The sequence below is a fragment of the Aotus nancymaae genome, unplaced genomic scaffold (assembly GCF_030222135.1).
Source record: "Aotus nancymaae isolate 86718 unplaced genomic scaffold, 86718_ANA_hifiasm-v0.15.2.pri h1tg000059l, whole genome shotgun sequence".
Lineage (NCBI taxonomy): Eukaryota > Metazoa > Chordata > Mammalia > Primates > Aotidae > Aotus > Aotus nancymaae.
The window spans coordinates 10,091,698-10,163,786 of NW_026988473.1; the positions used below are offsets into that span (position 1 = coordinate 10,091,698).

A 72,089-nucleotide genomic window follows, 5' to 3' on the forward strand; every position below is an offset into this window, starting at 1 on the left:
TCACCTGAGGTCAGGAATTTGAGACCAGCCTGGCCAACATGGTGAAATCCTGCCTCTACTAAAAATACAAAAATTAGCTAGGCTTGATGGCGCACCTGTAATCCCAGCTACTTGGGAGGCTGAGGCAGGAGAATCGCTTGAACCTGGGAGGCGGAGGTTGCAGTGAGACAAGGTTGCGCCACTGCACTCCAACCTGGGCAACAGAAGCGAAACTCCGTCTCAACAAAACAAAATACAGCTTAAATTCAACTCCCTATGATTTCATCCCTTATCAGTTAGCACTCCTGGCTCACTGGCTTCCCCTCACTCACCAAGTTATCCTACAGAGTTTATCCAAGTAAACTCTGCTCCCTGAATGCTCGGGGAGACTGATTTGAGTAACAACAAAACTTTCGTCTCCCACACAGCTGGCCCTGCGTAAATTACTCTTTCTCTATTGCAATTCCCCCGTCTTAAAGAATTAGCTATGTCTAGGCAGTGGGCAAAGTGAACACCTTGGGCAGTTACAAATATATGACCACATTAATTTTTGTCATTAAGTGTGCAATAAGATTTATTATAATCACACCATTAAATATGCAAATTGATTTATTGCCTACTTATTTATATTTTTTAAAATTTGAATTTAGATTTAAAATATATCTATTTCTAAAATTTAAATGTAATAATTTTTAAATTTAAATTACATTTATTTGTGGTTACCTTTTATTGTAATAATACTGCACAAAAAAGTTATAATAATGACATTTCATTTTTAAATGCATTAAGTTAAAAAGTGGGTTAGTTAACGTAAGTAAACAATATCACAATTGTTTTACAGTTATGATTCTTTACAGTATTTGGTGATAGAATATATTTTCTAGGATAGAGCACTTTAAAAAATCCCAGTTCTTTAAGATGTACCACATGGTGTTAAGGAATTTCATAGCTCAATTCCTAGAGCGTAAGTGTCCATACTACAGAGAACACCAGAATAATAGAGCACTTTTTCTTGTATTTGCATTTTCAAATTTGTTTGTGACTTGTACTTGAATAAGAGGGACTCAGAATTAAAAAAACAAAACAGGCTTATGCTTTTCCCACAACTTTTCTCTTTTCTTTCTTTCTTTCCCTCCCTCCCTCCCTCTCTCTTTCTCTTTTTTTTTTTGAGATGGAGTCTTGCTGTCCAATAATGAAGAGTTCTTCAGTCACTTTAGTAGTTAAAATCTAGTTTTATGCAAAAATCAAAATACGACTGTCATTCATGTTAAAATTTCTTCTTTCCCTCTGTTCAGCCTGCTTTAGACAAGGCACCTGACATGTAAAGTGGGGACCAGTGCTAGTTCTTCTCCAACTGTCCCCCCTGAGGATTGCTAAGAGGGATTTCTGATTCTCACAGAGTCAGGGGCAGAAATGAGGAGAGAGGGGCAGAAAAAGTCTTTATTGATTGGTACTTTCCCAACTCGATGTCAGTGCTATGCTGGCAGGTGGTTGTTGAAGGCATCTGTGGTTCCATCACTGGGATTCCTTGGTTGGGGTTCCTCTCAGTATCCTCATGGACTTAGCTGGCAGCTGACGATGCATCCTATGTCCTGTCCCTGGATGTCCATCAGAAAATCTCCAGCCTCATTCTCTTCAAGGTCTCCTTGCTCCTTCCTGGTTTCTTTTCAAAGCAAGCTCCAACCACCCAGGTAGAATCTCTTTCACACAGCCTGCATGTGGAAGTGCAGACCACCCCAATACAACCTACATCTCTTGCTTAACTGTATCACCATAAGAGCCCCTCTAGGGTGGCTAGGTGATTCCTGCCTCCTGGTGTTCACACCCTTTTGTGGTTATTTCCCTGTGAATATAGGTAGGATCTGTGACTTACTTTGAATAACCAGAATCCTGCAAAGGTGACAGGATGTATGTGATTTTGGGTATGTGATTACGTGATCACGTAACAGAAGACTGTAAACTCTGTCTTACTGGTGTCTCCTTCTCACCATTGCTGGCCTTGAGAAAGCAATCTGTCATGTTGCAGTCTTGATGTGGTAAGACAGTGTAGGCAGCCCTTAGGAATCAAGAGCGGTCTCTAGCCAATACCCTCCAGCCAACACCTGGCGAGAAACGAGGCCGTTTATCCTACAACTGCAAGGAACCGAATTCTGGCAACAGTATTGTAAGCCTGGAAGTAGATGCTTCTCTAGTGAAACCTCAGGTGAGACCTCACCCCTGCCAATACCTTAATTGGAACCTGGTGAGATCCTGAAGCAAAGAACCCAGTTAAGTCCTGCCCAGAGTCCCGACCTGTGAGATAACAGGTGTGCTGTTTTAAACCGCTGAGTTTGGGTGATTTGTTATATAACAATAGATTAAAAACACTGGCCATAGAGTAGAAAGTCCTGGTCTTAAGGATTTTTGGTTTCTACTGGTATGTTGGACTCAAATTTCTCATTTTCCCTAAACTGCAGAAAATCTATGTCATGATCCCCATGTGGTCCCATCCCAGCCTCTCTCTCTGAGCCGGAGATGAGGGGGAAGTTCCTCCTTCCTTCTCCTATAGTGACAGGAGGGAGGAAATCACACAAAACATCAACAATTTCCTTCTAATGAAATTCTCCAGGACAGTTTCCAAACGACATTCTGTTTCTAATGAAATCCTCTTCCTTCGGTCTTACTCAATCTCTTACTCTCTTACTCAATCTTTAAAGTTCTATAATCTGGTTGAGAAAACCATGTTTGGCTCTGTTTTCTTAATTTCTACTTGGGTGAATGGGGTTTTCATTGTGTAAATTGGGAGCGATTGCCATCTCCATGACAAAATAAGAACAGGGGTGGTGGGAGTGGTCTCTTCTGGTGCAGGCAATGAGAAGCATGGTCTGTAGAAAAGTTTACCACAATAACAAACTGCCATCTGCTTTTTATCATCCATTTGAAAGCAATTCTAAACAGTATTGGTCACAGAATACTCCTCTGGGGGTTGGGGGCGGGAATCTGAATTCTACCTGAATAATTACCTGCTCCGGGGGCTGACTCCTCCTGCTGCCCTGCGAGTTGCGCCATCTCTTGTCTTTGGGCCTCAGATGAAACTGGACAGAAAGTGTTTCCTCCTATTCCCTGTTATATACCTAGAGGGACAATTTAGCCTCTAGCTCTACAGCTGAATTATAGAAAACGTGGTTCCTCGGGACACTTTACTGCCATCTGCTGGGCAGTTGTGAAAAGTACACAAAAAGTGGTTGGAGCCTCAGATTTGCACAGCTTTCCTCCTGCACACTCATATGTGAGGGTGTTCTGTGCGTGCATGTGTTTGTGTAAATCCATGCACATCCAACTATAAGAAAGCATATGGATCATTTAGCACTATCTAAGATGTGAAGAATTGAGATGCAAAATTCCCTCCACATCTTTTCTTTGGTCTAGCAAGAGTGGTACCCAAACGCTGCTCTGGTGGTCTTGAGGATTCTAGGTGTGCCTGTGTGCAAGTTTTGGAGGGAGGAAGTAAGGAGGGTGGTCTAGCTCTATCATCTACGAAGGTGAGGAAGGGAACAATGGAAGAGGAAGAAAGGAAGCTCATAAATCTTGACAAGATTATACTGTCAGGCATTGTTCTAAGTGCTGGATGTAGGTATTTTCTCACCATGGGGTACTATTATGCTTCAATTATCTCAATTCTGCAAACAGGGAAGAAGAACCAAACCAGTTAAGGAAGTTGCTCAAGATAATTTTTTGTGTGTTTGAAGTGGTAAATAGATTTCTGGGCAGAGTGCTCATGCATCTGGTCTGCTGGGTTGGATATAAGTGACCTTTCTGAGCCTACACTGACCCTGAGTTTCAGGAAGGATAAGTGGCCGTAGGCTCTAAGACCACACTTACCCACGCCAGCAGCCTCTCTACCTTGGCTTTTGAAGCTGCAGCAGGAACAAATGCAGATGGGCAATTGTTTTTTTCAGTGAGCGAACGTGGGGGCTACTTTTGCTTCTGCCCTTAAAAATAAAAATAAATCATCCAAGCCAGCTGCAGCTCTGCCATCAGCACTTGCCCTGAAGACTGTTGTAGAATGTCAGCAGCAGGTCCCTGCAGGAACCTGAAACTTAGGTCTTTGTTTCCAAAGTTTAGGAAACACTCATAGCGTCTGAACACGGGGCGAGAAGAAAAAGGAAAACTAGGTTGTTTATAACTGCTGGGAAACAAAAAGGTGCTGTGTTTTTCTGAGGTTTATCTTCAATTGCTTTCCATTTCTTTGAGAGGAAGCCTACTGCTTGGTTAATGTGAAGTATTGCTTAGGCAGAAAGTTTTCCTTCCCATCACTCTGGAAGGTGTAGTTCCTCTGCACTTTATGACTCACACTTGACATGTTGTCCTGAAGAGTGTACTCACTATTGTTTGAGGGGGCTACAGTGAAACACAAAGAAAAAGTGGGAGACAGAAGGTCAAACGAGGAAAATCAACTAAATGTATTTGCCACTCAGGGACTTTTATAAATTGCAGAATTGTATAAAAGTGATACATTAAATAATAATAAAATAAATTTGAGGTTTGTAGCAGACTTATATTTTCTTCTTTTTCATTTCTGTATTCCTTCTGAAAGGATCAGCTTTATAGAAAAATGAGATGATAAATGATTCAGAATAATTTATGATATTTATATGCTAATTCCGAAACTTTATAAACATAGATAAAAGTACAGAAAATAACAAAATGGATATCTACATATTTCCCCCAGAGATTCAAGTGATATTATCATTTTCTGTGATTATTTAGATCAACCTATTTTCTCCCTACAGAAATAAAACACTGCAGGTAGCCCCCAAAGCTCTCCCTGTCTCCTCCTCCCCCTGTCTCCTTCTCCAGAGGTATCCACAGTTAGGAGGGAACCTCCTCTGTCTCTAGCCTCACATTTCCTTCCAGCAGAACTTACCATAGAGAAACATGCCTGTTTATTTCCTCTCCTTAACCTACTACTCTTCAGGGAAGGAGGAATGCTGCACAAAGTTGCAGGGTTTGGAAGGAGGGCTTGGGTTTGTGTGGCTCAGCCCCTCTGTGCTTCGTTTGTTTGGGAGACAGTCTGCCTACTAGAAAGCTCCATCATCTGCTCTTCCTTTTCCTTGCTAGGGTTTGGAGGTCCTCCTCTTATGGGAGAGGCCTGGGGCAACCCAGCTCTGCCAGTGACTGGTTGGACACATCCATTGAATTTCATTTGGCCTTACACTGAGGGAATGCTTTTCCTTCAGCATATCAGGAATAAAATGGTATTTTGACTTTTCACCTGAGCATTTGCTGTATCTTATTTAGCAAGTCACTTTAAACATGGGACTAGAAGAAAGGGATATTATTAGTAATCCTAGTCTCTTAGTTCCCCTAAAAACATATATTCAGAGACCAAGAACTTTGAAAAATGAATTAAAACAGGCACTTGGGGAGATTGATGCATCTGATAGCACCGGGAGATAGACAACCCTAGGCAGACAGGAGCAGGTGTCTAGTAAACCCCACCTTCAATCCAATGAGAGTTCAAAGCCTGAAAGCCAAGCTACAAGCCTCAGATCAACCTGAGACTGGATTGAGAACCTCTCTTCCCATTTGACATGCTTTCCCCTGATTGGTCCCCACCCTTCACCTATTTTACATGTACCTACCCTTCCCTAATTGGTCTTTTACATTGCCATGCTCGCTTTTGAGTGGTGCCTTTGTTTTAGCCTTTTTTGCATACTCACAAACTAATCAGCATATACTCCTCCATTCTGAGCCCATTAAAACCTGGGACTCAGCCACATGGGAACTGCCCACCTCTGGGTGAGAGAGACCACCTGACTTCAGGTGGGGGACCATCCTTGTATCTGCTCTCTGCTGAGAGCTGTTTTGTCACTTAATAAAATTCTTCTCTGCCCTTCTTGCCCTTCAATTGTCAACATAACCTCATTCTTCTTTGATGTGGGACAAGAACTCAGGACTCACTGAACGTAGGTACAAAGAAGGCTGTAACACTGTGGCCGTCTGCCCTCTGCCCTCTGCCAGTGGAGGGCAGCCACCCCATGCAACAGGAAGTAGCAGCAGGACTGAGCTAGCCCTGGAGCCATGGGCAGGAGTGGGGCAATGGGACTGACAGAGCTGTTAACATGCCTCCGTTCACTGGACTGCAGATGGGGGTACTAAAAGAGCTATTAGGATGTTGCAACACCCCCTCTGGGGTTTCAGGGATATGGGCACCTTTGCCTGAGTGCCACGACGTTCCCCTCATCTGGATGCCAGAGTCCACTGCAGGTGTTGCTTGTGACATGCCCAGTCCAGCTGCAAGCCCTGCATGGAGCCCACTCCTGTGCCAGTGCTTGGAATGGCTGGCACAACTCCACACTTGCTCACTCACACACCCCCTCCCACCAAAGGCTTAGCGCACAGTTGCTGTGGGCAAGGGATCTGCACTGGAGTGCAAGACAAGTACGACCTGCCAGGCTGAGTAGACAGGGTGTCTCCTGCAGTAAGCCTGGGCCCGAGCAGGGCCTGGGCAGGGGTGTCACTGACTGGAGGTCTTCAGCTGGCAAAGAGGCCAGGAAAAATCCTGTGTTACATCTGTGGTAGCCTTGATTGGGTGATTTGAAGTCAACAAACAAGTCCAGTGTTGGTTCTACATTGGTAACCCAGTAGTATGTCACTTAGGGGGGTCATGGGACACTGAAAGATGAGTCAACAAGCCTTGTTTGAACATGGATGCTTTTAAAACACTAAACGTCTTGAAGACTCAATGTTAGTTTTGCTCTTCTGCCCAGGCTGGAGTGCAATGGTGCAATCTTGGCTCACTGCAACCTCTGCCTCCTGGGTTCAAGCAATTCTCCTGCCTCAGCCTCCTGAATAGCTGGAACTATAGGCTCATGCCACTACACTGGCTACTTTTTATATTTTTACCAGGCTGGTCTTGAACTCCTGACCTCAGGTATCTGCCTGCCACGGTCTCCTAAAATCCTGGGATTATAGGCGTGACCCCCCACCTCCGACCCCATGAAGTGTTTTTAACATATGAAACAAAGAAGGGGGTTCAAATAAATGCCAGTGTTTTAAGTTATTATTAATATGTGTCTGTGCTACTGGTAAGGTGCTCTCTGTGGCACATTTCACTAGACAATCACAGCTCCTTTTGTGCCCTCTTCCTTCCTTTGGCATCTTCATTTCTAAGTTTATTCAATCTGCTGTAGATATGCATGAAAGAAATATGTTTTATCTTGAAGCCAGGGAACTTAGGCTCTAATCCTGCATCCTGCACATCCTGGTCCTTTGACTAAGTGGCCTGAGGTTGAGCAGTGTCCTGAATGGCCCTGGGTTACCTTCCTGTGAGTGTGTGACAAATGGGATGAACTCTCTCTCTTCCTGACCCCAAGCTGGGAAGGGCCCTACCCTGTTCTTCTTTCAACCCCCTCAGTAGTAAAAGTTACAGCTATCAATTCCTGGATACATCACACTGCAGTCAAAGCCTAGAAAGCTAGAGAGCAACCCCTGACAGCCCAGAGGAATGTCCTGAATATCAGTGACAAAAAATAGGAGATCTTAAACTGAAAATAATAAAAGATAAGTAAATGAGTAAGGGCTACGCATCTTACTCAGTCACACCTTTACCTCACCAAATACTTTTTGTCATTTCTACCTTTCCTCTTGAGATTCGCCGCCAGATATTAGAACTTTTTAATGCATATTTGCAGGGAGATTTTATTTATTCATGGGATTACATTTGTAACTTCATAAAACCCCAGAGAGAAATTCTGTATCTTGGTGAGTGAAAATTTTAGGTGGAAACGACTTACTACACCACCTTTGTGGGAATTGTTATACATGCTCTACTATCTGCAATACAACTAAACATTGTGGCACCTGCAATGTGGAATTCTGGTTGGAAAATTCTAATTGCTGTAATATTCTGCCTAATTATTATCTTTATAACAAGATTAATAATTGCTGGAAAACTATAGCCAACGTTAACACTAAAGTTACTCTAGCCACCCAATTCAATGCCACTTAGGCAAAGAAAAATGTGAGTAACACTTCTGGTAAAGTTAGTGACATCCGGTGGAGGCAAACCGGTATTATAATCCATTAAAATGACTAAGCAGGTATCAAACTCTACTGTCATGGTTATGGCCTAGAATGGTAACTTAATACTCATGTTCAAACACTGCATTCTGAAGCTTCTTGTAGAATTTCTCTCTTTTGGCCTAGAAGCAGTCAAACTTTAAATGGTGCCTCAGACAGAACCACAGAACCACACATGGACACGCCTTTCTCCTGAGGACCCTTAGATTGATCTCAAGGGGAGCCCTAGTTGCTGTTCCCCACTCGATGCCCCTTTCCAGCAGGAAGTAGCCAGAAAGAATCTTTGTCCAACACCCTCTAACAGCAGTTAGGGTTACTACTCCTGAGGGGAGGAATAATACAGGAGCTAAAAAGAAATTATTTAAGCAGTTAGTGAGGATAAGGGAGTTCTTGGTAATATTTTCCTTTTATTAAAAAGCAGCCCCCAAATAATTTATAGGAAAAGCAGCCTGAAAAATCAAGCTGCAAGAATAGATAAGCAAGCTAGAATCTTGCAAAGGTGAATGCCAGCAGCTGTGCCAATAGAAAAGGGATACCTGGAAGCCAGGTATATTCAACACGGATGTTCTCTCTTCCCTTTTCACCATGTGTGCAGTAAAAAATCAGGCAATATGGTGCCGGCCAGGTGGAGACTCTATCTGCATAATGAAAGATTAGGGTGGGATGGCCAGCACTTCCCATACCATGTAAATAGCACACCTGGTCCAACCAATCCACTATGCCCAAGGTAAATCAGACACAACCTACTCAAACTCATCTATAAAACCAATCTCATCTTGCCCCAAACCCAGAAATCCATTTGGGACCCCTTCCTATGCTTGAGGAAGTGCTCTTCTTTCTTTCATCTGTTAAACTTCTGCTCTTAAACTCACTCCTTGTGAGTCCACGTCTTCAATTTTCTTGGCATGAGACAATGAACGTGTGGTATTACCCCAGACAAATGACAGTGCCTCAAAGGTCCCCTCCTGTGGCAGAAGCTGGCACCATGTGATTGATAGTAGGGGGTGGACTTTCAAAGGAAGGACATTCTGTCTCTATCTTCTCTCTCTCTCTCTCTCACACACACACACACACACACACACACACACCTGTTTATCCTCTACATTCTTTTAAGCAGAAGATAGTATTCTTTATTCTGTGCTCAAATAAGAGTTAATGTCCTGTATATATCCCTAATTTCATTGTCATCTCTGTTTTCCTTATTTGACTATAAATTTCTTGAAGCCAAATCATGTATGTTATTCACTTTGGTGGCCCTGGCATCGAGCATAGTGTCTGTTATCCAGTAAGTATCAATAAATGTTGAATGTCCACAATAGGTAAATAAATAAAAGAAATGGTGTGTGTCAGGGAGGGGTACAAAGGACAGGGAGAAGACATAATGAAACAGAGTTTGAAGCTAAAGCTAAAATCAAAGAAACTGACAGTTCAGTTTGAGATTGGAAAAAAAGAGCAGAGGAAATGTCTTGAGTATCGGGATATCTGATACAGTGAGTATGACCTCTTCTACAGAGGGTCAGAGCAAGGGAAACATGACCAGATCTTCCAAAGAAGTGAAGTTCATGTAAAATTGAAACACTTTTTCACACCTGTGTGTGTTTGCGTGTGTGCGCGCATGTGCATGGGCAAGGTGAGGCTTAACATTTATGCTGAAACAATTGGTCTTTCTTATTTTGAAATAGGGAAATAAGTATGAACTGGTTTTCTCTTCATAACAGGCAAGTATTCCTGGTTAGCGTTTGTTCACTCATTAGTTTTGTTTGAATACTGGTGGGGAGAAAATGGAGTTCAAATTTGGGTTTATGTCTGTCATTGTTGACTTATTCTGTGTTTAATGGAAAAAACAACAAAATAAGTATTAAAATATGCACTCAAAGATTTTATTTTGAAGCCAGCTACTTTCATACACCGTGAGACTTCATTATGGGGTTTGCTTTTATGCACTAATGAGTAAAATACATGGGATAAATCACGAGCACCTGTGATAAGAGTCTGCGCACCATGACAAATCAGTTAACTCCTGTTGACAGCTAAGGGGTAGAAGAAAAAGTTGTATCCTTTGCTTCATTCTGATCCATTGAATCATCATCCTGCCTAGTTTTCTGGGATATGTCTATGACTATTTGGCTAGTCTAGTAAATGGTAATTAACAGCCCTGTGCTTTTGCTGAAGTCAATATCAGGCAAATCAAGAGATCCCCAATGAACACATACCTTAAATGACAGTGAAATAATTTTTTTGAAACAAATATTCATTACTTTAAATGTTTACATGCAGGAAACTAAAGTTTGCTTTTTGATAATGGTTAGGTTTTCCATGTTATCATTAGAATCAACTTTCCCATTACTATTTCTCCCTTTTTTCCTAAGAAGTCAATGGTTCTTCATATCCAGGGTCATGAGTCATCTCTGAGGACACGCCGATGTATCAGTGTAACTGTGAAGCAGGAAAAGCACACTCTAGAAGAAACAAACTATGTTAGGTCTTCAGACTTCACTCAGGTTCAAGATACACGTATATATGCCATTTTTTTCCAACTATATACATAATTCTTCGCTAATCCAAGATAAGTGGAGCAGATCACTAGGTTCTTCAAATAATTGCAATTTATCAGCCTACTATCCATTCTGCTCTCTATAATAAAATTCTGTATAAATTAAGGCTTTTAAATTCAGTTAAATAAAGCCATGAGTCCATAGGGGTGGTATCCTATGGAATTTGATTCAATAATACATGTTTAATATATCTTTTAAGAGGAAGAAGAATTTTAAGATCACCAGGAGGAAAAGCAGAGCATAAGACATTCACTGGATCTAGTCACATGTGTAAATGCCCTTTACTGAGTCAATACTAATCAAGAGACTAGTGGTTGTGGCAGAAATTGTTTCTGCTTAGGAGGGAGGCAAGCCGGGTTCTAGTGTCCTCAGCACAGGCACGAACTCATAGCACAATGCCAGGCAAGCCAGGCAAGTCATTTGACTTCCCAGAGTCTCATTCCCTCCACTGACAAAGTGGGAAGGTTGAACCAGTTGATTTCTCATGTTTAAGTGTTTTCATATCCAGTGAACTCTCAACTTCTGAGCTACTCAACTGCCATCTGCTTTTCCTCTCTGTCTTCCATTACCAGGAAAATGACCTTCCATGTGTATTTCATGGCTGGCTGATATTTCCTTCTACCACTCTTGACAACATACTCAACACGGTACAGAGATAAGACGCACTAGGCAAGATTAAGCGAAGCCAGCAAGCACACTCACACGGGGAAGTCAGACTGAGTCTGTATCCACCGCAGCACAGCAGTGAGCACAGCTAGGCAGAACTCCACTGCAGTACAAATCAGCATCAGAGACAGAGTTCCCTGAAAGTCAAGAAATAAAAAATTGTGGTGCTTGGGTCAGCTGAAGCCTTCACGCCTGGTTGAGAGGTGACCATAGAGATGAAGACCACCTCAACCATTAGAGAATGAAGTATGGACACCACCAGGAAAACAAAACTTCTCCTCCCACACCTCACAATTGTCTAAATTCAACCCCTTCACTCATTCATTTCCTTGAGAGGAGAAGGGAAGATGAGTAGTAACTAAATCAACTAATCCACTTCGCACAATTGTTTCTTACTTCTCTGAGACATCGATAGTTCTGATGACTTTATTCACTCAGTGAGAAAGCCATGTGGTGCAATAACTCCCAGGACTGAGAGTCAGCAGCTCCATTCTAGCTTCACCTTTCCTGCTTAGTAGCTGTGTAAGCCTGGACGAGTCTCTCTCTTTCTCTAGCTCCTGTTTCCTCGTGTATCAAATATGCAGACTAACATTTCTTTCTGAGGGATTTGTGAGGATCAAGGAGATTTTGGCTGAGTAAGCCCTTTGTAAAATTCAGTACTGACATCCCTGTCTACGTATCTGAACCCCTCTGGATGTGTTTTATTTTTGTTGTTTTTGTTGTTGTTTATGTTTTTATTTTTGCTTTCTTTGGTGGTTTTAAGGCTTGGAAAAAAACAGTGAAGGTAGTAAACGGTCAGAATTGCTAATCATCAACACCAATTCAAAAGGATGGGTTCTACCATTTCTGCCTTGAGACTCTTCGTGCAGAACTGGCCATCTGATAATAAAGATAGATAATTTGATCACATGAACTTTTGTTTTGTGGTATTTACATACAGTTAAAGAGAAGATACACCTTGTGCCCATTATCTAGAAATAGTTCCAGCAAGCAAACTCAACAGACTCTCTCTTATTTCTAATGTAAAACTGTCCCATCATGAATTTATACTTTATCACTCCCAAATTTCTCTCCAGAATTTTTTTCAAGGTGGAATTGGCTGTGCCAGGTGTTACTTTGTACTGTTCCTGTCAGCCTCATTTGCTTGTACTTTTTCCTCATTATACCATTACCCTGGGAGGAAGGTCCACTTTATAATGAGTGCTGTGCAGGCATGACTTTGACCAGATCTTTCTATCTGTCCATCTTCCCACTGAGTTCTTGGCTGATCTTATTTTTATGATTACAGAACAATAAATATTCTGCAACTGCCTTACTCTTATGTTGCCTGTTTTCCTCACAGTGTGTTGCTGACCATGCACATGCCCCTTAATCTTTCAACTTCAGACATATATTATTTCTGTTAGCCAAACTTCATTGTTTTTCTTCTTCCAAAGAGAGAGAATTCTCCTGCAATCATTCTCAGTTGCGCTATTTCCCTATATTTCTTTTCTCCTGATTTCATATATCACACTCCAGTTAGAACAAAAAGCAACAATAATGTTGCCTTCTCACCTGATTAGTATTATTCATTATTGTGATCATTAGAAGGAGCAGCACTTACTGTCTAATCCCCTATTTCCTATTCTCTATTTCCTAGCCTTTAGTCTGATGTCTTTTTAGACGAAACTGACCCCCTACCACACACACATACCAGGTTTCTTTGTTGGCACTTTCTGGTCACCTGAGTCTTTCTGTTCTGTTTGCCAATCCGAATTCACCGCTCTGCATACCAACATTCTCAGTTTGACAAACTCATAATTTATGCCTCTCCAAAATTAGTTTGATAATGAAGAAATTCTACAAAATATGCTTTGGTTTTTTATCATCAACCTGATTTGACATTTTCAATTCCACTCTATTAGTATCTAATCCCCTTGATTTCATCCACGTAGTCTGCCTTTGATTTACATAACCCTGGCCTTCCTCCAGATGCCGAAACCAGAATTAGCAGAGAAATTTTCAAAGGAAGGAATAATAAGAAATCGAAGTTTTCAGAAGCCCCATAAAATTAGAACATCCCATCTATAAAATACTTACAGCCAGACTGGCTTTGGCTCTATAGCAGTCCATGGTGTAAGGTGATTCATAATAATCATAATAAAGTAAACGTCTGGTTGGTACATTCCTTTTGTCCAACTCACACTGCAGTGAGGCAGGATTTAATGCAGCCAGGTTGACACACAGGATACTGAAACCCACCAGAGCAGACAGAGTGCTCAGAATGCTTCCAGCCAGGCTGCTGTGCACCTGAAAGAGAAATGCTGGGTAGGGATCATTCCCAATGCTCTGCGAATCTCTCTTACCACTTTTTGCCATTACATTGCAAGTTATTCCCTTATCTGTCTCCCTCAGGAAGTCTAGGAATGATCATTCATTGCTGTATGCCTCTTCAGTGTCCAGCAAAAATCTCTGAATCTCTAAGGTAAATCTTGGCTTAATGAATGAATATATGAACTGGTTGCCCTTAAGCAGGACCTCGGTGGTGTGGTAGAGAATGTTGCTCTCCTGGGCCGGGTGCGGTGGCTCACGCCTGTAATCCCAGCACTTTGGGAGGCCGAGGCGGGTGGATCACGAGGTCAAGAGATCGAGACCATCCTGGTCAACATGGTGAAACCCCGTCTCTACTAAAAATACAAAAAATTAGCTGGGCATGGTGGCCCATGCCTGTAATCCCAGCTACTCAGGAGGCTGAGGCAGGAGAATTGCCTGAACCCAGGAGGCGGAAGTTGCGGTGAGCCGAGATTGTGCCATTGCACCCCAGCCTGGGTAACAATGGAAGACTCTGTCTCAAAAAAAAAAAAAAAAAAAAAAAAGAATGTTACTCTCCTAAATTCTTTCTCTGGGACCGGTAGTAGGGCCTCCATGAGGCTAGCCTGCAAAATTACTGTGAGTGTGACCAACAGCAAAGGTGGCAATGTACCAGATGCAGTTTCTCTCTTGGCCAACTCAGAAACCCCTCGTGGAAGCATCAGCCACACAGGAAAGGTGGATGGTGTATTAGCATGGTGCAAAAGTAATTTCGGTTTTTGACACTACTTTCAATGGCAAAACTGCAATTACGTTTGCACCAACCTAATAGTGCACTGTTGCGTGCAAATTGCCTCCCTCAAAAGCACACCTCTGAAACATGAGTATGAAGGGCTGGTTCTGAGTCTCAGGCAGGCCCTAGAACCTGAGCAGGCATATGATTGGCCACATTTAGAGCAGCATGGGATGGCTGTGGACAGAGGTCTAGGTGCAGGCCCAGGGATGGTGTCATGTGTGGGAGGCAGTGGGAGGTAGAAGACAAAGGTCTGGATTGGATATCAAGAAATTGAGGTCACAGTATAGACTTGACTTAGCTTGTTCCTTTGGGTACTCAGTTCCTTGGTTTTATTTCTCACTCTGGTTCTCATTTCTACATTTATAAAGTAAAGGGAATAAATAAACTGATCTCAGAGTGACTTCCTTTCTACTCCAACTCACACAGAAAAGAGAACTGAGCTAAGAGCATTTTGAAAGCTACAGTTATAGGTAGGCAGCCTCCAGGGCACACCCCACAGCTGTACAGTAGAGTGTTAGTTAATCCCACATGGGCACTTCTTTTAGGAACTCACCAGTTAATGATTCGGGACCCTGTTTTCCCAACATAATGACTAAAGTGTATACTCCTGGGGCTTTTAGTAGCCAGTGGTAGTCCTGATGCCCAGAGTATATATTTCTTAGAATAAGCTAGATTTGCCTTGAGATGGCACTCTTCTGCAATCTCAGAAAGGGCTGGTACAATGTGTGACAAGAGGAGAACTCACTAAAGCCTGAATGTCTCTGGTGAGCCTGAGCCCACCCTGAGACCACATCCTGCATCCTGGAGCTTCCTGCATGTTCACTGTGGGATTATTCTCTGGGGGTAGAGGCCCAGATATTTCCTCCTAGAAGTTTGAAAACACTACCCTTGTGCTAGGCTATACTCAGTATTATTGCCAATAGCCACATTGACTATTTATATTTAAAGTAAAATTAAGTGAAATTTTTATTCAGTTGCACTATCTATATTTCACATCATCAGTAGCCACATGTGACTGCCATATTGTACAGTACAACTGTAGTGCATTTCCACCATTACAGAAAGTTACATTTCATTTCCATCGTAGAAGGTTTGGAGTGTAACTCAGAGTTCCAAATAATCTCTAAATACCAACGAGGGAAAAAAAGAATTGGGATTTTTCTTGATGGCTTTGGGAGCTTTTTGTAGCCACAGTTTCCAAATTGAGTTTCTGTGCAATTAAATTATATGACATTCTCTCACATAATTTCCAACATCAACCCTTTGAGGGATATAGGATTAAGTGAAGATTTAATGAAACTTTACAGACAAGAAACACTTCTTGCTATAATCCAGCCTTTCTCTCCCTGCCACTTTCAACTCTAGTTTTTGCTGGAATAGGAGGTAAAGGCAGGTAAAGCTTTTTTTTTTTCTTAGCCAATACAAATGACTAAGGACAACTTTTAGGGTGCAAAAATTTATACTCAAACAAAAGTATTATCTTTCTGGTGAGATTGATGAAAGAATGAGACATAGTACCACACATAAGCAGCACGTTGACTCATTTTTTTCAAGGGTTGTAACATCTGGGCTTAAACAGTGAACCCCAACCAATAGACCTCTTTACAACACTGTCAGCTTCCTTGCCATTGAAAACCTAAACTTGAAGGCCAATTATCACCAAAAGGGCATCAGAAATAAGCACGATTTTTCTGTGATAGATTCTTGGACACCGGCTGAAAGGATGTTATGATTCCCTGAATGCAGACTCTGATGTAGGGTACAATAATTGGAGAAATGTGCTCTGAACAAGGCTATGGAGCATCCAGGTGCAGCTACTGACTCTAACAACTAACTGCTCTGGAACTGAGTTTTCAGCTTTTCAAAGTAGGAAGACTGGCCCTAATGAGTCCTTAGTTTCATTTTGAACCATTGAGTTGTGGGTTATAGTTCTCATACTCACCAAAAGCTTGGTTAACCTTTTGTCTGTGACAATTGATAGAATGCCAGAGATGACAAACTAAGATAAAAGAGAAAATGGTCAGGTGAGTTTCCATGTAAAGAGAAACTGCAATGTCACTATCACAATGTTTATAGAAAACTCTCATGGGGAGAGCCCTGGGGAACACAAGATCAATGAGGCAAGATCCATTTAAAGACATAGACTTATCCTGTTTGCCCATAGAGTGTTCAGATAGCAACAGGAAAACAAAAGATAGCAGAAATATATCCAAATAAACAAAATAAAGACCTTAAAAGCCAGGAAATAACATTTGTTTTCTTAATGAAATGAGAAAATTTTGGTATAAGATGTTCTTTAGAGAAGGACATGAAAGCAATGGTATGGAAATAGAAAAGAAATGGAGAGAATCATGTGGTTTTCATACATCGTTATACTGATGTGATGCATCACATTTGATTTATGTGTGTTAAGCCAGGACTGTATCCCTGTAATAAATCTCACTTGATTATAGGGAGTGATCCTTTTAACATGTAGTTGAATTCAGTTTGCCAGTATCTTGTTGAAGATTTTTGCATCAATGTTCATTAGGGATATTGACCTGGAGATTTCTTGTGTGTTTTTGTCTGCCTTTGACATCAAGATAATGCTGGCCTCATAAAATGAGTTTGGAAGTACTCCCTCCTCTTCAGTTTTTTGGAAGGGCAGAGAAATGTTGTTACCAGGTCTTCTTGAAAAGAAAAGAAAAGAAAAGATGGGAAAAGCTAACAGATATGGGAGGTCAGAGACATGGATCTTACATTGCTGGCTCCCCAGTTTAAGATAAAATGGTCAATGAGAACAGAAGGAAAGACAAGAATGGATGGCAGAAACCTTCAAAGCTGTGTTTACACAATCAAAGAAATTTTCATCGTCTAGAGTATTCGTGATCTAGCAGATTTACAACCATTAAGGAACAGAAAATTATTTGACAGTTAGAAAAAAGGGAGACAAAGTTCAAAGAAAAGTTGTGATTCCTGTGACCCAGGCATTTAATTATTTGTCTATATAAACAAATCACAAGTCCTTAAAAATATGAACTAGATGCCCCTTCAAAGTTGGACTGTGCTTAGTGATTTACTTTTAAAGAATGGATTATAGAAAGAGGAGGGAAAGAAGTAGTAACTTTACAGAATAGAAACCTGGAAAACACTATCCCAAACACATGACCAAGGTAAAGTGTATCAGTGACGATAAGTTGGTAGCATGACCCTTGATGTGACTTGATGAAAATGGTGCTTTACCTCTGTCATCATCAGCCAAAAATTCACTGAAGTCTAAACAGCAGAAAAATATCAGACAAACCCCAATTTAGGAACATTCTATAAAAATCTCATCCAGTACTACCCCGAACTATCAAAGTCCTCAAGGAAAAAGAAAATCTGAGCAAGTCTAAAGCAGCCTGAGATGTCATGGCGAAATGTAATATAGTGTAATGTAATAGCCTTGCATGGATCTTAACACAGAAAAAAGGTCATTTGGGAAAACCCTTTGAGATCCAAATCCAAATGAAGCTTTAGATAATAAAAGAGGAAAAATGGACAAGACAGACAAAAAGGTGGACTTCTTGATGCATCAAATAAACAAATGTAAAAAAGGAGCTAATGACAGGTACGGAGTTCCAGGAAGTTGAAAGAGAAGCTTAATTATGAGAAAGCCTCAATCTAAGAGAAAGCAGTTTTCTGAGAAAAGGACTACTAAGTCCTTTTGAAACCCCAGACCTGCAGCTATTTCAGAGGAATTTCCAGTCCATCACTGGGACATAGACAAGTGCTCAGCCTTCCCTGGGCATCAGTTAATGCAGTAAAAGCATTTTCAAAATGCTCAGAGGTGAAAGTTTCCCTTCCTCCATAATCCCCACAAGCATCTGTGTGGTTTTTCTGTAAGTGTATCATGTCTTCCATTGATGCTCATTTTTTTTAAGGTAAAAAGGTCCTTCCCAACTTTATCCTAATTTATGGATGTTTTGTCACTAGCTTCATCACAGCTCAAGATGATAAGGTAAAAAACAAGATGATCTTTAAAAGAAATGCTTATTTGAGTCTGATACGTTGATCAAAATCAGTCAACCCTTGTCATCCTATCCCACTCAGTCCTCCCTGAACTATACACACAGGAGAACAAGTTTCACCATGGACTCCTCACTCCTGGCAGACAGAACATAGCAAGGTGGTAGGTGGAGAGTTTAAACTATTGGCATCTTCCTCCCCTCTTCTCCCATGCTTCCCTCTTCAGAAACTCTCCTTACCCACAAGGGTCCTATGAACGTGTAAGCAGATTTCAGCAGCGTAGAAATCACTTGCGTAAAATTTGGAGAGAAGGAAGCAGATGCCAAAGTGATTCCCAAGCTTAACACCTTCATACTACACAAGATCTGGATAATCTGTGGAAAGAGAAAGGAGGACTAAGGATTAAAACCAGTATTTGTAATGTAACCCTGCCAGGCCAGGTGCAGTGGCTAACGCCTGTAACCCCAGCACTTTGAGAGGCCAAGGCGGGCAGATCACCTGACCTCTTGATCTGCCTGCCTTGGCCTCCCAAAGTGCTGGGATTAGAGGCATGAGCCACTGCACCTGGCCAGGAATAAATACTTTTAATACAACCTCTTGTGCAAAAGTTCTGGGACAGTTTTCTCCAAATGATTTCTACCCTTAAGTCCCTCTGGCAAAACTTAAGGGTCTCCACACTCACAATGGATGTCCAGTCCCAAAACATACATCATCCCTTCCCCCTTCCCCCAACCCACCTCCAGCATGCTCTGAATGAGATTTACCCCAATAACTTTGACTTTTGCCTGTAGACGTTTCTTCAGGCTATCCTGCCCCCAGTTAGTGGGTTTGGGTTTCTCTGCTTGGGAGAAGTTGATGGCATTTGATGGGAGCACTATGATGGTCTCATCGGGAACAGGTTGTGATGTCATGATGGTGCTGCCAACTGTGGAAGAAAAAATAGATTTAATTCTTAAAAAGTACAGAGCTCTCAGATTCTGGCTGCAAAACTGGTAAGTCAGTTTCTGCCAATTAGTCCAGACTTGGCCTGTCTGTTAGAAAAAGAAACTGACAGTATGGAGCAGTGAAAACCACACAACCTTGGTTTCATGAGGATTTTTTCATAATGTTTGACACAGTCCATTATATATAAGAAACACATCACAGGATGGCAGCAGCATGAATCTTGAGAGGTCCCAATATCCAGAGGCAAATGGTCTTGCAAAATTTGCAATATGCAACAGTCTCCCCTTCCTCTATATTGCCATATATTTGATGAATGTTTTAGACTAATAAATGAACTCTGCTTATCTAATTTTTATCTAATACAATTTATTAGCATTCATCTTAGATATGTTTATCATATTTTACTAGACATGCTCTTAGTTCTCATCATGCAGTGGTTTTAATCCTTACAACAGCCCTACATGTCAGTAAGTTAGTAAAAACATGTAATAAATAAGAAAATGCAAAGTAAAGTTTAAGTTATGAATGCAAATAATATACACATTGCATATATGCATGGCATAGAGCTAATGCTGAAGAAATATTTGCAGTTACCCTTACTGTTCAACCCTGTTCACACAGCTGGGAAGCTCTAAAGCCAGCCTTGGATCCCAGCTTTCCTCGAGTGTGAAGCCTTTGCATAAATCTCTACATCATTCTACCTCTTCCTACTTTTCCACCTGGCAATGCCAGCCTGTGTCTGAGTTTACTCAGGCTGGAGAAGTAGCTGCATGCAGTGGTATGAAAACAAGTCTTGGAGTCATAACACATGGGCTCGTGTCCTGGATCCTCCACTTGTTAGCATAAGGACAAAGTTGGCTGCGGTGTTTGTTGCTGATCTCTTTTCACTGCACCATTCTCAGCCCACAGACTGCCCTGTTTGCAAATGGCCTAAGAACATTTGAAGAGACAAGAGCTCTGCTCCCATTAATTATACAACCTTAAGTAAGTGACTCACCAGGATCATGCAGTTAGAATACAGAAGAAACAGAGTTAAAACCAGATGCTCCTTCCATTCGCTCACTCCAAAATGCTCTAGTGTCTCTTAACTGCTGTCAAGGAGTTTCAAGTCAAATTACTCCTCCAACGAGGTTACAGCAAGGGAATGGTGAGATGAGAAAAGTCTTTCAGCATTACCTACCTGTGCCCCTTGGTTCCAGCTGAGTCCTCAGAAGCTCCCAGGAGGGAGCTGGACAGTGTCTGGGTTCTCAGACAGTCCCATCAATGGTTTCTACATACCTTCATCTTCTGAAAGTCATCCGCCCTTCCTTATTCCAGTGTTTGCAGCTATACAGGATGTGATTCTTACAGGTTGTAGATTTGTGAAATGAAATGTGCCTGCACTTCCTTTTCTGTAAACTTCTAGCAACTTCAGAAAAATCACGAAAAGAACCAACTTATGACTGTGAGAATTCATGAGTCACGGAGCTTTATGTGTGAATTGCCACTTTGAGACGTTCAAGTTACCCGTTATTAGGCCAGTCTGTTCTTAGAGCCTCATTTATCTAATCTGTTAAATAGAGGAGCAACACCAACACTGGAGAATTGTCACAAAGATGAGCAAAAATATTTATAAAAAGCCTATGCTGCTTTGAGGCATCCAATAATATATAACTAATAATAGTAATATTGCTAGTAGTTATAATATAAATAACAATATTCTATCATATATAAGTAACCATAATAATCACAGCAATAATGATGATATTGCTTTCAATTAACATTCAATAATACATAGCTAATTGTAGTATAGAATATAGAAAAAAAACTTTCTTAAAAATTTGTTTTTTATGTATATATTTTGTTTTTTATTTTATTTTTTTTCTTTTTCTAGTTCCCCAAGCAAACTCTTGGCAGGCTGAAAGCAGCCTTTCAACACTCATTGTCCAATTGCCACCTACCCTAAAGTCACCTTCCTGCTCTGGCTACTCTCTTTCTGTAGCAACATCTTTGCCCTCTGGAAAGGTAGGGCTACTCTAGGGAAGTAGTGAAGCTTGAGAAGGAACAAATGGGAAAGATTTAGCAGGACCTAAACAAATTCAACAAACTCACATGTAGGCTGGTTTTGTGAGGACAGAGCCACTGTGCCACTTCAAACCCTTGGCTGGGCATTGTTTGGAAGCTGACTTTAATGTATCAGGTAAGGAAACCTGAGTCAGCCAGGTGACTGCACAGCCCCACCCTGCAAGCTTCCTTCCTCCTTTCCTTGGGGCAGCTGGCAGAATGAACCCAGAAACACAACCTGAACCATCACTGTCACAACAGAGGCCCATGGGTTCTGCGCTTAATTCAAAACATTAACTCTTCTATTGAAAAAAGACTTAAGAAGCGCCATTTAGAAAGGCTGGATTAATTCTCAGGGTCTGAATGATACAGACACTACGAAATGTAATTGGCTTAAGTTCTCACCATGAGTCTGAGAAGGGGAATGGACTCACCCAGAAAGAGGGGCAGAATTACCTCTGTTGTAGTGAACCCCAATTTGCTCTTCAGAGAGAATCAGTATGTCGGTATGTTCAGCTCACTTATTCTTTAATTCTCTATTTTAAGGTTTAACTTCCTTGTAATTCCAGTAAACAACCTTCTCTATGGGTTCTAATCTGTAGTTCAAATCTGTTCCCCCGGCCCCCGGCTCTGTCCTGATTCATCCCAGTTACCTGCTCCAGTCACCTGCTCTGGTCACCTTCTTTGACCTAGATCACTCCTGGCTACCTGCTCTGACCCACTTGTAACCATCCTTCTGGCCAAAACACCCACCCTGCCACTCCAGCTTGGACCTCTGCTCTCTTTAAAATAGCCAGTCGGGATTAGTCTAGCTTGTACGGTCTAACCCTAGCCTATAGGGGAATGACACAGCAGCAGGGATGACCCCCATGAGGCACAAGTACCCCTTTCCCCCCTTGTCCAAACATTCAGCCACCGTTGCTACATCTGTGAACCACACCCTTCTATAGAAGTAAACTGCCTTTCTGAGAGGATTTATCTTCAAGTGCTATTTCTTTTGCGGCATGGAAATTTTACTTATAACACCTCCAACCTTGCTCACCTGAGCTCCTGGTGCCCCTTCCCCTTTCTCAGAGTGCCAGCTGTTTTTCCCTTGGGTGCTCTGCATCTTTGTCACCTTCACAGCATCTGTGAAACGGTGGAATGCAGCTCTCCTTCTGAGCTTTGATTAAGCAGGAGCCGGCCACGTCAGGAGCAATCACACCACCTTTTTTTTAGGGGAATGTGCCAATAAAGCAGTTAAAGTTGGCTACCCAAGCAAAGGCTCCCTCTCCACTCTGTTTTTCTTTGTGCTATTTAATTTAAAATGATCTCTGATTTTAAGGATTATATGAGACAACACATGTAAGGTGCTTAGCACAGAACCCTACAGAATTATGGCTTCTAAGTGGTCTGTTGACTGTCTTCCTCTGCCTAACCTCCCTTTTTTCCGTTTTGGCTTCAGTGAACTCCGAACAAGACTCCTCTCTCTGGTCTTTCAGCTTACGCTCATTCAGCCTTTTACATTCTCAGTTTTTTTCGAGTCTGAACTCTACCAACCTGACTAGAAGGGAAAACACTGATATATCGATAACACATTCTGATTAATAATCTAGGACATGTTACTCAAATAAGCTACAATGCCATTTTGGACTGGGTAATTGTTTGTGGTAGGTGGTTATCCAGGGCACTGTAGGATGCTCAGCTGACTCCCTGGCCTATGCCAGCACAACCCCACCCTATGTGTAACAACCAGAAACGTCATCCGATATTGTCAAATGTCTCTTGATGGAGGGAGAACAAAATCCCCTCACATCCATGTTGAGAACCACTGACCTAGGAGCAAAAGGAATTTTTGTGTGTTCTGTGTAAAGGCAGGTATGCAAGAAATAAAGCAATATTCTCTTTAAATCAATTTTTAATGTTTAATTTAAAAAATTTTAAATTGTCAAATAAAACACATATAATTTATTATCTTAACCACTTTTTAGTGTATAGATCGGTAGTATTAATTATGTTCATATTGCTGTGTAACAGATCTCTAGAACTTTTTCATCTTGCAAAACGGAAACTGTATACCCCTTGAACAACAACTACTACTCTCCTTCCTGCTCCTAATCCCTGGTAACCCCATTCTAATTTCTGTTCCATATTTGTTCTGTGTCTACTTTGGATACCTCATGTGAGAGTGATATAGCTCCAATGACTGGATGATGACCAGGGTCCTTGGTCTTGCACTAATTGGATAAATGATATGGAGACATGCGGAGTGGTTTTAATGCGTGAATAATTTAATGGGCAAGAAAAAAGAAAGAAGAAAACAGCTTCCTCGTACAGAGACAGAGGGAGAGGGGCTCTGAACAAAGAGAAACCCCGTGTGTGGCTGAAAAGTAGTTGGTTATTGCATAGGACCCAGGGGATTGGTTTGACCAGGGGTGTCATTCATGTAGCCCATGAAAAACGTGGGTCTTTCACCTTAATATGCAATTGTGGGCCACCATGATGTCCTGAACACACACATGTGTTATCTGGAGGTGGCCATCACACTGCACACTGGCACATGTGGTGACAAGGATAAAAGGGTGGGAATTGCCATTTGGCCATCTTAGGTGGACCTAGTTTCTAATTGCCAACATTTGGATATCAAAGCTTGCTGGTCTGGCTCTCTAAGTTGCCTTTTCTGTTAGAAAATAAATGGTTCCAGGGGTTGCTTCTTATTACAGGAAAATTTCCACTGAGAACCTATACGTTTTCTAGCTGTCTACAAATTATTTATTAATAACTTCTTTATTAAGAGGAATCATACAGTATTTGTCTTTTTGTGATGGCTTATTTTACTTAGCATGAGATTGAAACAATGTTTGCAAAATTATGACTGAGACAGTGAAAGAAATTTAACTTAACTGATTCCATCTTGCTTCTCACCTCCAACCTGTCCTTGTTCATTCCTGGGTGTAGGCTGAACTAACGTTGGGAGAAATGTAGTTTATAGTTTAATCAAAGATGGTAACAGCCCTTTCCCAAAGCAGACCTTCTTGCCTGGGGACTAGATTGCATTTGTAGGACTAACATTAGCCACAAGATTAGAAATTACGGTTTAGGAGTCATGCAGCTGAAGGCTACAAGATTCTGACCCTCCCTAAAATGCTCCTAAGATCAGTACTTGCAATATTTTGCAGACCCTTCACTTGACGGATCAGCTGGCACCACCCAGATCAATAAAGTGGCTCATCTGATCTTGTAGCCCTCACCCAGGAACTGACTCAGTGCAAGAAGATAGTTCTGACTCCCTATAATTTCATCTCTGACCAATCAGTACTCCTGGCTCACTGACTTCCTCCCATCCACCAAGTTATCCTTAAAAACTCTGCTCCCCAAATGCTCCAGGAGACTGATTTGAGTAGTAATAAAACTCCAGTTTCGGATGAAGCTGGCTCTGCATGAATTTCTCTTTCTCTATTGCAATTCCCCTGTTCTGATAAAGCAGCTTTGTCTAGGCAGTGGGAAAGGTGAACCCCTTGGGCTGTCACAAGATGCCCAAGTTTCACCCATGTTTTAGCATGTGATAGGATTTCCTCTTTTGTAAGGCTGGTTCATGTTTCATTGTACGTCTATACCACATTTTCTGTATTCATCCATTGATGCACTTTTGAGTTGCTTCCATCTGTTGGCTATTATGAATAATGCTGCAATAAATATGGGTGTTTAAATATCTTTACAAGATCATGTAACTCATAGATATTTATTTCTTTAAAGTTAGTTTCTAGAGTTGCATTGTGTTCCTCTTTTTGTAATGCCCATGATTAGTTTTGTTGGTTTTGGTGTTTTAATTAGTGGAATCACATGGCATGTATTTTCGTGTGTGCTTGACGTCTCTTCAGTATTATTGTAATATGTTGCCGGGTATCACACAACCAAAACACTCAGGGATTAAATTAAATCTGTATTATTCCTCTCAAGTGTGTAGGTCAGGAGGTTTCAGTATGGTGAAAAGGGGCTAACGATAAGGAAAAAAAAGGTTTAGGGACTATGCTAACTTTTCATTTTCACTTTTAACTCAAAACTCACGTTGAATGTATTAAACTGCCTCCTAAAGGGTAATTCTAGAATGAAACTAGACCATCAGCTTCAAGAAGTCACAGACAGCCCGATTAGTTTATTCTATACTCCCAGTAGTGCCTGCAATGTAGTAGATGTCAGCTAAAGCACCCCCTGTCTGTTTTCACTAGAAAACAGAGCCTGAGACAGGGACTGAATGCCAATGTTTTAGTTGGAAGGGCACATAAAGTGCATAAATCATAAATGTACAGCTCAATGAATTATCAGAAAGTGAAGACATGTGTGTTCCTTCCAGTTAAAAAATTAGAAAATAGCTCTTACTAAGAAGGTATAGAGCCCTTTTGCTCCCTTCCAGCCACTATACCCCAAGAGTAACCACCATCTCAACCTCTAATACCTGTGATTAGTTTGGTTGGCTTTGGTCTGTTAATTAATGAAATCATATGGCATGCGTTTTTTGTAAGTTTGACTTCTCTTCAGTGTTATTGTGTTATATTGCTGGGTAACACACAACCAAAAAACTCAGGGATTAAATTAAATCTTTTTTTCCCCTCTCAAGTTTGTAATTCAGTGAAGTTTTAGTATGATGAAAAGAGGCTAATTATCAGAAAAAATTAAAGTTTAGAAACTATGCCAAGTTTTCGTTTTCACTTTTAACTGAGAACTCACATTGAATGTGCTAAAACTGCCTTCTAAAGGATAACTGTAGGATCAAACTGCAGTGTCAGCTCCACGAGGTCACAGACAGCTCAATTAGTTCGCTCTATATTCCCAGTAGTGCCCTTGTTCTCTAAAGGATAAGTGCCCTTATTCTAGACCCTCCCAGCAGTGCCTGGAATGTAGTAGATGCTTAATAAATACTTGTTGAATGAAGATATTGTGAGATAGAGGTAATTTACAGGGGTACTTAAGAGCTCTATCTTCAGCCTGGGGATGCCTGAATGTATAGATTTTGACCCTTTATCAAGCTAAGAACATTGGAATTTATAATGTGAAGTTTAGAATCATTTAAACTCTCTTGGCAAGCCCCAAGGTCAGTTTCTTTGCTAATAACTTGCAGCTAGCCTAATGGGTTTGACAAGCCTGTGTTGACTACTTACTATTCAATGGGATACAGAGAGTTTCTTGCATAGATTGGGCAGTTCAAGTCAGAAACTGGCCTGGTCCATGTGTCTGGTTAGACCTGTGGGGAGCTTATACTGTGGAATGTCTCCAGTGCTTGCCTGCTCTCTCTTGCTGCATTGTACCGCCTGCCTTTAGGTAAAAGCCTTATGTAAGTACATTCTGCGTTGTTTATTGAGTCCTTTCAAATATCTGCCTGTGGAAAATAATAGATTCTGACTTGGGCAATATGATTGGAAATAGAGAATATATCACATTTACAAAGACTTTGAACGGATTTTCGTCTTTAATCAAATGTCTTTTAGATAGAAAACAAAAAAGTGAAATATAAACTGTTCATTTTCTAGGTCAGCTAAAACAAATATATGCATATGATACATTTCTAAGCAAAACTTGCAGAATTTGCAGGCTAATTTCTAGTTCCAAAATAAATTCAATCGAAATATTGAAATAGTACAACCAAATACTAAATAACTAAATTTTCTAATCTAGATTCTGGGAAGGATAATCATTGTCAACAACAAAATAAGGACTCTTATCTTACATGCAGATGCTGTCAGAGTTTTATAATGTAAGAAAAAAAGTATATGCATATATTGGTTTGAAATATATATAAATTTGTATCAAATATACAAGTTCTTTATATACTTAAATTTATTTTCAAATAATATACATATGTACATATTAAAATTATATATTTAAATATATTTTCAAAAATATACAAATTTATATATATTCCATACATATGTGTGTTCGTGTATATACATATGCATACATGTCATTTAGGCCATTTAGTGATCCTGTTATGGACACAGTTTCTGTGGCTTCAGAGTTGGAGGTAAAATGGGAATACTGTCATTATTCTCTAAATATGGAAGAGAACACTAAGTAGAAAAAAACAACTTAAGATAAAAATTCAAGCCGGACGCAGTGGCCTAAGCCTGTAATCCCAGCACTTTGGGAGGCTGAGGGAGGTGGATTATGAGGACAAGAGATCAAGACCATCCTGACCAACAACGTGTTGAAACCCCATCTCTGCTAAAAAATACAAAAATTAGCTGGGCGTGGTGGCATGCACCTGTAGTCCCAGCTACTCGGGAGGCTGAGGCAGGAGAATCATTTCAACCTGGGACCTGGAGGTTGCAGTGAGCTGAGATCACACCACTGCACTCCAGCCTGAGGACAGAGCAAGACTCTGTCCCCAAAAAAAAAAAAAAAAGAAATCAATTATTGAAAGTAATTGACAAGAGTTGAAGCACTTTGCTGCTGGTGTAAGGGGTAAAGGACCCTCCTAGATGATAGCTCGCTTATAAAGCACTGTGAGGTTACTGAGCCCCACCCAGACTGTGGCTCTCCTCATTTTGATGTCCAGCCCCAAGCTGAAAGCATACATTCAAGAGATGGGAGCAAGTTACGGGTTTATCTGGTTAAGCTGTACCTGGAGTATGAGAAAAAGTAGAACAAGCTATCTTGACCTTTTACTGAAAAAAAAAAAATACCACCCTTTGCTGAAATTGATGCTAAAAAGATCCAGAGGGGAAACCATAAAGAACCTTCTGAACTGCTTCCTCTGTTGGAAAGAGTGTACTTACTGACGATGAATTTTTTTAAATCTAGTATTATCAGCCCCACACGGTTACTCAAGAGTACTTAAGTTCCTGGGAATCATATGAGCAGTAGCAATCTCAACAAACCTTAGTCAATAAAAAAACAAAAAGCAAAAAACAAAACCAAATTGCTGATCTTGAAGAAATTCAAACAGGAAAGCAAATGCATCATTAGTTTTGTTTAAACCATATCTCAAATTTAGTTGTTTTTTTGTTTTTCTATCCACCAGGCATTCAAAAGGAAGTTGCTTTACATATCTTTTCTGTGTTTTTCTACAGTAAACTCAAAATTCAAACTGAAAGACATATTTTGATTAATTCAAAGATTTAAATATTTTCCCCAGAATTTGTATAGCTTATGTTTCCTCTATTTATGCTGTGTGAAAGCAAAGCTTTCCATTATATTAAAACTGTCTGAATATTACTATATAACACATTGGAAAATATCACGAATTAATTTAAATATAAAGTAACTGCAATATGCTAGTGTCTTTTAATAGTTACTTCTTATGAAACCCAAATAAGGTGACTAAAGTATCAACATATTAAAATGATAATACTTCAATTTTTGGCTTGAATATTTTAAATTATAAGTGTTGATTAAAGTTGCATATGTTGACATGCTTAAATCAATTTTAATATAAAAATGAAATTAAAATGCTAGTGTCTGTATTCATGAACTTTTTTTTTTTTTTTTTCTTTTGAGATGGAGTTTCACTCTGTGGCCCAGGCTGGAATGCAGTGGCATGATCTTGGCTCACTGCAAACTCTGCCTTCCATGTTCAAGTGATTCTCTTTCCTCAGCCTCCCAAGTAGCTGGGATTACAGGCATGCACAATTAATTTTGTATTTTTAGTAGAGACAAAGTTTCACCATGTTGGCCAGGCTGATATTGAATTCCTGATGTCAAGTGATCCGCCCCCCTCAGCCTCCCAAAGTGCTAGGATTACAGGTGTGAGCCACCACACCCAGCCTGTGAGCATCTTTTTAAAGTTGAAACTCAACTCTTCCAATTATGATAGCCCCAGACTTAATCTTCCACTCTGTTCAGTTAGAAAACTGGGTTGGCCACAGTGGCTAATGCCTCTAATCCCAGCATTTGGGAGGCTGAAGTTGGAAAATCTCTCGAGTCCAGTATTTTGAGGTTGCAGTGAGCTATGATTGCACCACTGCACTCAAACCTGGGTGTCAGAGTTAGACCTTGTCTCAAAAAATTTTTTTATATCATGAATAAAACTGGAAAAAAAATAAGTACAACTCCTTCCCAACATTGAGCAACAGTTAGTGCAGGACTTTAAACATTAAAAAATGAAAACAAATGTGAATATAATAATTTCTCTGGTTTTCTGCATAAGGAAACTTTCCAGACCATGGTCAGGGAGAGGGATCCATTCTGACATTGCCAAATTCAGAAGACAAAATCAGAATTTTAGGGCACTGAGATGCTATAATTAGTGAGAAGAGAACCATAAAGGGGATAGCTATACAGAGACAGAGGTCCAGAAATCTGTAAGGAAATATTCTAAATTTGTTGTCTAACACTAAGCTGTGCATTTATAAACCTATGCATGTAATAAAAGTTTAAAATACAGTCAAAGACTAGCCAGGTAGTTGTAAGCTGTATGATTACCAGGGCTCACACAGGGCTGAGAGACATTCAAGTTCCAATCAGCTAGAATGCAGGGACTTCCATGAATACTTGCGGGAGAGACCTCCAGAAAGATAATTCTTTAATAATAAGTCAATTATTATTAAAGCATATGCCCAACTAATAATAACTATAAACCTTCTGATCTCATTTGGCTTTGTGTCCCCACTCAAGTCTCATGTTGAATTGTAATCCCTAATGTTGGGGACAGACCTGGTGGGAAGTGATTGGATCATGGGGGTGGACTTTCCCTTTACTATTCACATAATAGTGACTTCTCATGAGATCTGGTTGTTTAAAAGTGTGTAGAACTTCTCCCCCTTCACTCTCTTTTCCTTCTGCTTCCACTACATAAGACACGCTGGCTTCCCCTTCACCTTCCACCATGATTGTAAGTTTCCTGAGGCCTCCCCTGCCCTGCCTCTTGTAGAACCTGTGGAACGGTCAATCAATTAAATCTCTTTTCTTTATAAACTACTCAGCATCAGGTAGTTCTTTATAGCAATATGAAAAGGACTAATACACCTTTCCTATCTTGCCTTTTTAAAAGTCTCAAAAAAATCAAATTAGTCTTCAAGTTTAATAAGCTCCTGCAAGAAATAAAGTAATATCTTGTGAAAAAAGAAAAATTTGAGCACTCAATCAAATAAAACTCATAATATCCAGCATCTAGTCTATATTATTATATATGCCAAGAAGCAGGAAAATCACAATAACAAATAGCTAGGAGAAAAATTAATTAATAAAAACAGACCTATAAATTTCAGAGATGACAACAAAAGAGAAGGGCTTTAAAATATATATTATAAACATGCATAAGGATTTCAAGAAATACATGGATGCAAAGAGTATAAAAGTGAAAAATATAAAATATTAAAAAATATAAAATATAAAAAATATTAGAAAAGGAAAAGCAAATAGCTAAAGAATAGGAACAATTACAGAAAAAGAAAATGGGAAAAACCATGTGCTTTAATTAATAAGAAACTCAACTGAAATGGTTTAGACCATAAATGTTTATTAAAAGTCAGAGTTAAAACAAGTTTCAGGACCTAGCTTCGCATGGAATCAAGGATTAATTTTATTTCCATTTATTGCTATTTCTGCTTATTTGACTTTCTCTTAAACCTAATTCCTTTATAAACATACACATATGTCAGTAATAAAGCAGGCTACATGTATTCTTACTGATGTCTAATAAGAGATATAGAAGATCTACATTGAAATAAATGCAGTAGTATTAAGTTCTATTTGGTGTTTCTTGCTAGATTACCTTCCAACCTTCAACCAAGAAGATAGAATGTCTTAATTGATTTTTCCATACATTGTCCATCTCTGGAGCTGGAGAAAGTAGACAGGCTAGCATTGATAGAAGAAAGGCCTCACATTCCCATGAAAAGCATGCATGGAGAAAGGGTGGCTACTACAATAGATATGTGATTGTAGGGCAGAATGTGATATATAGAAATACTATATACTGAGTTGGAAAATAGGAATGTCTATGAAAATGCAATAATTTTTATCTTATCATAATGAAAATATTCCTTCCTCAAAAAAAACTTTCCTGTTTACACTCTAATGACTCATCTCTCGCCACTACTGCCAGCAACAACTCTCTAGCACATTAATTCTTCCAGTTAGCTTCTAACAACATACAAAAGGTTTTGATTAATTGTTTATGTGTTAATCTATGTCCTGTCCCATAAAAGTTTAACCTACAAGAGAGGAAGGATATTAGCTCTCTTACTCACCGCTATTATCTTGTATATATAAGATATTGTCTGTCTTACCACCATTTTCTTATATGCTTAAAACAATATCTGTCTCATTATAGATACTTTACAAATATATGCCAAATAAAATGATAAATCAATATATATAATACACATCTATGTACATATATACATTTATTTGTATTAATTAAAACTTTCGAGGCTCCATATGTACCAATCAGAGTACTGGTATTTCTACCTTTGTTATACCAAGTAATTCTTACAGGTCTGTGGGCCAGACAATATTACTACTACTTTCCTGAAAAGAAATATGAAGCACAGAGAAATTCTGTGGCATGTTCCTAGCTACACAGGGAGTAAACAACAAAGTTGGAAGAGCAAGATGAAAACCCAAGGTTGTCTGATTAGAAAGCCCACATTATTTACCACCATACTGTATTTTTGACATCAATACTTACTATCTTTCCATCATATTGCATCAGAAAAGGAAGTAAGCAGCACATGAAAGTTTTGCTTCTAATTGTATTGATTTTTGCTCTGCAATGAAAACAAATGTACTTAAAAATACCGTATGTTGCACACTTCCATATATGGCACAGGATACAAATTCAGTTAAGATATAAGTCTGCTCAGGAGAAGGTGGGAGAAGGGAAAGGAAGAAGAAGATATAGAAAATATAAGATGAATCTGATCCTTAATATGATTTTTACTCCATCTATGCTTTTACTCAAATGATAGCTTGTGCAGATGCAAGGACTGACTGTGCTATTTCAAGGTGCTGTCTATGGGGAGAGGAAGAGAAGGCCAAGCATCTCTACTTCCTGAAGGAAAAAGCACTTTGGTCCCCATAGGTGGGTGAAAAAAGAAGTTAAATAAATGAGAGGAATATTATACAGGGGAGCAGAAGTGTGTGTTTTGCATGGAGGCCTCATTTAACAATACCTTTTTTACTCTTCTGCTTCCAAATCTTACTTGCCAATGTAATGCCTTTATAGAAAGTTTTTATAATGAATGAAAAACTTTCAAGTGCTGTTGCCTCATTAAATGCATTATTTATTTATTTAACTTCTACTACTCTGATAAAGAGTCAGTGAAATGAGTTATTCAGTTCCAGGGGAAAAAATGAGAACATAATTTTGAATTTATTATCTCTCTCTTTACACACATACAGTTTATAATTGGATTACATATAATAATGATATCAATATGTCTATCAGTATCAGAGTTGGATTCTGGTATTTTCTCATGTGGGGTTCTTGTGTTACAGTCAGCATAGATTTTCTGGAGCATTTTTCTGTTGCTGTTTTGGTGGAATCAAACCTCATTAAGTGGAGCAGGAGATGCTGTTCCTGCCATGTGAGAATTTGGTGGCAGAATTAACACAACCTGTGAAATCAATCAGAATGCCATAGGTGAGTCACCCAAGTAACATCAGAGTGCCCCTTTCCTGCTCACATAAAGTCATCATCATTAGAGTTTACTCTTTTCTTTTCTGATTCATTCTCAAGATCAAGCATGTGGGGCTTCTCAGTCATTCTCTAGATCAGGCCAGATTTAGGACACAACATTCAGTGATAGCTCTTGACCTGAGTTGCTGATGACCACTGCCCTGGCCTTGCAAGTGGATCAATCTTATGTATGGATGGTGGTGCCCAATATGTTGAGTAAACCAAGGTGTTGTGAAAAATATGGGGCTCTTCTTCCAAACCAGGTTGTTCATGCTGATGACATCAACATACCCAAATCATGATTTGCTTGTTATGAATAAAGTATTTGCAAAAACCACGCTGGCTCAGAATAGCAGGGATCATCACAAAACTAAGAAAAGTTCTGGTTATTCTTCCACAAACTCAGTTTGACATAGGGTTGGCAGAAGAATCAGGAAGAGATAAAGAGCTAGTCATCATATGCCCCCAAACCACTGCTTTTCTGAATTCACACCAGGAGATCAGCAAACAACATTCCCCAGCTCCTATGCTAAGAGCTGAAGGGAATACAGGCTTAAATATTATGACATGAAAGTTACTAAGGAGTTTGCCTCCATGTCCAAATGTTTTACTCAATGAAAACAGAAAGCTTTACTGAAGGAAATTACACAATTATTGGTAATTGCTGAGAGTTTCTCAATCTTGGTACTAGAGTTAATGTGCTATATAGTCAATTTCTCTTCTGTGGGGAAGTGGGATGTGGTGTTGCCTGGGACTCTCAAAAGAAGACAGAGAGGTACAAAATGATGGAGAAGGGCAACAGAAGAGCCATCTCATCACACTATGATTATTTTATTATTTGGTCGGTTTTGTCTGCCTGTGGGCCTTTGGGTAATGAAGCTAACGGGAAGCTGTTGGGGTTTATTATCCATTTCCTCATTCTGAAACCCTGAACCCTTGGAGGACATCCCTCCCTATTCTTCCTAGATCCTCTTTCTTGGTCTCTTCTCTCCTTCCATTCCCCACTTTCCTCTCTCTGTGTGACATTCTTTGGGCTTAGCTGCCAGGAGCATCTAATGCAGATCTTGGGGTAAGAGAGTGAGCAGGTGTGCACAGACTGATAGAGAAGTCTGAGATCCTGACATTTCTTCCCTATTCCAGGAAAAGTTGTAATAGGATAATGGAATAAAATAAAATACTTTTTGGGGACCTTTTCATTGTGAATTATTCTTGTATTTGGATTCAGAGGTTATGCCCTTTAACGGAGAAAGGAAAGGGAAAAAGAGCTCCTATGTAGCTATTGTGGTAGGCGTAGTTCTAAGGTGACACTTACTGACCCCAGATGATTCCCTCCCCTCCAGTGTGAATGGAACCTGTGTGTAAGATGGGATACAAGGCCTGTGTGTAGGTACTGACTACCTGACTTTCAGTTTATCAAAGAAGGGATTAATCTGAATAGACCTCACCTGTTCATGTGAACCCTTTATGAAAGGATTAAAGCATTAGCAACTGAATTTCCTGTTGGTCTTAGAGAAAATGTACAGTGTCCTGAGTTCTCCAACTGAGAGGAAATTAATTCTGCCACATTAGCACGGAAGAGAATCAGAAGCTTCAGACAAGGCCACAGCCCCAGCCAATTTCCTGATAACAGCCTTGTAAGATCCTGAGTCGAGGAACCACTTCAGCTGGCCTAGACTCTTGACCCATGGAAACTGAGTGATAATGAATGTGTTCTGTGTTAAGACTCTAAGTTTGTGTAATTGATTATGCAGCAATAGAAAACTAATGCAGACATCTTCAAATGAAGGCCAATACTCACCCCACCAGGGCTACAACACATCACTTTACATCCAAAGGCAGAGAGGGACACAGCAATGCAGAATTCCAGCACACTTAAGAGGAGCACCAAGCCATCCATACCCTAGGAGAAAACTCATACCAAGGAAATGTGAGAAACGGAGATGACAAGTGAAAACATTTACCAGTAACCACAATGTCACGAGAGGGAAAGCACCAGCCGGGAGTCAGGAAACCTGCCTCCCAATCACAGCCATACCCTTGACCAGTTCTTGATCTGCTGAAGTAACCTCTCACTTTTTTCACTGACAAAATAATCACAGACATTTATTCCCTAGTTCAGTACTTCCCAGTTCTATTGTGGGCATGGAAGATGAAAGTGCTTTAAAAAGTCAGGAAAGCAGTATAAAGACAATTGTCATCCTAGTCCTACTGAGTACTAGAAGTTCATATCATTGACAACATATTTTGATTTCATATCTTAGTGCTTGTAAGCAGAGTAATGGTCCCCCAGGGAGGTCTGCTAATCCTAATCTAATCCTCAGGTTCTGGGGATTAGAATGCAGACCCCCCTGGGGGACCATTGTTCTTTCTGTATAGCAAAAAATCATTAAATTTGCAGATGAAAGTAAGATTGCTTATTAGCTGAGGTAAGAGAATTTTCCTTGATTATTCAGGTGGATTCAAAATAATGACAGAATCCCTATAAGTGGAAGCAAGAGGCAGAATAGAGTTCAAGAGAGATCTGAAGATGCTGCGTTGCTTGATTTGAAGGTAGAGGATGGGATGACAAACCAAGAAACATAGGCAGCCTACAGAAGCCAGAAAAGGCAATAAAACTTACCATAGCCTAATCTTCAGAGAGGAGTACAGCCTTGCCAATGCCCTGATTTTAGCCTGGTGAGACCTGTTTTGAACTTCTGACCTCCAGAAATATAACCAAACCGTGTTGTCTTGAGACACTAAATTCATAGTAATTTGTTATAGTAACAATAAGAAGCTAATACAACAGTGAACTCCAAGTAGGTCAGTCTTTATTCCATCTCCCGAGAGCACTGATTTAGGTCTAGTCCTCAGCTAAGAAACATGGTCAAAATTTGGAGAACATTGGGCAGTACACTGATTTCTATTAATTTTACCCTGCATTGACACAGGGATTATCTGGTTTAAATATTCTCTCTTTTTCTCTCCATGGTTAGGGATAGTCCCTCTGTTGTGGAAGAGTCAATAGACCAAGAGCTCAGGATATGAGTGATGCAGACTTAAGACCTTGAGAATATATGCATTCATTGCTTATTTATTTTCTGGTACCTTCAACAGACGTAGTGGCCTCTCGGTTTCAAACACTGTTGTAGGCACAGAAGATAGAGCAGCAAACAAAACAGACACTTCTCCTGTCTTCATAGATTTAACATCTAGAAGGGTAGACTAGAAGATGGCAAGCTTTCTATGAAGGCCAGATCATGTACATTTTAAGTTTTGCAGACTGGAAGGTCTCTCTCACACACATTCAAACCTGCTGTTATCACAAAAGCAGCACTGCACAGTATGTAAATAGATGGGCTTCTTTATATTTCAGTTAAACTTTATGAAACTTTATTTACAAAAACAGGTACAGGGTTGGGCCTCCAAAACAAGTCACATGTCATGTAGTCTCCTGTTTAAAATTTTTAAAAATAATTTCAAGATAGCAACAGCAGAGCATTAGATCAAGCACAGGGCTCTTATAACTGTGAAGTCCTGAGTAACTACGCAGGTCCCATGCCCAGGAAATCAGCCCTATGAAGCAGGCCAGTTCCAGATTTTGTCTCTATCATTGTGCCCTTAAAATCTACAAATGAAGAGATCTTCATAAACTAAAAGTAAAGTTATTCTTCAGGATAACAGTAGCAAATAAGAAGGGAATTAGAAACAAGAAGTTGTACAATCTAATCTTGCTTTTGCCAATTTCTGAGTGACCTTGGAAGAATTTGTCAAATTCTCTGAAGAAGATTTTTCTTATTTTGAGTGAGTGGCAAGAAATAAAACTGCTTACTATAAAGAACTTTAGGAATCTCAAGGGAAGTGAATTAGTTTAGCAAAGACACCTCAAGGGGTTATTTTGGTGTGACTATATAGCCCACAAAACTATGTAGAATTAGCTAGGAATGAAGTAAACAGAATGCAATTGATTCTGCCTAGTAAGTTAGGAACAATGTTGAATTTCCACGTTTACACGAGGGAAGGACACAGTGAGGAACAGAACTAAGCAGCAAAGCGAAAGGCTGAAAGTTCATATATAGGGAAAGTAACAGAAAATTTGCTGGTGTTGAAAATGACCAATAGGCTTTTCCTTCCTCCCTCTCTTTCTCCCTCCTTCCCTTCCTCCCTTTCTCCCTTCCTTCTTTCCTCCCTTCCTTCCTCCCTTTCTCCCTCTCTCTCTCTTCCTCTCTCTTTTTCTTTCTTTTGACAGAGTCTCTCTCTGTTGCCCAGGCTGGAGTGCAATGATGCGATCTGAGCTCACTGCAATCTCTGCCTCCCAGGTTCAAGCAATTCTCCTGCCTTAGCCTCCTGAGTGGCTGGGATTACAGGTGTGCACCACCACACCCAGCTAATTTTTGTGTTTTTAATGGAGACAGGTTTTAGCATGTTGACCAGGATGGTCTTGAACGCCTGACATCGGGCGGTCTGCCCGCCTTGGCCTCCCAAAGTGCTGGGATTACAGGCATGAGTCACTACACCTGGCAACACCTTTTAATAATAAAGATTTATTTGTGCATTTTAGTCTGCTGTGATGTGCTGCAAGAACTCTTCCTCCTCACATCTACCCAATGGCCTAAAATGTCAGGAAGTTTTACTACCTAGAAAATATTGTGTAAGTGGTATTTTCAGAATAAAGCAATTAGGATAGCATTGAGATAAGAACAATTGGTACAAAAAATAGTAAAATTCAGAATGAAGGTTGAGAATGTTCCAGGAGCTAGATGTTGAGGATAAAAATGGTTAACCTTGCAAGAACACCCAAAGATATTGAAAAGGGTACTGAGTTACTCACCACTTGTAAAATACCGTTCAAGACAATTTTGCTTCATTATTAGAGAATAGGGACTGATATCTGGGCCCCATTTTTAGTGAGGATAATAGTACATACTGAATCAATGTTTTAAAATTTAAATTGAAAAATTTATATAAAATACCCAGCACAGTAACTATTAATGAGTAGGTATTCTGTAACTGTAAGCTTTCTTCCCATTGTGCCTCATTATATATAGAAGAAGAACAAAGACAAAGATGAGACACCTACCTAACTCCTAATTAAAAGATTATTCTATTTCTCAATCACTCCAACTTCCCAATGTCATTTAGCAGTTAGGGATTAATTATTGTTGTTGCCAGAGCCAGCACTCCCCAAACTTGCTCCTACGATGATATCCTGTGAAAAGAGGCAGCACTAACCATCAAAATGGACACAGTCCCGTGACAATCATTTGACTCTTCATAGAAGTCACAGTAAGGGCGACGGAATGAATAAATATCCAAGCTAAATGCCTTGATTAAGATCCCTGATGCAGCCAATACAGAGCTGGTGATATTCATTCCTAGACTACCTCGGACCTAGAAAGGAATGAAAATCAATTAAACAACCAACAGCATCCTCAGATATATCTACATGAATCACTTTACACCCACCATTTATTTCTTACTGCCGTCTATCTTTATCTTGATTGTTTCAATAGTCTTCTAACTTATCTCCTTAGAGTGGTTTCAACTCTAATCTCTTGCCAAAAAAATAAATACGATCCTATTATTCCCCAGCTTAAATTCTTCAGATGATTCCTATGGGTACATGAGATGACCTCCAGATCTCTTCAGCAGTGTTTCCAATGTCTTATGCACATTAGCGGGACTGCCCTGTCTGTGTCCTTCCCTGCCATTCCTTGCGTCTGATGCCTGATTTCTTATCATTTTTCTAAATGCTGTTTGCCTGTCATGCCTCTCTATCTTTTGTATATTATCTCTCTCAGCAGTGTATTGTTTTCTGTACATTCTCTTCTCACGGGTAAATGTTAGGAGGCTTTCGATAAGAGCTAAAATTGCACAGCAAAGTGTGAGGAGCCTAGTGTGGCTGCAGCTGGAGGAGACACGAGGCCAGATTTGGAAAGCCCATATTTATCATGCTCCAGAGTTTGGTATTTATCTTTTGAACAAACAAAACTCAAATGTGAACTTGAACTAGAAAAAACATTTATTGAGATATGGACTTTTGCATTTTATTGGCTTTATGAAAGGTATCTTGGCATGAGAGTTACATTTTAAATTTGCTTATTCTTATGTAATAACCTTATTGTGAATTTCTTTTATTGAAAACTCAAATACAGTTGGAATCTACATTTTAATCAATCAGTCAGTAAATATTATGCCACATCAATGCTTGGTGTCACTGCCATGGGCCGACTCTCATGCTGCAGGGTTTTGTTGAGTAGTCCCACTTGATAGTTCTTCTCAATAATTCTCTATATCTGAAAACAGATTCCCTCAGCAAGGGCAAGATTCCCTTCCTTGCCAAAATATCCAGTCTTATGGCAGTAATTATATTACTAGCCTGATTGCAATTTTTGAAAGATAGATGCTAGCAGGTAAAATGCACAATCGCTTCTGGTTTTTTACAAAGAAACAAAACCTGTTTTATACCCTAGCAGAATACATTTTTTATTAATCTTTCTTTTTTTTGATACCAAAAAAAGAAAATATTACTCACCAGGCCTTTTGTAGTTCTAATTCCTGCTGCAACTGACAAGGATCCTGAAATAATAAACTAGGAACGAGAGAAAAACTGAAGGTAAAAAACTTAAAACAAGTGTTGGAACTCATAACTTACTTTGAAATTAGATAGATAGGTTAAATCAGACCAATATTCTTCGAAAAAAACACAAAAATTTGCATATTATTTTCTCTTTTCCCGGAAAGAACAGGGAAATTATATCAGATAAATCCATGGGAGAATATATCAAGCTTTTCAAATAACACCTAACTGAAATATTAAAACTGTTTGAGGACACTAAAAGATAGTTTCCAAACTCCTGATACAAAGTAATTCTTACATGGTACCAAAAGTGATGATGATATTTAAATAAAAAGTACTCCAAAATTATTCTTATTTAGAATATTTTTTAAAGTTATAAGTAAAACAGTAGCAAAAAAAAGTGTAAATTCACAATTAGATGATGACTAGAATACACTAGTTCATTTAATTCCAGCAGTAGGGCAATTATTTTTCATTTAACTAAAACAGCTAGTCAAGTTGGTTGGCCTCTCTACCTTAAAATATTCAATTCTTTTTTATTTGCTTTTCAAATTTGATTTCTGATGATTCAAAAATTATATCTTAATATAAAAAATATTAAACTAACAAAAAAGCTCAATACATTATTTAACTAACTTCCAAATACCCAGACATAGTGATGATTCATGTTATCTAAATCACTACTAGAATAAAAACACTAGAGGGAATCACCCATCATATCATATAAAATACATCATGAATATTTGGGATGCTCCTTCAACTCTACAAACATTTTTAATATTGAAATATTCTAATTTATGCAATTAATGAATTTAAGAAAAAATTACATGCTAATTGCTATTCATGTTTGCAGTGTTGATAGGATAGGACATTTAATACAATTCAACATTATTAGCAACTTCAACATTACTGGTAAAATATAAAGAATTATACTTTCTGTAACATAATAGAAATCTGTTTCAATCTAAAAGTCTTTATTGTGTTCAATGATAAGAGAAAAGTAGGATCATTTCATTAAAGTCAAAATCAAGATAAAGATAAAGATTATTATATAATAAATACTATTCTGGGTAAATTAACCAAAATCATTATATAAGAAAAATAGTTGAAACAAATGGTTAAAACTATTCTTATTAAAGTATGAACAATATATATTGCAAACATCCAAAAATATGAACTAAAAAGTACCATAAACTATTTTAAAAATTCAGTAAGTCACCTTAGAAAAACATTTTATACAGAAATTATTTATACATATTCTAAATGTATATTTATGTTTGTGTATTTGAGAATAAGATTAAATAAGAGGACTTCATTTACCACAGGAAAAAATACGTATATAGTATCTCAGAGGAAAAAAATTAACAAGGAATGTGCAACATACAGGAATAGAACTGAATAGGACTGAAGAGCCCAAAAACAAGAGAAAGTTGTGACTGGTTCTTGGTATTGATACTTATACTGTATTAGGGAGAAAAAGGAGGCACTTTACAGATAAGTTTTGGAAAGAAAGGTTGAAACAATAATGGAAGGTGGCCGCAGAAAAGGTTTAAATTAAGTAAAGCCTCATTTCATGCAATGCCTACAAGAGTCTGCGTGATGTCTCAGTGGAAAATGGCTCCTGCAGTTCCTGGTAATCTACTGAACATGTATGGAAGATTTGCACCACATAAGCTGGTTTTCAATGTAATCTTGGAAATGGAATAAAAGGAGAAAACTAGGTGGTTAGATGCATGCAATTCTGAAAATACACTGACACTATTTGAACCTTCATTTCTGTGCCAAATAGTTGTGATCTTGGGCAAGTTACTTAACCTCTCTTTATCCATAAAATGATGATAATGAACAATCAGAAGTTCGTGGTAATGGTTTGAAATGAAATCGTACATATAAAGCACTTAGTAGAGTGCCACATGATAGTAAGAGTTTAATAAGAGCTATTATTGGCATTAGTAATTTGGGATATATAAAGTATTGAGCAACTTTCCTGAAGTACCTGTTCTTCCAATCTCGCACTTCTGATGCAAACAGGTGAAAGGGAGCAAAAAGAAAGCTCTAATATAAAACTCTAAAATATCTCATTCTCACTTTCAGAAATAAATGGAAACCCTGTAATGCTAAAATAGATTCCCTGATTCTAACACAAATCCAACTTATAAATTTTATTTTTCTCTCATCAGTGGATAAAACTTGGTATTTTATTCTGAATTTTACTCTCAATTTGCATAAAAACTGTCTTGTGTTTTCTCTTGTAAGAAGGTTTTAACATTTAAATTCCAATTCTAATTTTAATTTAATATTAATAGTTTTAATTAATTTAATATTAATTATAATAATTCTAGTCATTTTATTGAACTTGTGAAACAAAATGTATCAAATACAACTTCATTTTCTAAGGTAACAATTTCCTGAGTTTCAATAGTCAATAGACTAGATGTTAAAAACTGCTTGTGTACCAGCCATATCTCCTCTTTTTCCTGCTCACCGAACCATCATTTTGTTCAGTTTCTCATGTGCTAAAAGGTAGGGTAGACTCCTCTCAGCTACAGAGGAGCTTGATTAGTCCAAGCCAATAATGGCAAGTTCGTTCTTTTTACTGATATTTGATTTGGGAATATGTTTATAAAATATTTACCAAAAGTGGGATGTGTCAACCATCTCCCTCTGATATGGTCTGCTAGTGGGTCCTGTATAAGATCTTTGTGCCACTGAATGAAGCTGTCCTAGAAATGACAAGCCACTAATCTTGTTGTGAAATAATCTGTGCTTTCAATGTTTAAGCCATTCTGGTTTGGGTCTTTGGCAATGTGCTGCTGTAATATATCTAACTGACATATATAAATATTTAATCTTCCCAGTTTTAATATAATACTATATTATTATTACCACTTTAAATATGATAAAATTGAATAAAAAATGGTTAGACACCACTCTCAAATTTACAGAATTACAAGATACAGTTAGACTAGGATTCCAAAGATCAGGGTATTGACAAATACTTTATGTTATCTTCAATTATATCAAAATATACTCTACTTACCATCACTGACCCCCAAATTGTGTACCCAATATACACAGTAATAGGGCGAGGTCCATAAGTGTTAAATGCAGTACACATCATTGTTATTCCCATGCTAAGGTTCATCAGAGCAATCAGAATCTGCACAACCTAGAAATGATGAAGAAAGTAAAAACTGATTATCCACCACAAAATTGGTGCTTCCACCACCAGAGGTAATATCAATATTACCTCTCAGGATGTCTACCATTACCAATAATTTCAAGGTTAAGAGAGTATGCCAGAACCAGCCCAGAGGTGCTTTTCTGATACCTATGGTGCTGCTTCTACCACAGCTCGCTCAGAGAAGTGGCCTAGGAATCAGAAAGCAGTTATTGTGGCAAGGGGAAGTAACCTGAAGAAAGGAGAGTATATACAGGGGAAGAAAAAAAGAAGAGCAAATATATTTTCTTAAGGTCTAGGGTATGAGGACATGAGAACGAGTACACAGGGAACTAAAAATAGCAGAGGAAGAGTCCCGTTATCCCACGGCATTCAAAAGGTTCAAAAACACTTAAACAACATATCACAATTTGTGGAATGTAGTGAAAGCAATGCTTAGAGGAAAATTTATAGCATTGAATGAATATATTAGAAAATAATGTTCTAAAATCAATCACCTGAGAGTCTACCTTAAGAAACTAGGAAGAGAAGAGCAAATTAAACTCCAAATAGGCAGAAGAAAAACTATAATAGAAATTAGAGCAGAAATCATGAAATTGAATGAATAGACAAAATCAATAAAATCCAAAGCAGTTTTTAGAAATATATGTATAAATAAAATAAAGCCTCTAGCCACGCTAAGAAAAAGAGAGAGGACACAAATTACTAATATAAATGAAAGAAGGAACATCACTACAATTCCCATAGAAATTAAAAGGAAAATAAAATGATGCTATGAACAATTCTATGCCCACAGTTTGATGGCCTTGATAAAATGGATAACTCCGTAAAGACAGTTTGTCAAAACTCACACAAGAAGAAATAGACACTCTGAATATGCCTATAATTATTAAAGAAATTGAATCAATAATTAATAAATTTCCAAAACAGAAAGCATCAGACCTAGAAGGGCTCAGTGGTGAATTCTACCAAACACTTAAGAAAGAAATTATGCCAATTATTAACAGAAAATAGAAACAGAGGAAATACCCCTAACATTCTATGGAGTTAGCACAATCATCTACCAAAAACCATGAAAAAACAAACAAGAAAAGAAAACTATAGATCAACATCTCTGATGAACAAAGGTGCAAAAATCATCTACAAATATTTGCAAATGAAATCTAACAATGTATTTAAAAAATTATGTACCATGACTACATGGGATTTATCCCAGGTATGCAAAACTGACTAGACATTAAAAAATTGATTAATGCAATTCATGAAATCAACAGGCTAAAGAAGAAAAATCAAATGATTATTTTAACAGATGCAGAAAAAATATTGAACAAAATCCAATGACTGTTTATTATAAAAACTCTTGAAAAACTATTATAGAGGAGAACTTCTTCTGGTTGATAAAGAATATTTATTAAAAACCTACAGCTAACTTCATACTTAGTGGAGAAACCTGGAACTAACCAACAATTATATTAGGTTCATAGGATACAAGGTTAATACACGAGTCAATTACTTTATTATGTACTTATAATCAATAAGTAAAATTTAGAATTAAAAACATAATACCATTTAAATTAGCACCCCTAAAAGTGAAATATTTAGGTATTGGTATTTGGTATTTGTTAGGTATAAATCTAAAAAAAATGTACAAAATCTATAAGAAACTACTAGCTTTGATAAAATAAATTAAACAACTAAATAAAGAGAGAGATATTCCATGTCCATGGATAGGAAGACAAAACATTGTCAAGATGTCAGTTCTTCCCAACTTAATTAGTAGATTTAATGCAATCTCCATTAAAATCTCAGCAAGTTATTTTGTGTATATTGATAAACAGACTCAAAAATTTATAGGGAAAGGGAAAAGACTTAGAATAGAAAACACAATATTGAAGAAGAATAAGAAGGAGTTGTAGGACCAACACTATCCAATTTTAGGACATACTATAAAGTAATAGTAATCAGGACTGTGTGGTATTAGCAAAGAAATAGACAAACAGATCAATGGAATAGAATAGAAAGCCTAGAGATAGTCACACAAATATAGTCAAGTGATCTTTGGTAGTGAACTAAGGTAATACAATAAGAAAAAAAAGACAGTCTTTTTTAAAAATAGCACTAGGCCAGGTGCGTTAACGCATGCCTGTAATCCCAGCACTTTGGGAGGCCGAGGCGGGTGGATCACAAGGTGAGGAGTTCACAACCAGCCTTACTAACGTGGTGAAACCCGTCTATACTAAATACAAATTTAAAAAAATAGCTTGGCATGGTAACACAAATAACTTGGCATGGTGACACATATCTGTATTCTGAGCTACTTGGGAGATTGAGACAAAAGAATCACTTGTACCTGAGAGGTGGAGGTTGCAGTGAGCTGAGATCAGGCCATTGCACTTTAGCCAGGGCAACAAGAGTGAGACTCTATCTCAAAAAAAAAGAAGTACTTAAAAACTTGATATCCATAAGTAAAAATAAAACTTAGACACATACCTCATATCCTTCACAAAAATTAACTCAGTATGAATCACAGACACAAATGTTAAACTAAAAGCTATAAAACTCCTAACAGGTAACATAGGCCAAAATCTAGATGATCTTGGGTTTGGTGATGAATTTGTCAATATAATACCAAAGGCACAACCCATGAATTACAGAATTAATCATCTTAATTTTCATAAAATTAAAAAATTCTGCTCTGCAGAAGAGATCGTCAAGAGATGAAAAGACAAACCACAGACTGGGAGAAGATATCAAAGGATCATTATCCAAAATACACAAAAAACTTAAAACTCAACAGTAAGAGCATAAACGTCCTCTTTTAAAACTGTGCCAAAGAATTTAAGAAAACATCTTACAAAAGAAGATATAGAGATGGTAAAGAAATGCATGAAAAGATGCTCCACATCTTGTGTCTCAAGAGAAATGCAAATTAAAATGATGAGAGTCCACTAGTACCTGTTAGAATGGTAAAAATCTAGAACACTGACACTACGAATTGCCAGAGATTACGTAAAACAGCAGGAACTGATTCACTGTTGGTTGAAATTCTTCAAAATGACAAAGTCACATGGAAGACAATATGGTGGTTTCTTGCAAAACTAAACATACTCTTACCTACAATATAACAATCATACTTACCCAAATGAGTTGAAAACTTATGTCCACACGTAATGTGCACATGGATATTTATAGCAACTTACTCATAATTGCCAAAGTTTGGAAGCCATCAAGATGTCCTTCGGTAGGTGAATGCATAAACTGTGGTATATCTAGACAATGGAATATTATTCAGTACTAAAAATAAATGAGCTACAAGCCATAAGAAAACATGGAGGAAATTTAAATGCATGTTATTAGGTGATGGAACACAATCTAAAAAAACCTACCTATTGTACAATTCCAACTGTATGACTTTCTGGAAAAGGCAAACAAACTATGAAGACAATAAAAGATTAGAGGTTGCCAGGGATTGGTGGGAGGAAAGGATGAATAGGCAGGGCACAGAGAGTGTTTAGGGCAGTGAAACTACTTTGTATGATACTATAAAGGTGGATATATATCACTATACCCTTGTTAAAACCCATAGAACACACAACACAGAGAATGAACCCCATTGTGATTCATGTACTTTGAGGAATGATGTGTCAGTGCAGGTTCATCACTTGGGACAAAGGTACCACTCCGGTGGGGAGGTTGATAATTAAAAAGCTATGTATGTGTGAGGGCAAGGGGCAGATGGGATACACCTGTACTTTGCTCTCAATTTTTCTTTAAGGCTAAAATTGCTCTAAAACATAGAGTATATTTGAAAATAATTATTCATACATTAAAAAATAAACCTAGTATGTGCCAACATAAGTAACATATTTTATGAAAAATAACTATATCCCCCCCAAAAAATAAATAATATGAAAAAAGGATCCAAAATATTTACAATGATATTTTCCCAGTGGTTTGAAGATTGGGCTAGTGATAAACCTATATTTAATATCCTTTCACGTGCCCTATTCTGCCATTTTTTAAATCCTTTATTTCTTTTAGGCATGTTCAACTGAGATTCCAGATAGAAATGCTCAGAAAATAGATTTTTTCATTCTCTGAGCAGTAGGCAGGCTAAGAAAAGGTGCCAGAAAGAAACAGTAGCAATATGTATCTGTTTCAGCTATCAGGAAGGCCTGTGACGAGAGCTCAGTTTCAGCTATCAGGAAGGCCTGTGACGAGAGCTCAGTTTCAGCTATCAGGAAGGCCTGTGACGAGAGCTCAGTTTCAGCTATCAGGAAGGCCTGTGACGAGAGCTCAGTTTCAGCTATCAGGAAGGCCTGTGAAGGGAGTGTCAGCTAGGAGGGCCTAGGTGGCCTTTTCTTTTGCTGCTCTTCCATGCTGAGTTTAAATACAATTATCATGGATGACCCACAACCCTGGAATAGATCTGAAGCCAATATATTTCAAATATAACTCAAGGGAAGCATGTTGTGATAGAATATAGTTTTTCAGATGAAGGGCCTGAAAAGTAAATACTGATGTTTGGAGGGCTGGCTGTTGTATTCTGAGGCTGGTAGGATGGTGTATTTGGCATTAGGTCTTATGAAATATGAGTTTACAACACTAGTGGTCTTCTCCTAGATTTGCAAGTGACTTACCCCAAGGACTTTGGGTTCCCCCTTCAAAAACTTCTCTTGCAACCCTTTCCACAGATATGAATGTAAGACAGCCACATTTCCCAGCTGGGGCACACCAGGGCCAGCCTCTGGCATGGCCTGTTCCATTCCTTGCATGGTTGTCATGGCAGCAGAAAAGGTGCTACGATAAGAAAGAAATGTGATTTAGGATGAGGTCCTGGAAATGACAAAGGAAGGACATGACACTTTGGGGCAGGTTCCTCCCTAAGGACAAAATCGGGTCTACATTCCCCTCCTATATCATAATAGCTGTTAGAGCCTGGGAAGTGGACTAGGCAACACAGTAAGAGTCGGGGGAGAGAGGGAGAAGCTGCATGTCCTATGATATCAAGGTGTTAGAAAGTCCTGAAGAGGGGGACATGTTGACAGAAGTGAGGTAAACATGTTGGACCTTCAAAATTAAAGAAATTTCTTTAAGTTCAAATTCCAAATCTGTTCAGATTTTATTTCTGTCCCTCTTACTGCCTAGTCCCTTGGTTATAGTCACTTCCCCATGAAGGATTGCTTTTATAATAGTAATAAGCTACACAAAATCATCTGTCTTCCAATTTATTGTATAGTATTGTATGGTTCCCCCTTCTCTAATCAGAGTACAATTAAATTCACAGGGCTGAAAATATTATTGAAGTGTTTCATGACTCACTTCCATAAATTCTTAGGGAAATGAAGCTTGCTAATGTCCTTCAAGTAATAGTTAATTTTGATACTATTTATGCTCCACTGAAACCCTATGAAAGTCTCACGTTTGGAGATGTCTGCCCTCTTATTGGTAACATAAACGAAAAAAAAAAGTGTTATTGTACTTCAAATTTTCTATGTTGAGAAAAAATTAAGATTTATTTGAAAGAAATTATCATCCTGTATTTTTTTGATACATCAATGGAAATAAATTATTAGCTATCTAACAATAAAACTGATTAAAGTCAGAAGGAAGAGGGTGAATTTCAGAGAAAGATAGAAAAGTTAAAATGAGACAACAGATGCTGGAGAGGATGTGGAGAAAAAGGAACACTTTTACACTGTTGGTGGGAGTGTAAATGAGTTCAACCATTATGGAAGACAGTGTGGCGATTCCTCAAGGATCTAGAAATAGAAATTCCATTTGACCCAGCAATCCCATTACTGAGTATATACCCAAAGGATCATAAATCATTGTATTATAAAGACACATACACACGAATGTTCATTGCAGCACAGTTTACAATAGCAAAGACCTGGAACCTACCCAAATGCCCATCGATGATAGACTGGACAAAAAAAAATGTGGCACATATATACCATGGAATATTATGCAGCCATCAAAAACGATGAATTCGCGTCCTTTGTAGGGACATGGATGAACCTAGAAACCATCATTCTCAGCAAACTCACACAAGAACAGAAAACCAAACACTGCATGTTTTCACTCATAGGCGGGTGATGAATAATGAGAACACTTGGGCACAGGGAAGGGAACAATGCTCACAGGGCTAGGTGGAGGCGGGGAGGGGATGGGAGAGGAGGGACAGTGTTGGGGGAGGATGGGGATGAATAACACTGGGAGAAATGCCTGACGTAGGCGACGGGGGTGGGGGAGGATGCAGGACGTGCACATGTACCCTAGAGCCCAAATGCAATAATAAAAAAAAAGACAAATATAGTAAATAAAAAATGTAAATATGACTGAAGTAGTTAAGGAATTAAGTATAAGAATGTAACCAAAAAGTTTATGTTAACACTTTTAGAAAAGTTCAGAAAACAACTTGGACAAACAGAATTGAACTCCATTTTGTTATGAAAGTGGGAAACAACTAACATTTCTATAACTCAGGCAAAATGAGTGTTAAAAAGAAAGATTACATGAGGATAAATTTGGGGGGAAGTGTAGAGAGAGTATGAAAGAAACAGGACACCATGGCCAGAGATTTCAGAGTATACTTATCAAAGATGAGGGGCTCCCTGAGGTATACAACATAAATTATTGTCTATAATCCTGAGAATTAAATACATAAGTTGATAACTATCACTTCCCTGGAAAAGTATAGTTCTGAGAATCATCAAAGTCAGCAGTAAAGGAGAAATTACACTGAAAAGCCACATGTTTAGAAAGCAATCAGTCTCCAAATAAGTCTTACACTGGATTCTATAAAGTAGATATTCTTGATACAACACTCCAAGAAGTCCCACAGATTAGGAGCATCTGTGTGTATATATCTATAGAATATGTAAAGAGTACGGATAACTTATTCAAATAAAAATGAAATCACAAAAATGAAAAGTCAAAGATAAAGTGCAGAAAGTGACACAACATATTTGCAACATGGTCTCAAACAAATTTCAAATATAATATAATGTTGACCAAAAAAAAAATGGCCAATGTATTAAATAACAAGGATTAGCTATAAATAGAGTTAGTCAACTGGAAGAAAAATTTCAAGAAATCACCAAGAGTTCTATAGAGAAAAAGAAAATGGTCATAATAGAAGAGAGTTGAAAATATTAGAAGTGTAGAATTAAAAGGTCTAGAATATGTCTGATTAGAATTCTAGAGAACATCACCAAGATGGCCAACTAGAAGTTACTGACCCTCATCACCATCAACGCGCACGTGCGCATGCACGCGCGCGCACACACACACACACACATACACACCAAAAAATGAATAAACTATATTCCAACCAAAATAACTGAAGAAGAGCACCGGAAAACAGCAAAGGAGTAGCAGAAATCTTGTGGAGCACTGAAACCCAGGATGGCTGCATGAAGAAGGAGAGAAAGCATGTTTCTTACACCACCCCTACCCCCAATTAGAGCCAGCTCTGGTTCAGCAGGTCCTTCTTCCTGCAGGGAACAGGTAAGTGAGAGGACCCAGCAGCTCCCATCACCACCATGGACACCTGCAGTCTTACTACTGGAGACACTCAGAGTATTCACAGGCTCTGAGCTCTGCTGACAGAGCTACCTGAAGTCCACATGTCTGTCCTATCACAGAGGAGGTGCTGACACTGTGCCCTGACCTCCATACTCCTGAGCTGCTACTGTGCTGCCCCTTCTTGGAACTGGATCACTGCTAGAGTGCATTCTGCTTCAGGAGTAGCCACTGCACTCCTCCATCTCTGAGGCTTAACCACCACTATAACACGCATACCTGGTAGCCATGCCTGAGTCAAACTGCTGCCATCTACTCTCTACCTTCTGAGGTCAGGCTGCCATGGAACTGCTTCATGCCCCCATCTTAGTCGCTGGTGCACCCTGGCCCTCCAAACTCAAGCTGATACTGTGTACCACTCTCTGGGGACACATAGCTTTGATTGAGCTGTCACCCAAGCATCCAGGCAAAATAGCTGCAGTGCCCTCACCTCCGTGGAACTAACTAGTCCCTTGGAGTCCAAGCTTCTGAGAAACCCTGGCTCCCCGGGGTGGGGGTCATTTCTAAGAAACCTGATGACCAAGCCACAGACAGACCTAGTCATTCCTCAGGCCTTGCTGTTGCTACATTCAACCTTACAGAGCCTGGGATATTGCCATGCCCTCCTATCCCAGGGTCTAGAGTTACCACTCTGTGGCACTCCATCCCCCAGAGTTGGAATTGCTGCTGTGTCCGATTGGCTCTGGAACCCAAATTTCAACTGTAATTTGCTCCCCAGAGCTGAAGCCTCCAAAGCACACCTCTTTCCCTGGAGCCATGCTGATGTTGTACACTGACCCCAGAATCAGTAACTATTCCATCCCTTCCCTATGGGCTTGAGTTACTGAGGTATGCCTCAGAGTCACAGCCTCATCGTTGTGGGTAATCTGCATTCAGCCATGTCTCGGTGAGTAAACCTGTGCCACAGTAGTTTTACAAGATCCTGAGCCTAGGACCCCAGCTCCAGAGCCACTATAATATTTGTGCCTAAAAAGTACAAGCTGTCAACCTCGATGGCAACCATGTGGTGTTAACTCTACAGGCTCACAGACTGCAAGAGCTACAGGGGCATGGCTTTCCCCACCTAGTTTCAAAGGATGTCAAAATAGCTCTGGGAGTGGAGCCATTTCAAAAAGCCTCTATCAGAGCAATGCTGAGTGGGAATATGGGGTCAGAGCCAACACAGAGAGTCCCAGTTAGGGATATGCCTAGTGAAGCCGTGGGAGTGAGGCTACCTTTGAGATCTCAGAACTACAGGACCACTAGCACACAACTCCAACCTAACAGAGCTGAAGCACAGACTGAGTCCAGCAGAGATATGGGTGTAGGGCTCTCTGAGGGTCCCCAATCAGTGTCCCCAGGATTCAGGACATGGAGTCAAAGGAAATTATTCTCCAGATTTAAAGCTTAATGCTGTTTTCTCGGCTGGGTTTTGGACTCACTTGAAACCAGTTAGGCCTTTTTCTTGCCTAGTTCTTTCTTTTGAACTGAGAGAGTCTATTCTGTACCTGTCCCACCATTATATTTTGAAAATAAATCATTTGTTTTGATTTCACAGTCTCACAACTGGAAACATTTGCCTCCAGATAAATCATACCTCAAGTTTCATCCATATCTGCTTCTGATGTGACTCTAGACTTAGAATGTTAGAGTTGATGCTGGAATGGGTAAAAATTTTGAGGCTATTGAGATAGAATTATTGTATTTTATATGTGAGAAGAAGTTGAGTTTGGGAGGGTTGTGGATGAAATGCTATGGTTTCAATGTCCCCTCTAAAACTCATGTGGAAACCGAATTGCCATTGTAACAGTATTAAGAGGTGGGACCTTCAAGAGGTAATTACATCAGGAGACCTCTACCCGCATGAATGGATGAATGTCCTCATCATTGGACATGGTTAGTTATCACAGGAGTGGACTTCTGATAAAATGATACATTTGGTCACATCTCTCTCTCTGCTTTGTGCCCTCACTTCCACCTTCCTTCATGGGATTACCCTCACCAGAGGTTCACACTATGCATTGCCTTAGACTTCCCAGCCTCTAGAACTATAAGTCAAATAAAATTTTAAAATAAGTTTCCCAGTCTTCAATGGTCTTTTACAGTAGCAGGAAAAAAATATCAAAAATTTAGGGACTGCTTGTAAGGTTCTGAAATAATTTCCACATACTATTCTTGCACCACCTTACTTTTTTGAAAGAGAACTTTTGAGGAATACTGGATATCTTCTATTTAGATCTTCTAATGTTTGAAATAAAAATCACCTCTTCTCCCTTCTGGGACAGTTGGTAAATTGTCAATTTATGGGCTTTATTATAATGACATTAAGCCCAGAGGGGGACAATTCTCCCAAGTTTAACAAAATGTGAGAGTATGAATTAAATTTAAGACCAAACATAAGTCCTGCTATTTTATTTTATCCCTTTGCTCCATATCTAAATTTTGTGTTCTGCTCAGGGGTTGCTAAAGTGTGCAAGTATGTCTGAATATATCTACTCAATAGCATGTAAATGTTACCCACCTCATAAACTCCATTATCATTGGAACAGAGACTGCAAGAGGAAGAGGAGGTCCTCTTGCCCCACCTCTGCATAGTTTTGTATCTAACTTATTCCATGAGAGCAAAAAAAGAGGACAATCCTGACTCTTCTGACCAATCTTTGAGACAAACTGCAAAAAAGAGGAAGAGCCAACCTCTGACAACACGGTATCATGAATAACATGCTCTCACCAATTATATAGACCCCTCTCCTCTGCTTTTCCACTTCTCCCAAGACCGGAGCAGGTTGAAGCAGGGGCATGCTAGAAATAAGTCCTCTCCAGCATTTCATTGAGTGGCAGGAAGTGTTAGAGGAAGTTTATGTTTTATACTTCAAGCCAAAAATGAGTAAGTGATAGTAGGAACACCAATAAAAGTATTTAATATGTACTTAGCATTTATTAAATAATATGTACTGGTTTAAATGTTTTATGTATGTTATTTCATCATTAATTTCCCCTAAGAGATATACTCTATTATTCACAGGACAGAATTACAGAAATAGAAGATTAAGTAACTTGAATAAAGAGTGGCAGAGCCAAAATTTAAATCCAGGTGATGGAATTCCAGAACTCCTTTGCTTAAGAGGATCCACTACACTAGTCTGGTGAACAGAAGATCTCTTTTGTTTGCACAAAAATTTGTACAGTGAATTTTCTTAGTGGTATCATCTATAACAGCCAAAAGGTGAAAACCACCCAATTTGGAATAAGTTAGATACAAGACTATGCAGAGGTGGGCCAAGAGGCCCTCCTTTTCCTCTTTCAGTCTCTGTTCCAATAATAATGGAATTTGTGAGGTGGGTACATTTACATGCTATAGAGTAGGTATATTTAGACCTATATGTACACCTTAGCATCCCCTGGGCAGAACACAAAATTTAGATTTGGAGTAAATGACTAAAATAAAATAGGTCTTATTTTTTGTCTTACATTTAATCCACATCCTCAAATTTTATTACACTTGGGGGAATTGTCCCTCTCTGGGCTAACTTAAAATCATTATAATAAAGCCCATAAATTGACAATTTACCTACTTGTTCCAGAAGAGAGAAGAGGTAATTTTTATTTCAAGCTTAGAAGACCTCAATAGAAGATATCCAGTCTTCCTCAAAATTTCTCTTTCAAAAAAATAAGGTGGTGCAAGGAATAGTAAGTGGAGTTGATTTCAGAGCCCTACAAGTAGTCCCTAATCAAGAGTGGCAAGAGTTAAATGTAACAGGAACCCTAAGAGGCGTATGGGACTGCAAATGTCCTTTTTTGGTGGAAGGCCCAGAAATTAACTTCATTGTCCATGTTAAAGATCTGGAAGCTTAAAGTTGGGCATTGTGGCTCACTTTGAGAGGCCAAGGTGGGAGGATCTCTGGAGCCCAGAAGTTCAAGATCAGACTGCAGAACATGGCAAAACCCCATCTTTACACAAAATACAAAAAGAGCTGGGTGTGATCATGGGCACCTGTAATCCCAGCCACTCAGGAGGCTGAGGTGGAGGCTGCAGTAAGCCATGATGGCACCTGTATACTCCAGCCTGGGCAACACAGTGAGACTCTGTTTCAAAATATCTGGTAGTTTGTCATTGATGCCTTCTATTGTCTACCCTCTATGCTCAATCAATCTCATTCTAATCCTACAGAACCATTTTTAAATTTATTTCTGTGTATTTCTCTCTGTGTATTTCTCCCATCTTCTCAAGGCAAGCCATTATCCTATATTTGTCAGAAGTATTCGTTATAGCCTCTGAATGCTCCCTGTGTCCATTTGTGGCTTTCGGTAGTCAATCCACCACTGACTTTGTAACCAGAATGATCAAATACAAAAACAATCGGGTCACCCTGCCCTTTAAAAGCCTTGCTTTGCATTTCATCACCCTTAGCATAAAGTTAAAATTTTTAACGTTGATAAAAACTCTGCTACTTCAGCACAAATCTATTGTCATAGACTTAACTCGAATGTCTCTCCTTTTCATTTTTAAAGTCCCAAGTATATCTGACTTATTTAAGTTGTTCCAAAGAGGTTATTTTATTTCTATATTGAGACATTTGCATATATTGAACCCATTTGCAGGAATGTTCCACCCCTCCCCGTGGCCACCTTGTAAGAACAAAAACAAACCCACCACATCATCTAATCTTCTCATACACTAACATCATTGCATGGTCTCTGTCTTCTCTCAGACACTATTCTCCCCCTTCCCCACCATTGCCCACACGTGGATTAATCAACCTATGATGGTAACTAAGGGTTTAAGCAATCTATGTTATTTCCCTTTTACATCACAGAAGTCAAAGTTATTTGGAAAGTAACTAAAGATGATTCTTCTTCGTCCATCTAAATGTGTACTTTATTCTTCTTTAATGTAAAGGAACCTCTGTCTCAATCTCTTAGACACAACTTCAGACTGAGAATTTAGGAAATGTTGGTTCTGTCTTATCAAATACACTGGTGGTTCTCCCTCTCTGTTTAGTGTCTCTCTGTTAAGACTGTAAGCTTCCCGAGGGCAGAGCCATTATATCAAAATAAAACTAACAACTGACTCTTAAGCTTTTCCATGATTCTTTGGTGACACAGGTCAGGTTCTGATCATTCAAGGCTGGTGCCTTTTCATTCTAAGAAACTCTGGTCATAAACTCATATAACTGCTTCCTATTTTTACACCACAGAAATTCAAATCCATATGTTAGTTATTTATAGCAGATAAAGTCCCCAAGGACAAAAACATGTGTTAACCATCCAGGGCTTGACATCTGTCTATTCAAAAAACTGTTTTAAACTGCTGAGAATATTGGATACATATGAGGGACATTTCTTCTGGGTATGAGAAGAATCTAAACCTTGGTTTTGTCACACCACCTGTATGCGTCAGGCTCTTGACAATAACAATGTCTTCCCCCCACCCCCACTGGATAAAGAGGTGGGGGGAAGACATTCCCTCTTCTATTAGCTCCAATCTCCTTGTGGATCAGCAGCACCACCAGTCTCTTGTTTTCTCATTTTTATGTCACCACCCTCCTCATGGGTCACAATTGCAAAAAGAGAACATGAGGAGAGTGGAACAAATGGCCTCTTTCTTTTTTTTTTTTTTATCTAGGCAAAGTTATTAAATAGACTAGAAACTCAAAATGAGGCCTGAACCTGGATGGTTTTTGGGAGGATGATGGGGATGCAGAAATGCCGGCACAGAGAGGGAAAAGGCCTGGACTAGGAAACAAGAATGCCGGGTTTTTTGCTCCCAGCACTTTTATTAACTTGTATGATTCTGGGTCCATTATTTCCCTTTTCTGGGTTTCATTTACTTCATCTGGGGAAAGATTACAATGGCTATGACTACATGCAAGCTTGTTTCTTATCCCAAGAATGCTAAAAGTCTGCAAGGTGTTTTTCATTAGCAAATTTTCTCATGAGCAGCGTCAGTTTACTGCCTGGGTGCCCCATGAATAGTGCCAAAGACCACTGGAGAACTAGATAAAGCCACAGCCCAATGTACAAGGCTGGTGACCCTGCCAGTGCCCTGCTCCATGTACACCAAATTCTGCATGTGATAGATATTTTCTTAAATCTTAAATTATAAAAATAACCAGTCAGGGACAGAATAAAGACAGTGGAAGAAGGACATTAACAGTAGATGAGGTAATTAATCAAAAGTTTAAAATACTGCTTTCTGTGTTTTGATATTCTGAGGACTTGGGGAACAAAAGTCACTAAAACAACCTTATCCAGCCTCCAACTTCAGTGTTTAGGACACTTTTCTAACTCCCATAGACTGTAGCAAGGACTGTTCCTCATCCCCCCACCAAATGCACATTTAAAGGTGCACCCAGCCCACCCCAATCCTGAATACCAGCTTCCGTCATGGGAAGTGGACTCATTTTTTTCTCACTCTGCTCCCAAAAATCCTAAACCCAGGAAATAAACCATCAGCCCAAAAGTCTAGGAAGACAAGTCCCTGGACCTACCTTTCTTCAGGCCTGCAATATTCACCGTAGGTCTGATGCGTGCAGTGCTCTGGGCAAGTTCCACAGAGTTCTTTGGTCTAGACCCAGTGAACTTCCCCCACTCCACACCTCACTCAGTTTAAATCTGCATTCCTCTTCTAGCAGATGTTTGGAAACTTAAAGGCTGTGTTGAGAATTTTTGAGAAGCACAGCTAGTTCCTCTTTTATATCGGAAGCATTAACTGATTTTGTGTTCCCAATATGGGTGTGGATGTCTATTTTGAAATTTGCTGAAAAAGCAGTGACTGCCTGATATAGTCTTTCCTATGAAAATAATAGTGCTAATTACTGTGGATATCAGTGGTGGAGGATCTACTGTATGCCAGCCTCTGCTCAAAGGTCATTATATACACGAGCTAAGTAAATGGTATTTTGTAAATGCCCCCCTTCACAGTTTCACACATTTCCACAGTACTCTTGTCTTTCTGGAGAACTACTATTACTTTTATTAGGCTGATGCAAAAGTAATTGTCGTTTTCGCCATTATTTCATGACCAAAATCACAATTACCTTTGCATCAACCTTAATATACACAACTTAAATGTTTTGTTTACATGAAATCCCACCTTTAGAGATTCATCATGAGTAGCCATAAAATGGCAACAAGCTGGTTGTATGGCAATAAAACAACACCTTTCTAAGTGAGGGAAGCAGCTGGTATTATAAAACGAGCTGGTCTTTGATTAAGATAAAATCAATGGCAATCATTTATTGCATGACCTTGTTAGTACCCTGAACCTAAGATTCATTTGTAAGATAAAATAATCCCTACTTTACATGGAGGAGGAAAGCAAAGTGGTGGGCAGTTTTCATTCATTCAGCATTTTCTTTAGAAAAACTACTAAAGACGTGGTGGCTCATGCCTGTAATCCCAGCACTTATGGAAGCCGAGGCAGGCAGATCACCTGAGGCTGGGAATTCGATACCAGCCTGACCAACATGGAGAAACCCTGTCTCTACTAAAAATACAAAATTACTTGGAAGACTGAGGCAGAAGAATTGCTTGAACCCAGGAGGCGGAGCTGAGATCATGCCACTGCACTCCAGCCTGGACAAGAGTAAAACTCCATCTCAAAAAAAGAAAAACTACTATAAGCCAAACAGTGTGCCATGTGCTTCTGAAATGGTAAAAAAGTAATTTTCACTCAAGGAGTTTATAGACTACTTGGAAAAACAGATCAGTAAATAAATCACTACAACCCATTTAATCAGTTATCTGCAAGGTAAAGTGGCAATACAGATGAGTAAATAAATCATTACAACCCATTATAATCAGTGATCTGCAAGGTACGGTAGAGTATCGTAAGAGAGCTCATGGGAGAATCAATGAACCCAACATTGGGTAGACAGAGGAGATGTCCTAGATAAGGGGTTATATAATTGGAGACCTGATGAATGAGCAAAAAATACATTAATGGATGGAGAATGAAGAAAGGTAACATTATATTTTTCAGAAGAAGAAACTGAAAAATCAGAGATAGTCCTATAGCTGGCATAGAAGAGATTGAAATCCAGTTTTGCTCTTTTCCAAAAACTATGTGGTCTATAATCTAAAATTAGAATTATCAGAATTAAAATAGATTATATTTCAGAAATACTGTCCTGATTTCATGTAAAGAAACAACAGGAATAAATAATAATAAAATCAGAAAGTTAGGTTCAAGGAAGGGGCAGTTCTCTCGGGAAGGGATGATGGTTACCTGAACTACCTGTGATGCTAGTGAAGTTGGAGAGAATGAATGAATTTGAAAGAGGTTTAGGAATGAGAAATGACAGTATTTGTTGGTAGAATGAATGTGTAAATCAGGAGAGATAACAGGAAAGGATGACACTCAGATTCTGGGTTAGGAAACTGAATGAGTGATACAGCCATTCAGTAAGGCAAGAGACATGGACTGGGACGGAACTGCAGGAACAAAGAGTAAAATTTTGAACACATTTAATCAGAGTTGTGTAGAGACCTTCAAATAAAGTTGACAAGAAGTGGATAACTGGTGGGAGCTAGGGAATGAGATCATGGCTGTAGAGGTAAACCCAACCACTCTTCACCCAGAGGGATGAGGTCACCCAGGCTTGTGGGTGGAGGCAGAAAATGTCAAACCCTTTTTTGCTGGAGGATAGAACCAGTGTAATCAGAAATAAGAGTTCCCAGAGGATTATGAAAAAGAGAGTAAGGAAGGTAGCAGGCAAACTCGGAAAATGTGGTGTTGCAGAAGACAAGGATACAAGAGAGCTTGAAATTCTGCACTAAGGACAATATCAATGTCTCCTCCCACTCCGTGTGGTGTGAAATGGGACATTGTTAGCTTATTAGCAGACAACAATTTCAAGAGAACAATAACATGAAATTTGACAGAGAAATATACATCTTATAGAATCACCCTACCTCTAAGTAAACATCTAACAAAACTAACTACTATAGAAATAAGAGCAAATCAGAAGGAGCTCAAGTTCAGTGTCAAAACTACAAGAAGCAGGGGAATAGGTTGGAGCCCAGAGCAGTTGTTAAGGTAGTTGCTTTTTAAAATTATATTGGAAAAGCTGGGTCAATTGTTCCTCTTTCTCTCACACGGCATCACATAACAAAGTGTTTATTCCCAAAACTAAATATGAGAACTGTTTTATGAGCAAAATTATGGTTCTTCTCTAGATAAGTATACAGAATGTGAGTGCCAGCTCTGTGTAAAAAAACAGGAAAGAGAAAAGAATAACATCTAAACTTCAATTAACAGGGTATAAAGAAAAAGAAAAAAGCAGAGAAGATTATTATGGAATTGATCCCTAAATGAAAGTCCCAAGTTCACTCTCTGGAGCTGGGATTCTGATCATGGAGACAGAGAGGTCACCTTAGTCTGGAGAAGCAGGGGGCTTTCTCCCACCTACATCACAGTCATTGTCTGTATGTATAACCTGGCTTCATGCCCACTCCTGTCCCTCAGTCACCAGATGTAGGCTATGGAAGCTGGACCTACATTCCCTGATATGATAAGAGAAATTACCAAATGAAAGTGTAAAATGACACTGAATTTTTAAGGAAACCAATAACGTAAGATAGAAAAACCAAATACAACAAACAAATGAACAAACAAAAAATGTTATCTATTTTTTGGTCAATGGTTCTTTATACCCTTATCTTCCCTTTATTGCATTATTTCTCCCTCCAATTAATTTAATAGTTATAAAGTCTTTTACTATGTGTTTTCTTGTAATCTTAAAATTAAAGCATGTGCATTTGATTTATCAATTTTTAATAAGAATTAGAACTTTTATTTCCTCCAGGAAAGTCAATAGTGTGATGGTAGATTTAATCCCAACTATATGAATATCTATATGTAATAAAGTACAAATATTTCAGACAAAATCTTAAAAACTCAAAACTCAACTACTTTATGAAAGAAGTATATTTTAATGCATACAAAAAGTATAAAGTTAAAGAATGAGAAACAATGTATCAAGCAAACCCCAAACCAAAAAACTTATCAAAGTTGAAGTTAGAGCAAAAAATGTTACTGATCAACACGAGAATTATTTCTTAATTATAAAAATAGTTCAATTTTTAGGAAGATATAATCATTTTAAGTGTATATATATCTAATGATAGACCCTCTAAATATATAAAGTAAAAATTCACTACCCACAGAGTTTTAGATTATATTTTAATACATATTTTTGAAATATTTGAATATTTGAAAACATCTTTTATTTAACCTTAATAGTAATTAAGAAAATGAAAATTGAAACCATAATTAGATACCACGGTACATCTACCAGAATCAGAAAATGCTCTTTAATAAAAGCATCACGAATTCTGGACTCACTTCTCTGAGTTTACTTATTGTTTTATTTTTCTTTCCAACTTTTGTTTTCGGTTCAGGAAGTGCATGTGCAGTTTTGTTATATGAGTAAATTGAATGCTGTGAAGGTTTGATGTACACATTTTTTCATCACCCAAGTAATAAGCATAATATACAATAGGTAGTTTTTTTATCATCACACTTTTTCCACCCTCCACCCTCAAGTAGGCCCTAATGTCTATTGTTTTTTATTTCTGTCTATGTGTACCCATTGTATAGCTCCTATTTCTAAGTAAGAACAAGTGGTATATTATTCTCTGTTTCTGTGTTAGTTCACTTAGGATAATGGCTTTCAGCTTCATCCATGTTGCTGCGAAGAACATGATCTCTTCTTTTTTATGGTTTTGTGGCATTTCATGGTGTGTATGTACCACATTTTCTTTATCCAGTCCGCTGTTGATGAGCATTTAGGTTGATTCCATGTATTTGCTATTGTGTAGTTCTGCAATGAGCATATTCATTTATGCATCTTTATGGTAGAACAATTTATATTTTGGAGGGTTTATACCCAGTAATGGGATTCCTGCATCAAATGGTAGTTCTTTTTTTAAGGTCTTTGAGAAATTTTGAAACCACTTTCCACAGTGGCTGAACTATTTTACATTCCCATCAGGAGTGTATAAGTGGTCCATTTTTTCCTGCAAACCTGACCAGCATGTTATTTTTTCACTTTTTAATAAGAGTCATTCTGGCTGGTATGCGATGGGATCTCATTGTGGATTTGTATTTCTCTAATGATGGTGATGTTGAGCATTTTTATCATATGCTTGTTGGCTGCATGTATGTCCTCTTTTGAGAACTGCAACAAAAACAAAGCTTTACACATGTACCCCAAAACCTAAAATGCAATAAAAAAAAAAAAAACTTTACAAACAGGACCTAGTTAAACAAAAGGGATTTTTTACAGCAAAGGATACTATCAACTGAGTAAACAGACAACCTATAGAATGGGAGAAAATATACACAAGCTATTCATCTGATAAGTCTAATATCCAGAATCTATAAGAAACTTAAAACAAATTAACAGGAAAAAACAAACAACCCACCCCATTAAAAATGGGCATAGGACATGTACTTCTTCTTTTAATCACTAAAGGGAAATCCTATAGGACGGTGAATCACCCCTGCCTATATAAATCCTCTGACCTCTCTCTCCTCCTACTCTCCAGTTCCTGCCACTGGCAAAGCCTGACCAAATGCCAGGAATCACCTCTACTATTATCTCCTGTTTCCAAAGTGGGTTATATTGTTATTTCCCAAAGTGTTTCAGTTGAACCCTAGTTCTCTTAGATGCTTTGAGGGGCAAAAACGGAGTGAGATCTCATGGACCATTAATTTAGGAGGCACTAGAAACTCATCAGTGTAAAGCAAATATACATTTGTCTCATGAATGAAAATTCTAGGATCAGACAGAACTAGGTTTTAATCTTATCCCTTAAATGACCTGGAGCACCTTTGATCAGTTATGAATTTTATATAAAGCACAAATCAGAAAACAATAGCTAACAAGTACTCCCAAATTAGAGATCTGTCGCATGTGTCTCTCAAAAACTCATAAAATAATTAGCAAAACTGATTAATTAATCATACCCAACAGGTCATTTGTGAACAACCAAGCGACTAATCATCAAAAAGGGGGATTTATTTAAAGGGAATTTTTAGTAGTAGAGACCTTTTTAGCATTTCCCACATTGGCCTTCACACGTAGACAGGTGCATGGGCAATAAAGGAACTCTTTGCAAAATTAGGGGGCGGGTGCCAGAACAGGGGTAATATCATTTGGATATATGTCCCCACTCAAATCTCATGTCAAAATGTAATCTCCAGTGTTGGAGATGGGGTCTGGTGGGAGGTGTTTGGGTCATAGGGGACGATTCCTCATTGCTTGGTGCCATCCTTGCTATAGTACGTTGTCACAGGATCTGGTTGTTGGAAAGTGTGGCACCTCTCCATCTCCCTTGCTCCTGCTCTGGCCATGTGATGTCCCTGCTCCTGCTTTTGCCTTCTGCCATGAGTAAAAACTCCCTGAGGCCTCCCCAGGAGCTGAGCACATGCCAGTGCCATGCTTCCTCTACAGCCTGCAGAACTGTGAGTCAATTAAACCTCTTTTCTTCCTAAATTACCCATTCTTGGGTATTTCTTTATAGCAATGCAAGAAAGGATAACTCAGGGGGTTTGGAATTTTACTAGCTGAGCTCCAGAAAACCAGAACAAGCCCCAATCTGCCACCAACACAAGACCCAAGCAAGTCTCTGGTGTTTGCTGGCACGTGATCCCTGGTGTTGGGGATGGCTTAGAGACTCTTGCCTGACTCTCCATGAAGAAGTCTGAGGGTGGGAGGTCCTATTGTAGCTGTTGCCCATGACAGAGAAAGCTGAGGAGTGGAGTGAACTACACTGGATGCATGCAATGTGTGTGGACCAAGTAAATGATACAGATAGCAACTGGGTTAGAGGTATTTCTTAAATAATATTTGAAATTCATTCACATTGCAGTTTTGAAAGTAAAATTATCTTCAAAGAAAGAGAAAGGCCAATAGAAATACTAATCATGCATGCAAAGCCTGAAATCATACTGAATTGGGTTTTGGTTTTGGTTTTGGGGTTTCTGTTTTTGAGACCGAGTCTCACTCTGTCACCCATGCTGGAGAGCAGTGGTGTGATCTCAGCTCACTGCAACCTCTGCCTCCTGGGTTTAGGCAATTCTCCTGCCTCAGCCTCCTGAGTAGCTGGGACTACAGGTGTGTGCCACCACACCTGGCTAACTTTTGTATTTTTAATAGAGATGTGATTCACCATTATGGCCATGCCACCATTATGGCATAGTGTTGTTGAAAGGGTTATATTAGATAATATAAATAAATTGCTTATTTTTAATTGTTTCTTTTTGTGTTGACTTCCATATTTCTATGTGAATGATTTTAAATACTGTTCTAATTTTTGGTTTTATATATTATCTACTAACTTCCTATTACTGAAGGCAATCAACTAAGCCCTATAGCTTTCATTTTTACCCTGAGCACACCTCCCCACCATAACACTTCATTTTCCCTCATTCTCCCAATATAGTTTTATCATGATTTTTGGTTAACTCAATTTATAGTATTTAAATCATTAATGGCTAATGAATTATGAATGTTATGATTATGCTTCCTTTTCACTGTTTTTCTTCTCTGAAGTTAATAACTGCTTCATGTTTTGTATGTTTTTTTCTGCATACCTAAAAATGAGTTTTTTAAATACTCCACCATAAATGTAAATCTCACTGTCCACAGATCAACAGGGTAATTGATCTGTTTCATTCATATTTTTCTGGAGACATTCTCCTTTCCCGAAGCATTATATTCTCCTATTCCAGTTAGGACTTCAGGGATCTTACTTCACTATTCTTAGTGAGTTCACTTACTTCAATGTTCACTATTGACATGGTTTGGCAGTGTCCCCACCCAAATCTCATCTTGAATTATAGCTCCCATAATTCCCACATGTTGTGGGAGGGCACCAGTGGGATATAATTGAATCATGGGGGTGGTTTCTCCCATACCCTTCTCACGGTAGCAAGTCTCACTAGATCTGATGATTTTATAAGTGGTTTTCCCTTTTGCTTGACTCTTATTCTCTCTTGCCTGCCACCATGTAAGATGTGCATTTTGCCTTCCACCATGATTGTGAGGCCTCCCCAGCCACGTGGAACTATGAGTCCATTAAACCTCTTTTTCTTCATAAATTACCCAGTCTTGGTTATGTCTTTAATAGCAGTGTGAGAACAGACTAATACAACTACCTTCTCAGACAGTTGCAACTCATTCCTTTGTACCCAGACATATCCAGCTGAAAGCATTTGTAATTCTAGAGACTTACTCGGGTTCTGCAAAGAGAATCAATTTTTTTTTCTAGGCTTCCAACTCCATCAATCAGGTTTTCACTTTCTGGAGGCTGCTAAGTCACTTATTACTTGTCTAGCTGCTTCCTAACATTTAAAAAAAGAGATGCCATTTCTCTCATATTCTTTGGGAATTTTTGGATTTATGACTTTCTCCCTACCTTTTATAGCCATTTAGTTGGGTTAGTTGGCTTTCATGAGGAAATAAATGTGTTTAATCCACCAAGATTAGCCATTAGTTCAAAATTATACTTTTTATAAGTGTTTTTCTTACCAGCTCATTGTATCTCTGAGGACAGATAATGTATCTTATTTATTTATTTTTTGATTTCAGCATTTCTCAATGTCTGATACCAGGTAGGAACATTTCTTTTGAATGCTATTGGGTGGGTAAAATAGAATATATGGAGAGAATGGATGTAGGTGGTACATCAGTCAGCAGTGAGCTGAGATACAGTATCAGAGAAAATTATATTCCAATCTCAGCTAAAAAGATGGTAAAAGCCTTAGAGATGTCTGGAATAAAAGATTAGAACAGAGGAAAAATGTGAAAACAAATATATTAGAAAGTAGCAATATATTAGAAAACAAATCTATTAGAAACATAAAGTTGAGGTGCTAGATCTAAGCACTGTACTTCCTTCTTTTAAATCTAAAAAATTATGGTTTTCTTTTAATAAAAATATTTTCCAATGCCTATATAAGTCTAAATTAAAAGCACAGAATATTTTTTTTCTATGTGGGTTTCCTTTGTGCTTAAGAAATGGTTCTTCGAATAGTACATATATAGCAAATAAAGGTATTATTCTTAAGAAAACACTTAAAATTCTTAATGCTTAATCTCAGGTACTGGTGCCTATGTATGTTAATATGCAAAATAAATGCCAGTGTCCCCTAATGACAGGGTCTGTTTAACCCAATTCGTCTATGCTGACACCAAAGTAATGTATACTCATCACATTCTTATCTTCTTTACCATTATGAGACCTCTTAGTTCCGACCAATTTACTGTTCTGCAACCATTTTTGCCAACTAAAGAAATTAAGTATTTATCTGAAACTCTTAGAAAATGATTTATAAGCCAATCAGGTCACTCAAATTGAACAAATATGTAAGTTATCAAAGGAAACAAAAGCTTTCTTTTTTTTTATTTTGTCACACGCCTTCTAAAGGCCTACAATTATACAGATATCTAATCTTGCTTCTCTTCAACATTGAGTTTTACAGAGGGTGATGATCACCAACTATCTTTGGCAAGTAATTTCCCCAACATTTTTATTTTATCAAGTTTCCTAAAGTCATGTTTCTAATACACTGGATTTTATCTTGTGAATTTGAGGCAGATTTTAGGCTAGAGGAGGTGTAGTAGTGTATTTACCTTTTCCAAGACTGGTTATGTTTTGATATTATCCAAATCAATCAGAATCTGAAAAAAAAATAGTTCCCTAGAAGGCAGACGTTTTGGTTAAAGACAACAGAATGCCCTGGAGTATTTCAAAAATGGTTCTATTACCTTCCCCAACCAGAAACACAAGATTTTTCTCTATTCTTTACACTAAGTACCTGGTAGGACACTTTGAGGTAAAGGCCATGCAAGTGTTTGAGCTCTTCCCCAAGACTGGGCCTCATGGAGTTTTCAACTCCCAAGTTAGTCCACATTGAGCATCCAGCAGTTGGTCAGTTATAATTGATGCGTTCCTATTGTGCTTCTGCTCCTGGTAAGCTGGGAAACTCTGTTTAGGCCTGCATGTACAAATTTTGGGACAAAAAATCAAGTCTGCATAATAACCAGCTGACAACAAGATGGCAAGCTCAAACCTGCGCACATCAATATTAACATTGACTATGAATTGGATGGGATAAATGCACCAATTAAAAGGCACAGAGTGGCAAATTGGATAAAGAAGCAAGACCCAACTCTACACTGTCCACAAGAGATCCATTTCACATGAAATGAAACCCATTGGCTCAAAGTAAAGGGATGGAGAAAAATCTGCCAAGCAAAAGAAAACAGAAAAATGAAACAGTTGCTATTCTAATTTCAAACAAAACGGATGTTAACAATGATTTTAAAAGACAGAGACGGGCATTATATAATGGTAAAGGTTCAATTCAACAAGAAGACCTAACTTCCCTAAATATATATGCCTCAAAACTTGGAGCACCCAGATTCATAAAGGAAATTCTTAGATACATATGAAGAGATTTAGATAACCATACAGTAATAGCAGGAGACTTTGACACCCCACTGGCAGTATTAGACAGATCATGGAGGCAGAAAACTAATAGATGTTCAGGATCTGAACTCAATATTTTACCAAATGGGTTTAACAGACTACTACAGAACTCTCCACCCCCAAACAGCAGAATATACATTCTTCTCGTATGCACATGGTATGTACTCTAAAATCAGCCACACAACCAGGCATAAAATAATCCTCAGCAATTAAAAAAACATACCAAACATATTACCAGAACACAGTGCAATAAAAATTTAAATAAATACCAAGAAGATCTTTCAAAACTATACAATTAAATGGAAATTAAACAATCTGTTCCTGAATGACTTTTGGGTAAACAATGAAATTCAGCCAGAAATCAAGAAATTCTTTGAAACTAATGATAACAAAGATATAATATACAAGAATCTCTGGGACTTAGCTAAAGCAGTATTAAGAAGAAAATGTACAGTGCTAAATACCCATATCAAAAAGTTAGAAAGATCTCAAATTAATAGCCTAACACTACACACAGAGAAACTAGAGAAACAAGAGCTAACAAAGCCCAAAGCTAGCAGAGAGAAGAAATAACCAGTATCAGAGCTAAAGTAAACAAAATTGAAATGTGAAAAACCATAAAAAACATTAAAAAATCTAGGAGGACATTCCTTGAAAGAATAAATAATATTGATAGACCAGTAGCTAGACTAACAAAGAAAAAAAGAGAGAAGATCCAAATCACAATCAGAAGCAAAAAGGCAACATTATCACTAATCCCATAGAAATGCAAAAAATGTACAGAGACAACTATGAACACCTCTATGAACACAAACTAGAAAACCTAGAAGAAATAGATAAATTCCTGGAAACATACAACCTCCCAAGAGTGAACCAGAAAGAAACTGAAACCTTGAAACTGAAACCAATAACAAGTTCTGAAATTGAGTTATAACAAAAAGCCTACCAACGAAAAAATGCTCTGGACCAGAAGGATTCATAGCTCAGTTCTACCAGATGTATAAAGAAGAGTTGATAGCATCCTACTAAAACTATTCCAAAAAATTGAGGAGGAAGGAATCCTTCCTAACTCATTCTATGAGGCCAGGATCATTATGATACCAAAACCTGGCAGAAATACACACATACAAAAGAAAACTTTGTCTCTTTTGATCTTTGTTGCTTTAAAGTCTATTTTATCAGAGATGAGAATTGCAACTCCTGCTTTTTTTTGCTCTCCATTTGCTTGGTAAATCTTCGTCCATCCCTTTATTTTGAGCCTTTGTGTATCCTTGCATGTGAGGTGGGTTTCCTGGATACAGCACACTGATGGGTTTTGGCTTTTTATACAATTTGCCAATCTGTGTCTTTTGATTGGGGCATTTAGTTCGTTTACATTTAGGGTTAATATTGTTATGTGTGAATTTGATCCTGTCATTTTGATGCTAGCTGGCTGTTTTCCCCATTGGTTGATGCAGATTCTTCATTGTGTTGATGCTCTTTACCATTTTGTGCGTTTTTGGAGTGGCTGGTACTGGTTGTTCTTTTCTATGTGTAGTGCCTCCTTCAGGAGCTCTTGTAAAGCTGGTTTGGTGGTGATGAAATCTGTGAGTACTTGCTTGTTCACAAAGGATTTTATTTTTCCTTCACTTATGAAGCTTAGTTTGGCTGGATATGAAATTCTGGGTTGAAAGTTCTTTTCTTTAAGGATGTTGAATATCGGCCCCCACTCCCTTCTGGCCTGTAGGGTTTCTGCTGAGAGATCTGCAGTGAGTCTGATGGGCTTCCCTTTGTGGGTAACCCGACCTTTCTCTCTGGCTGCCCTTAGTATTTTCTCCTTCATTTCAACCCTGGTGAATCTGATGATTATGTGCCTTGGGGTTGCTCTTCTAGAGCAATATCTTTGTGGTGTTCTCTGTATTTCCTGGACTTGAATATTGGCCTGCCTTGCTAGGTTGGGGAAGTTTTCCTGGATAATATCCTGAAGAGTATTTTCCAACTTGGATGCATTCTCTTCGTCACATTCAAGTACACCTATCAAACGTAGATTAGGTCTTTTCACATAGTCCCATATTTCTTGTTGACTCTGTTCATTTCTTTTTACCCTGTTTTCTCTAATCTTGCCTTCTCGTTTTATTTCATTGAGTTGATCTTACGACCTCTGATATCCTTTCTTCTGCTTGGTCAATTCGGCTGTTGAAACTTGTGCATGCTTCGTGAAGTTCTCGTGTTGTGTTTTTCAGCTCCATCAATTCGCTCATATTCCTCTCTAAGTTGTCCATTCTCGTTAACATTTCGTCAAGTCTTTTTTCAAGGTTCTTAGTTTCTTTGCATTGGGTTAGAACATGTTCTTTTAGATCACAGAAGTTTCTTATTATCCACTTTCTGAAAGCTGATTCTGTCATTTCATCACACTCATTCTCCATCCAGTGTTGTTCCCTTGCTGGTGAGGAGTTGTGCTCCCTTGTAGGAGGAGAAGTGTTCCAGTTTTGGGTGTTTTCATCCTTTTTGCACTGGTTTCTTCCCATCTTTGTGGATTTATCCACCTATCGACTTTGTAGTTGCTGTCTTTCTGATTTTGGTAATTTTAAGTCTGCAGTAGCTGAACTCATAAACCCCCTTTTCTTCCCCCCAGGTGTTCTATCCCGAGGAGTTAGGGCTTTATGATTTTCCGCTGGCTTGCAATTGTTTTCCCTGCCCACAAGGTGGCAGCCTAGTCACACTCAGCCTGCAGAGGCTTTGCTGAGCTGCTGTGGGCTCCGCCCAGGTTCCGTGTGAACTTCCCTGCAGTCCTGTTTATATGGGTGTAGTTAGAACTGCTTCCGCTATGCTGGCCCGCCCCTGTACTGCTCAACGAAATAAGAGAGGACACAAACAGATGGAGAAATATTCCATGTTCATGGTTAGGAAGAATTAATATCGTGAAAATGGCCATACTGCCCAAAGTAATTTACAGATTCAACGCTATCCTCATCAAGCTACCAACGACCTTCTTCATAGAACTGGAAAAAACCACCTTAAACTTCATATGGAACCAAAAGAGAGCCCGCATAGCCAAGTCAATTCTAAGCAAAAAGAACAAAGCAGGAGACATCACACTACCGGACTTCAAACTCTACTACAAGGCTACGGTAATCAAAACAGCATGGTACTGGTACCAAAACAGAGATATAGACCAATGGAACAGAACAGAGGCGTCGGAGGCGACACAACATATCTACAACCACCCGATCTTTGACAAACCTGAAAAAAACAAGCAATGGGGAAAGGATTCCCTGTTCAATAAGTGGTGTTGGGAAAACTGGCTAACCATATGCAGAAAGCAGAAACTCGACCCCTTCCTGACACCTTACACTAAAATTGACTCCAGATGGATTAAAGACTTAAACATAAGGCCTAACACCATAAAAACACTAGAAGGAAACCTAGGCAAAACCATTCAGGACATAGGCGTAGGCAAGGACTTTATGACCAAAACACCAAAAGCATTGGCAACAAAAGCCAAAATAGACAAATGGGACCTAATCAAACTCCACAGCTTCTGCACGGCAGAAGAAACAGTCAATAGAGTGAATCGGCAACCAACAGAATGGGAAAAAATTTTTGCAGCCTACCCATCTGACAAAGGGCTGATATCCAGAATTTACAACGAGCTAAAAAAGATTTACAAGTCTCCAGATTTTTTAATGATCACCATTCTAACTGGCATGAGATGGTATCTCAATGTGGTTTTGATTTGCATCTCTAATGACCAGTGATGTTGAGCATTTTTTCACGTGTTTTGGCCTCATAAATGTCTTCTTTTGAAAAGTGTCTGTTCTTATCCTTTGCCCACTTTTTAATGGGTTTTTTGTTTGTTTGTTTTTTTTCTTATAAATCTGTCTTAATTCTTTGTAGATATGGATATTAGCCCTTGTCAGATGGGTAGGTTGCAAAAGATTTTTCCGATTCTGTTGGTTTACAGTTCACTCTGATGATTGTTTCTTGTGCTGTGCAGAAACTCTTAAGTTTAATTAGATCCCATTTGTCTATTTTGGCTTTTGTTGCCATTGCTTTTGGTGTTTTAGTTATGAAGTCCTTGCCTATGCCTATGTCCTGAATGGTATTGTCTAGGTTTTTTCTAGGGTTTTTATGGTGTTAGGTCTTATGTTTAAATGTTTAATCCATCTGGAGTTAATTTTAGTGTAAGGTGTAAGGAAGGGGTCCTATTTCAGCTTTCTGCACATGGCTAGCCAGTTTTTCCAACACCATTTATTAAACAGGGAATCATTTCCCCATTGCTTGTTTTTGTCAGGTTCATCAAAAATCAGATGTCTGTAGATGTGCGGTGTTACTTCTGAGGCCTCTGTTCTGTTCCATTGGTCTGTATCTCTGTTTTGGTACTAGTACCATGCTGTTTTAATTACTGTAGCCTTGTAGTATAGTTTGAAGTCAGGTAGCATGATGCCTCCAGCTTTGTTCTTTTTGCTTAGGATTGTCTTGGCTATGTGGGCTCTCTTTTGGTTCCGTATGAAATTTAAAGTGGTTTTTTTTTTTTTTCAATTCTGTGAAGAAGGTCAATAGTAGCTTGATGGGGATAGTGTTGAATCTATAAATTGCTTTGGGCAGTATGGTCATTTTCATGATATTGATTCTTCCTAACCATGATCATGGAACGTTTTTCCATCTGTTGTGTCCTCTCTTATTTCCTTCAGCAGTGGTTTGTAGTTCTTCTTGATAATAAAAAGTATTTATGACAAACCTGCAGTGAATATCATACTGAATGGGCAAAAATTGGAAGCACTCCCTTTGAAAACTGGCACTAGACAAGGATGCCCTCTGTCACCATTCCTATTCAATATAGTATTGGAAGTTCTAGCCAGAGCAATCAGGCAAGAAAAAGAAATACATGGTATTGAATTAGGAAAAGAGGAAGTCAAATTGTCTCTATATGCTGACAACATGATTGCATATTTAGAAGACCCCATTGTCTCAGCCCCAAATCTCCTTAAGCTATAAGCAATTTCATCAAAGTCTCAGGATACAAAATCAATGTGCAGAAATCACAAGCATTCCTATACACCAATAACAGACAAACAGAGAGACAAATCATTAGCTCAATCCCATTCACAATTGCTACAAAGAGAATAGAATACCTAGAAATACAACTAACAAAGGATGTGAAACACCTGTCCACTCTTAAAACAGTCACCTTTGGTGGCAGTTATTAAAGTTAATACTACAACTTGGTACCTTAAAATTGAGCCTAGCTGAAATTTGTACTTGGACTCAACCCTATGGTGTTAGATTAAGGATGAACCATTTGGTTGCTTAGGATGAGACAGTAAAGGAGATAATTATTCTCCATTGAGCTATCTCTTTCACCATTTTTAAGCCAGAAT

The 72,089-nt window shown here is 38.7% G+C and overlaps 2 protein-coding genes across 5 annotated transcripts; both read right to left on the bottom strand.

Annotated features, from left to right (window-relative positions):
- Positions 1 to 9,902: 9,902 nt before the first annotated feature.
- Positions 9,903 to 26,042, bottom strand: MS4A6E (membrane spanning 4-domains A6E). 4 transcript variants are annotated; one of them, XM_021676595.2, is made up of 7 exons: positions 22,367 to 22,494; positions 20,630 to 20,830; positions 19,101 to 19,261; positions 18,576 to 18,710; positions 16,292 to 16,348; positions 13,344 to 13,553; positions 10,761 to 11,401 (listed from the first exon to the last, which is right to left on the bottom strand). In XM_021676595.2, exons 3-7 carry the CDS (start codon positions 19,245 to 19,247, stop codon positions 11,297 to 11,299), a joined length of 654 nt encoding a protein of 217 aa, XP_021532270.2. In that variant the 5' UTR covers positions 19,248 to 19,261; positions 20,630 to 20,830; positions 22,367 to 22,494; the 3' UTR covers positions 10,761 to 11,296. The 4 variants fall into 4 exon arrangements, with proteins under 4 accessions (XP_021532285.1, XP_021532266.2, XP_021532270.2 ...); XM_021676610.2 differs by lacking the exons at positions 16,292 to 16,348; positions 18,576 to 18,710; positions 20,630 to 20,830; positions 22,367 to 22,494 and adding exons at positions 9,903 to 10,479; positions 25,612 to 25,613; positions 26,014 to 26,042 and having other exon boundaries at positions 11,301 to 11,401; XM_021676591.2 differs by lacking the exons at positions 20,630 to 20,830; positions 22,367 to 22,494 and adding an exon at positions 10,446 to 10,502 and having other exon boundaries at positions 11,303 to 11,401; positions 19,101 to 19,247.
- Positions 26,043 to 31,982: 5,940 nt separating this feature from the next.
- Positions 31,983 to 56,902, bottom strand: LOC110569523 (membrane-spanning 4-domains subfamily A member 4A). The gene is made up of 7 exons (XM_064364854.1): positions 56,718 to 56,902; positions 47,301 to 47,460; positions 42,520 to 42,648; positions 39,435 to 39,491; positions 38,132 to 38,290; positions 34,719 to 34,820; positions 31,983 to 32,858 (listed from the first exon to the last, which is right to left on the bottom strand). Exons 2-7 carry the CDS (start codon positions 47,442 to 47,444, stop codon positions 32,787 to 32,789), a joined length of 663 nt encoding a protein of 220 aa, XP_064220924.1. The 5' UTR covers positions 47,445 to 47,460; positions 56,718 to 56,902; the 3' UTR covers positions 31,983 to 32,786.
- Positions 56,903 to 72,089: the final 15,187 nt, after the last annotated feature.

Excerpts from the sequence above, each read along its gene's own strand:
- MS4A6E (XM_021676591.2), bottom strand. The coding sequence starts at position 19,247 with ATGACATCACAACCTGTTCCCGATGAGACCATCATAGTGCTCCCATCA. Across the intron at positions 18,711-19,100 it reads CAAAAGTCAAAGTTATTGGG|ATTATCCAGATCTTGTGTAG; the intron begins GTAAATCTCATT and ends CTCTTTCCACAG. Across the intron at positions 11,402-13,343 it reads GAGCCAAAGCCAGTCTGGCT|GGAACTCTGTCTCTGATGCT; the intron begins GTAAGTATTTTA and ends CTTGACTTTCAG.
- LOC110569523 (XM_064364854.1), bottom strand. The coding sequence starts at position 47,444 with ATGACAACCATGCAAGGAATGGAACAGGCCATGCCAGAGGCTGGCCCT. Across the intron at positions 38,291-39,434 it reads TTAGAACTACAAAAGGCCTG|GTCCGAGGTAGTCTAGGAAT; the intron begins GTGAGTAATATT and ends ATTCCTTTCTAG. Across the intron at positions 32,859-34,718 it reads TGTGTTGTAGCCCTGGTGGG|GTTGTGTTAATTCTGCCACC; the intron begins GTGAGTATTGGC and ends TTGATTTCACAG.